General features: G+C 37.0%; 4 protein-coding genes across 4 annotated transcripts; 3 read left to right on the top strand and 1 right to left on the bottom strand.

The window, feature by feature from the left end:
* The first annotated feature begins 16,987 nt into the window (after positions 1-16,987).
* Positions 16,988-17,910, top strand: LOC113353976 (stellacyanin-like). The gene is made up of 2 exons (XM_026597440.1): positions 16,988-17,291; positions 17,411-17,910. The coding sequence occupies exons 1-2, from the start codon at positions 17,078-17,080 to the stop codon at positions 17,794-17,796; spliced, it is 600 nt and encodes a 199-aa protein (XP_026453225.1). The 5' UTR covers positions 16,988-17,077; the 3' UTR covers positions 17,797-17,910.
* Positions 17,911-18,123: 213 nt separating this feature from the next.
* On the top strand, positions 18,124-24,126 carry LOC113349172 (nuclear pore complex protein NUP85-like). The gene is made up of 17 exons (XM_026593104.1): positions 18,124-18,659; positions 18,745-18,855; positions 19,008-19,091; positions 19,477-19,548; positions 19,679-19,735; positions 20,274-20,393; positions 20,471-20,671; positions 20,790-20,900; positions 20,998-21,035; positions 21,218-21,374; positions 21,812-21,913; positions 22,030-22,086; positions 22,580-22,726; positions 22,837-22,907; positions 23,034-23,121; positions 23,379-23,435; positions 23,640-24,126. Exons 1-17 carry the CDS (start codon positions 18,210-18,212, stop codon positions 23,832-23,834), a joined length of 2,118 nt encoding a protein of 705 aa, XP_026448889.1. The 5' UTR covers positions 18,124-18,209; the 3' UTR covers positions 23,835-24,126.
* Positions 24,127-24,541: 415 nt separating this feature from the next.
* LOC113349173 (chalcone synthase) lies at positions 24,542-26,186 on the top strand. Its single transcript, XM_026593105.1, has 2 exons — positions 24,542-24,823; positions 24,951-26,186. Exons 1-2 carry the CDS (start codon positions 24,646-24,648, stop codon positions 25,943-25,945), a joined length of 1,173 nt encoding a protein of 390 aa, XP_026448890.1. The 5' UTR covers positions 24,542-24,645; the 3' UTR covers positions 25,946-26,186.
* A 4,565-nt stretch (positions 26,187-30,751) lies between these two features.
* On the bottom strand, positions 30,752-31,579 carry LOC113351987. Its single transcript, XM_026595878.1, has 2 exons — positions 31,008-31,579; positions 30,752-30,908 (listed from the first exon to the last, which is right to left on the bottom strand). Exons 1-2 carry the CDS (start codon positions 31,577-31,579, stop codon positions 30,752-30,754), a joined length of 729 nt encoding a protein of 242 aa, XP_026451663.1.
* Positions 31,580-72,089: the final 40,510 nt, after the last annotated feature.

The raw sequence follows: 72,089 nt of genomic DNA, 5'->3' as shown, positions 1-72,089 counted from the left end.
CCGAGGTGACACCGAAAGTACATTTCTCCGGATTTACTTTCATGTGATGCTGTCTCATTGCATTGAAGATATTCCTCAGGTCCTGGTGGTGATTTTTACGCAGCTTGCTTTTGACGAGCATGTCGTCCACGTAGACTTCTAGGGTTCCTCCGATCCATGGTTTGAAGATAGCATCGACCATCCTTTGGTATGTTGCCCCTGCGTTTCGGAGCCCGAAAGGCATTCTGGTATAGCAATAAAGGCCATGTGGTGTATAGAATGCTGTGTGTGGCTGATCTTCTTCTTCCAGGGCTACTTGGTTGTAACCAGAGTATCCGTCCATAAACGACAGCTCCTCGTATCCTTCAACTGCTTCAACCAGTTGATCTATGCTCGGCAGGGGATAACTGTCCTTTGGACATGCCTTGTTGAGATTAGTAAAGTCGATGCATATTCTAACCCCTCCATTTTTCTTAGGAACAATGACCATGTTGGATATCCAAGTAGGGTACTTGACTTCCTTGATAAATCCTGCATCTAGTAGCTTCCGAAGTTCCGTTTCTACCGCCTCATGATATTCTGGAGCCACTTTTCGTATTTTCTGCCTGAACGGGGGCGTGCCCTGTTTGATGCGTAGTTCATGTTGGATTACTTTTGGGTCAATCCCCGGCATATCTCCTAACTTCCAGGCGAACACATCCGCATATTCTTTAAGTAATTTGGTTAAGGACTGTTCTCTCCCTTCGCCCATGATGGTCCCAATTTTGACCATCTTCGGGTCTTCTTCCGTTCCTATGTTGATTTCCTTTGTGGGTTCCACTGGTGTGAACATAGGCTTTGGGTTTCCGAGGACTGGGGCGCTCTTTAATTGCTATTTGGCGTGTTTCTGCTCTTTGTTGATTGTTGAGGTACTTGTTTCCGAGCCTCAGACATTACCCTCTTTCGTCAAGCCTTTTCCTGTAGTTTCCTTAAGGAATAGGTCTACGGCTTTCTCTTTCGTGGTTTCTTGATTTCTTACTCTACGGATTTTTCGCTGTTCTTCTTGCTCATTGTTGATATGATCCTGAGTGGCCTGGCATTCTCGTGTAGCGATTCGATCTCCCTTGATCTCCATGATTCCCTCAGGTGTTGGAAATCTGAGGTACTGGTGGTATGTTGCCGCAACTCCTTTGAGCTTGTGTACCCATTATCGTCCAATAATGGCATTGTAGGGGGAAGGGGTATCCACCACACTGAATCGGGTATCCAGCTTCATGGGCCCTGCGTTAACCTGTAACACAATGTCTCCCAAGGGCTTCGTGGCCGCTCCATTGAATCCGTAGATGGTGTGATAAGAGGTCATCAATTGTTCATCATGGAGCTTCATCCGCTTGAATGCATCATAGAATATGACATTCACAGAGCTTCCCCCGTCTATGAGGATCTTTTTGAGGTTACATCCAGCTATTGGTAATGTTAGGACCAAGGGATCGTTATGGTCTTCCATATCTTCTTCGATATCCTCGGCATCGAAGATGACAGGAAATTCCATCCATTTTTCATGCTCGTCCACTGTTATCCCATCGACCTTATATAACTCGCAGCGATCTTCGAATTGCTTCCGTAACCTTTTTCCAATCTGTGCTGTGAGTGAGGGTCCTGTGGCTTCGGAACACGAGATGGAGTTGATTGTTCGGTTTTCTTCCGGAAGTTGGACTGGTTTGGTTCGTTTGGATCTGTCCTCGGTGACCTCCTTCCGTATGTAATGTTTGAGCTCTCCCGCATCAATTAATTTTTGGATCATTATTTTAAGGTTCTTGCATTTTTCGGTCTGGTGTCCGTTGAAACAGTGATACTCACAGTAATCTTTAGACTTCTCGGATCTCGGGGGTTGCTTTCCCTTAGACCATGGCCATTCTAAGTTTTCCCTCCCTTTGATCTCTCGTAGGATACGAGCATAGCTAGCGTTGAGTTTCGTGTAAACTTGATCTTCGAATTTTCGGTCGCCTGTTCTTCGTTCATCCCTCCGTTCCTTTCTATCTTCGTGAGGTCTCTCATCTGAGCTACCCCTTTTGGCCCCATTGGTTTGTTCTGCTGAATTGGTGCGATGAGACCTCTGCGGATATGCCCTCGGGTTTTCCCGTTGAATTTCTTCAAGTCGAGCGTGCTTCTCGATAATTATTCGGAGATCGCCTTCTGTCTTGGGCACGCTCCCGTGAATTTCAACAAATAGGGGACTCATTCGGTCTAAGCCCCATTTATAGCAATTGATGCTTACCACTGGGTCCACGCTTCCTATGGCTTGGAAGATCCTATGCCATCTGTTCGTGTATTCCCTCGTGGTTTCCTTGTAGCCGATTGCTAATGAAAAGAGCTTATCCATCCCGGTGTTTACAGTCTTGTTGTACATGTATGTTCTTAAGAATTTCTCCGCAAGTTGGTCGTATGAGTGTATGGAGTTTGGTGGCAGATTATCAAACCATGATAACGCCGATCCCTTCAAGCTTGACGGGAAGTATCTACAGAGTACGGCGTCGTTCTGTCCCCATCTATCTAAGACACGGTTGTAGTACCGAACATGTGCAGCAGGGTCGCTGGACCCATCATAGCATTCGAACGTCGGGACAGGGCATTTCAGGGGAATAGGGGTGTTGGCCAAGCGATGCGTTAGGGGCGTGGAGTTAGCTTCTCTCATGACCTCTTCTAACCTTCCCCCACCTTGTTTATTTTTCAATTGCCTGATCTCTGCCATCATCTCATCCCGCAGTTCCTCCATTGCGCGTTGGTGCTCTAAATTCTTCAGCTCATTTCCGTCTGACTCTCCATCGTCATAATCCGGGTCGGATACGCTACGTCTCCTTGTCGCGTCCTCATTAGTCGCTAGGACGACTCTACAGTCTTGGTTTGGCTCTGGTGCTTTGGAGCTTGCTTCATCAAGTTGTTGGCTGGTCTTTGTGCTTAGAGCAATCCGCTCCTTTAAATCTTGATTTTCTCTGGCCAACAGAGCTACAGCTTCTGCGTAAACCTGTTGGTTCCTCCTCAGTTCCTCGAGCTCAGCCATTAGTTGGTGTGATTGGTTGGACCACTGATTGGGAGTCCCCGCATGTGCCGCTACAGCCGTGGCGCCGCCCTCCTCCATGGTCTGCACTAAAGGTGGCAGGGGTTCAGCTTCTGTTGCTGGTGTTTCCAAATTGGAGTGAGCGCCCCTCTGCGGTGCCAGAGCCGCCGGTATGGTTTGATTCTGGTTATTTGTTAGCGGCATTCCAAAGGTTAGCAGATGCGCGGGTTGGAATGTTCTGGATTCATCCACCCTTTCCCTTGGTTGGTTAAGTTGACTCATGGCGAAGGTATTGCTAGCTTCCGCAGCCTTCGGGACTACCGCAGCTTCCCCGTATTTTATCGTTGCTGCTCTGAGAGCCGCCACTGCAACAGAATTAGCGTTCATGGGTGAAGTGATTTCTGCGGTATCCTGCCTTCGATTGGTCATTTTAGTTTTATCTCCTTTCTGTTTGCTTCGGGTGATGATCGGGGTTGTCCGGGGTGTTTCTTTTGACAAAGCTTTGGACTTTCCTGTTTCCTGCGTCTTCTCCATCACGTGCCCTTTTGTTGATGACGAAATTTCGCGTAAACTTGCCTTCTTTACTCACAACACGTTCTCTCTGTATAAATTATTTCAAACATAAACGGGAATATCCGCGTGAAGCGGGTTAGTTGGCGAAATACGATTTTTCAAGAGGGGCGGGGGTCCGAATGCCCACAATCAATCGTTAACGTCTAAAGAGATTACGATGATGATACCCTGACGTGGATTCATTGGCTCAAAACCTTCGGGTTTATCATGGCGTCCTCCTACTTCCCCGTGCGTGGCGATCATGCATGGGATACAGGTATTAAAGTAAAACAAAACATATAAGCAAATACGTGCGGAGCTAAATGAATGTAAAGTGCTGAAATGTAAATAAGACCAAGGTTTACGTGGTTCAGCACTAAGGCCTACATCCACGGGGTTTGTTGTTCTACTATATTATTCACCGTTACATGAATAGTTGAATGACTTTGGGTTTACATATTTCTCTCCACTAAGGGATTAACTTACCCTTACTATACTCTCTCTCTCTCTCTCCTTCTCTCCTGATCTTTTTTCCATCCCTTTCCTCTTTGTGGAGATTGGGTATTTATAAGGTTGGAACGTGGGACCCATCTCTGAAGACCGTTGGAACCTTATCTTCTCGTGTCCTTGCGTCCATCACGCGGAGGTCTGCGTTTTCCCCTCGATCCCGCGGAGGTATCTTCGCTCGTTCCACAGGTTGGTCGACACGTGCACTGCTCAGAGTGTTTAATGCGGGTAGTTGAGGGGTCTGCTCGTGTCAGACAAGTGTCTTCTGCCCCTGTCAGTCCGTGTCAGCTAACTTTCTCTCCACCGTTGATCTTGGCCCCTCTTCTGGGGATGAGATAAAGCAACTCCTAGGGGTTTATTTGGTGCTTCGTGACGCATCATGTTTTGATATTTTGGCTTGCATGCTTTCCACGTACCTTTTTGTATACACGTGTCCGATAGTGAGATATATGTGTACACATCAACTATTGTGTTTTTCTGCTTCGCTGGTGCTAGTTGGATAATTAACTGATGGACTTTCACCGGGCTTCGTCATTGGGTCTTTATTCTTTTCATGGCCCCGATTTAGTTGGTTTGTCTTTACAAGTTGTTACTCCTCCGAAGAAGGTTCTGAAAAATCCTTGCAACACTTATCTATGCAATCTCAACCTTCTTCGTTACCTACCACAAACCAGAGTTTGGTACTGACTATTCTTTGTCATACTACAATAAGCAATCAACGGGAGAAATTAGATATGCAAATATCAATAACCAGAACTCGTTTTGAATCGAGTTTTCGAAAAGGAATCTGGTCCTTGTTGTAAACGACTAAAGTTATACGAAACTTTTTCCAAAATTTTCTTTTATAAATCACTAATCTGAAAGCAAATAGTAATAAGAGAAAGGGAGGGGTTAAGAAAGAGGATTTTCTTCTTGATCTCCTGTTGACCGAGATCTCTTTGATCTTTTATTATGCTGGTGCTTAAAATATGTTGTCTGAAGATGAAAATCTTCATTCAATCTTTCGTTTTTGTCCCTCAATCTTTGAGATCGAGTGAGATCTGTTGCTAATAGTAACCAAACTTCAATAGAACTCTCTTCAATCAACAAAATCTGGTAGGTCCCTGTTTCTAGCGCCAAAATGTAACTACAGAAAATCCATAATTACATCCAAGTGTTGAATCTCTCGTTCTTGACTCATTTCAACTTCAAACCATATAACAATTTCTAGATATAAACTTATTACTCACAAAAATGATGATAAAAGTACTAGAATATAAATGAGACACTTAAATTTTACATGGTTCGTTCATAATTGATCTACATCCATGGTTCTTCATTATGATTAATTGATTTACAAGATGAGACTCCATTAATGAGTTTTGGAGCTCTTCTAGATCTAGTTTTGGGGAAGAAGATGAAGTTAGAGAAAAATAAATCTGATCTCTTTCTCTCTCTTATATATTTTCTTATGTATTAGAGAGTAGAACTGAATTTACAAAAATGTCCTTTACTTATAAATTAAGGAAACTAAGCTAAGATACTATGTAGACTATCCTAGGGATGTTATACTACTTCGGCCTTCATTTAGCGCCACGCGTCGAGTGTGGTGTTTGGTATCTACACTCAAGCTGGGTATCATAAGATCCTGCAGTCCCCCCCCCCCCAAAGTTGTTATAATCTTCCAAACTAAACATCCGCTGCTGCTACAACTAGTAGTACAAAAGATGGCCGATTTGTCGCTAACCGTGGCTGCTCTTATCTTTATAATAGGACGGCCGCCACGACCTGATATGAGGATGCTTTCAGCAGTCGCATTTCTCCATGATTTAGTTCCCAATGTAAAAACCAGGAAACTAAGTTCCCTTTGTGCAGTGCTCAAGATAGTTACCAACTTGTACTCTTTCGTTAAGGGATCGAACCCAAATCCGTGACAGATGATGTGAGGATTGGAGATTCGTTTCCAAAGACGGCTGGATAATAGATGTAGAAAAAGTCTTTTCTGTTTGGGTCCGAAATTATGTAACCAGTTGCATAATAACCCACTTGTGCCATACAAGGTAGACCATTACAGCAACCAACCAGTTCCCATATAGAAGGTTGAGTAACACTAACTGTAAACTTGCGAAAATTTAGTACGCTGTCACTGGAGTAATCTCCAGTAGTAAATCTGAAAAAGTGATTTTCATAATTTGGAGCACCAGTCTTTGTATCAACCACAGACCTAACATTTGAAAGTCTGAGGATAAATACCGGGTTGTTTTTGTGATTAAAGGAAATGAGAATAAGTTAAGCGTTTATGATCATCATGAATCGAGTTATACATGTAGTTGTGAGAAATCTCACAACCACACCCTAAATAAAATGTATAAAACAATATAAGTAATCTCCATGAGAATCACAAGAACATTCATTAAAATCTTTTAAATTGGATACAAAGAAATGAAGAAACCCGAACTTGCTCTCCAAATAATCTTTCTCTCTCCTAAAATTCTTGTCTAAGCTCTCAAAAAGATCTCTCCCAATACAAGGCCGCTCGGCTCCTTATATAGGAGTTTACTTAGTGGATGACAGCTAATAAAGCCCTTATTTTTGGATCTGGCGTGCGTCATTAACGCATGCTTACATTGACTCTTCTCGCACGTACTCTTAATACTGCATAACTCTTCACACTTTACTCGAGATTGAGCTGACGTCATCTGATGCGTCATTCCGGATATGATGTATGCGGTCGCCTTCACTTAGTCTTGATGGTCATTACTTCGCATATCTGATAGGCGTGCGGTATTTTACTCCTACATTTTTCCTCTCCTCATACCGTTCTTTTTAGAGAAAGAGCGATATGAGAAACCCTGATCTATTCTGCTGCACCCTTTCATCTTTTCGTATTCTTTTCTGCCGACATTTTTCCCTAATTTGGGCATGATAACTTACGCGTGTCCTTTCGACCATTCATTATTTGACACGTCTCTTATAACCGCCTCTTCCTGTCCGTTCATTTTCAATCATCGAATTAATGGAATAAATATCTTGGGAATCGGGAGTAAATCTTTTATTTACTCTCAATCGTCTTCTTCTTTCTTCTTTTTACTCTCTCTCCCTTTTCTCTTCGATTCTTATTTTCTTCTGTTGCTGCTCTTCTGGTTTGATTAGACCTTCAAGTTGATTATCATCTTTTTCTGTTTCACCATTCCCATCCCTCTTTTCTCTTTTCTTTCTTCATTTCGCACTTTATTTCTCACTTCTCGTTAGTTGATCATCCCGATCTTGATTAACTTAACCATCTTTAATTATTTTTCCATTATTCCTCATCCCCATACTAAAAATGCCTCAAGCTGGTTGGAAAAACGAAAGAGAATTTACAAGATTGAAAAAAGAATTTGGTGAAAGAGGCTTCTCACTATCCGTCCTTCTTGGATCAAAACCTTCATCTTCGCTCGGACCTGAATGGTTTTCTCTCGAAGAATGAAATGACCAGAAGATTATACTTTCAGTAAGACAACTTCTCGCTGGCCTTCCTATTCCTCTTTATAATCCTCAAATCCTTGTTTTATGAAATTCTATCGGATGCAAGGTTCTCGCGGGGCATTTTTCAACTAAGCGGTGACTGCATTAGAATAACTATGGAATATTCTCGTCGCGCAGCTGGATTAGAATCTCGTTATCCAGCAGAAGTACGAAAGCCAGAATATGCCCATAAGGAAATCAATTCTGCAGATTATACCCTTGATAAGTTGTTCAAGAACTATGAGGTTGTTATCATGAAGAATGAGTCATCTAAGTGGGGTATTCTCTTGTCAAGAAAGGATGGTCTCTCGGAAAATGAAAGAGTCATGCGAGATGTTGACTTCCATGATTATACGAATAATACCGCTCGTAGGTCAAATGATACCCGATGGTTGGATTATCCCATCCTTTTAGTGGGCCCCTACATAACTGGCAGAAGTGAATATGGATCAACCCTTTCCCTTCCTGTGGGATTACCTGCTTACGATCCTTGGGTATTCAAATGGCCTGAAGAAGCTAAAGTGGGATGTTACCTTCATCTCTCCCTCTTTCTTTGCTTTTAATTATTTTGCCTTTCATTTGTTTTATCACTTCCTTTGATTTCATATTGCCCGACAGGCAAAGAAGGCTAAAAATTTTCCTCATGCGTCACTTTCGCACGATAATGAAGTAAGAAATACTCTTTGTTTAGTTTTAACAATATTGTTGCCTCTGTTTCTTATCTCTCGTTATTCGCGTAGGTGGAAGCTGAGGGCGGTAAAGGCAAGGGTAAGGGTAAACTCAGATATAAGAAGACCGCTTCTAAATCCTCTTCCAAGAGTCTGTCTAAGAAGCGGAAGACATTTTATCCCTCTTCTTCAAGTTCCCACTCTAGCGACGATGATATTCTTCTTACTGAAGACCCCTCAATCACATCTTCCATGGGGCAGCTATCTAGTATCTTTTCTGATTCCATGTCAGCAATTGGTAATGAGGAACTAACTCGTACTTGTGGAACGGTTTCGAAGATATGTGATGTCGCTTCTCTAGATCATGAATCCCTTCGCGGAGTTGCCTTAGCGTTAAGTCCAAGTTTTCAATTTTCACTTGGCTCTTTGGTAATCTCTATACTTTAGCTCTCTCTCTGATGATGCTTTGATGTCTTTGATGATGTCTAATATTCTCCTTATATCTTCGCAGATGGACCGCATGTCTTATGATGTTTCTTTAGACTATCAAGTAAGACTTCACAAGCGTAAGGCGGAGAATAATAAACTCAAGACCCAAGTTTCTACTTATGATAATGATGTATCTAATCTTCGCAAGAGGAATAATCAGTTAGATGGTGAGTAACTTTGTATCTCTTCCACCTTCTTGTTTACTCGTTGTTGTTCGCACCCTTTTAGTTGCATATTTTTGCAGAGATTTACAATCTATCTGACGAAGCAGCTTCTCTATTTCGCTCCCTCCATCATCCTGTTGATGATGATTCTCTCGTTGAACATCTTAATACTTCCTTAAATAATATTTCTGATAAATTAAGGACCTTTTCTTTGGAGGAACTCAAGGAGAAATATCAACTTCTCAATTGTGATCATAGAAGTGCCTTATCTAACGTAATTAGCTTTAGACGCCAATTTTGTGAATCCAAAGAAAGGATTAAGGTTTTAGAAGCAAGAATTAACACTTTTATCACTAAGAAGGATCAGGTTGCTCTTAGAGGTGCTAATGCTTTGAAGGAATTTCAAGAAACTATCCTCCAAGTTCAAGTGGAGCGGGATCTAGCTATAAGCGAAAAAGACGCACTTGTTGAGCGAGGAAATTTTCGTTCCCGACTTCTTATAGAAAGCGATGTTGAATTTGAATGGGCTGCTAGGGTTTTAGATAATGCGAGAAATGATTTAGCTATAAATGTTAGCCTTGAATCTGATCATGTTGCATTGGTTAGGGATATTATTTCCAAAAAAGAAGGTTGTTTATAATTCTTATTCCTTTGGTACTCCCTGATGAGTGTTCTCATGCTACTTTAACATTCTTGTCTCTTTTTTTTCCGCAGATGACGAAAAAGAATTTCTGAGAAAATTGAGGGTCTAGAGGCGAAGCTTACCGCTCGTGACTCTAAATACCGCAAACTCAAGAAAAAGCTGAGTGTCACTGTTTCCAATAATAGCAAGGATGGTATTCATATTCGTGATGCAGCGATTAAGAAAATCTGTGCTGATAATGGCATTCCTCTATCAAACTATAAACTTGTTGATGTTTCTCCTAATGAAGAAGACTTTGATATCTCTGATAGCGAAGGAGAATATGAAGAGTATGAAGAGATTGAAGAAGAAGTTGGTGATTCTGAAGCTGAGGATGATATAGGCGGAAATTAGTTATTTTTCTCGCTTGTAAATTCTTTTTCAGATTTTTGTATATCAGATACTTCCTAGTCTTTGAAATTTCTTCTTCAATGTAAATTCTTAATGTAAACCTCCCTTGGATTGTACCTGCATTTATAAAAGGCAAAATACTGTTCTTTCCAACAGTTGGAGTTAATCTAATGGTAATAACATATATAACGATATTTATTGATAGTACAACATGTGCGTGAGTCTATCATATGGGGGTGAATAACACTCTTCTATATGCTTGCATTCCCATACTTGCCTCTGTTAGTTGTCACGAGATGATTGAGTTATGCAAATGCTATTTAGTACTATGTATGAATTTTCACCTATCGATGGGAAGATTATCATGTACGTAAGATTATATGTGCAAAATTATCATCTATCCGTGTGTATATAGAGTACTTCATCATGCAGCAATCTATTATTTATCTATTCACATAGTTTATCACTAATTTAATACTACGTCTGAATTACCTTTTCTTTATCTCTCCTTATGAATGTGTTTTTATTTTCTTCCTCAGTTATATTCTGCTTTGTTATTTTGCGTCTGTACATTCTGCCTAAGTTATATCCTGTGAGAAATGCTCTTTGTCTTTTCACGCGCGATTATATTCGCAAGCTAATTGCTGTCTCAATATTTTCTGCAAAACAATATTAGCTTCTATTCTATTTTCTCATGAGGTCTTATTTAGCCTTCCTAATTAAAGGTCTTATTTTGCCTGGTATATGACTTTGCTTTTGTGCGACGAGATCGCAGGCGGTCTTTAAATTTTATTGTAACGACCCATTGATCTCGCCTTATCATATTCTTGTATTATTTCCTCTGCAGTATTTATTGATGCGCAAATACGACAAGCCTTAATACTACCGTGAGTAAAACGCCTCATGATATTAGCGTCTTTTGACACAATTCAGTTCCCTAATGGAGGGTGTCGTCCTTATATTCCCCTTGATTTCCCCTTCAAGGAGTCTTACCCCTACCAGATTAGGATGGGCTCCTCCCATCTAGTGATGCAACACTCAGTTGTTTTCGCGACCTCTTATCATCCACCGATATGGCTTGTGGTTACGAGACCGCACCCTAAGTGGGGTTTCTTCGGACCGAGTGCATCATAGTCAAGACTTGTCAAGAGCGGGAAGGTACGCTCCAGACCCCCAGGCACTCTTGACTCAACCGTGTACCTCGGCGCGTTGATCGAGTTTCTGCCCTCCTTAGGAGATACCTTGTCACCTTAATCTTTCGATATAGACTCCTCTCCTGGATGGGATTTTATTTCACCCCAAATCTCCATGACTCGGGTTTCAGGGTCGATGTAGCTTTCTCCCAAGTCATGCTAACAAGGTTTTCCCCAATTATGACGTGCATTAGGTCTTATCATTTTCTCTTGCTGTATGCGAACTAGGGTGCACGCCACAATTGGAAGCCTAGCCTCCCTAGTTGGATTCTTTACTTCGGTTTCCTTCTATTAAGGTCTTATTGTAAGGTCTTATTTTTGCTTTTTTCTGATATGAAATAATTGATTTTCACAAAGAAGAAGAATTTTCTCAGTTGCATTCATACTTTGATTAGTACAATTCTGATGTCTTCTAGTTTTATTTATTCTTCTATAGATTAACTACCGCTTAAAGAACTTTTTATCTGAGATAACTTGTTTATTTATTTCGCATTCTATGCTTCATTGAGTTCGCGTATGTTTTTCAATATCTGTGCTCGCATACACTCTGTTTCTTCTGATGTGCTATGACTGCCGCATGGAGCATATTTTCTCAGACACACTTGGTTCCAAAGTTCATTAGATGGTTGTTCTTATCTTTCATCTCCAACTCATACATTCTATTCCCAACGACCTTCTTGACCCAATACGACCCATCCCATATGTTCTCCATGCTTCTGTTACCATTTTTCTGATAGTGCGGTTTCTGTCTCAACACCAATTCTCCTTCCTGGAATTCGTTCTCACTAAGGCATTTATTGTATTTATTCTCTTGTGCGACTGTTGTCGCTTTTAATAAAGCTCTTTGTACTCGACTCTCCTTGTGTATAACATCTACCATTATTCTTTCACCTCGCTGACTTTCTTGTATCTGCTTTTTCCAATTTCTTCGCTTACTTGCGCGTTCTTCACACTTGTCAACATCAATCTCTGGCAGGTTTTACCTTCATTCAGATCTCCTCTTATTATTCCAACACCCTGAGGTAGAGGGAACTTGATGCACTGGTGGAAAGTTGAGGCCAATCCTAGAATACCATGTAACCAGGGTCTTCCTATCAGAGCATTATAGGGTGATTCTACATCAACGACGCAGAACACTATTTCTGTTGATGTGCTCTTCAAAGGAATTCTCATCATTATCTCTCCCTTTGGTTTGTTGGTTGTTCCGTTAAAACCATAAATTTTGTAAATTGAGGGAATAAGTTCCTCATATTTACCTCCCATAGTCTTGTATGTGTGATAAAACAGAATATCAACTGAACTGCTAGGATCTATCAGTATTCTATTAATTTATAGCCCATGTGTTCACGTCATCCTCTTCGTCTTCATCAGCTTTTTCTTTTGGATTGATTCCTAACTTTACCACTAATGGGCTCTCGTGCGGTTCTCCTCTTCCTGGTACTTCTTCTGCGCTAAATGAAATAGGTTGCTTCTGCCAATCTTTTAATGGCGATATCTTCGCAAGGTTGAGTATCTCTCTTCCATCATTATCTCTTGCATAAACTCGACTTAGGACATTATCGTGAAAATCTTATATGCTTTTGAATGAGTGTATTATCGAATTACAATATAAATTCTTTGCCTTCGCTCCCACTTCTATCAAATATGTATTCCTTCCTGTCTCCATACCTTGTGCATGCCCTTCTGGTGGTGGTGGTGGTAGATTCCGTGGTTGTTGTACTAGGAAATGGTTGAGTTTTCCCTGATCAAGCATTCTTAGTATGATTTTCTTCATATTTCTACAATTGTTTGTTGTGTGACCATGAAAACTGTGATAGGCACAGAATTCTCTACTTCTCCTCCCTGGTGGTGGTTCATTTCCCACATTCGGTGGCTCAGGAATGTCTTCCATTAAGACTATAGCTTCCCAGATTTTGTCTATCGCGGTGTTTAGATGCGGCATCTTTATCTGCTCCCAAACCACTTTGCTACCTCCTGGGCCTTTATCGTAATATTACTTTTGTCCTCCATATCCTTCTGGTTGGTTATCAAGCCTTTGAATTTTATTATTTCCTCCACGATTGTTGAACTGCTTTTCTTTGTATTCTCTTTCAAACTCTTCTTGATCCCTACTACCCATGGCTACTAGTTTTTGGTTTTCTTCCATTATTTTCTTTCCGTGACTCCCTTGGGATGTACTTGTAACATCATTTGTTTTCCTTGGAAGTAGGATAGCATTCCCATCGTTTTCGTTTGTTATCGCAACTGGGTAAGACTCCATTTCTCTTTTTTACTTCTTCGAGAGCTATGTATTCTTCTTGAAACTCGCGTAACTATGCCATAGTTATTGTATCTTTCGTCCTGAAAACTTGCGTATACAATAAATCTGTGGGAAAAAGTGCATTGATGAAGGATAATATAAGGTTTCTCTAATCTATTCGTCCGACCATTTCGCTACACATGCTCCTCCAACGTGTGGTTAAACTGCGCAAGCTCTCATTGATCCTTCTGCGTAAGCTGAACACTTTTGCAATACCTGGTATTAACATATTATTGCTGATGTATTGTCCTAAGAAGATGTTTTGTAAGTGATGAAATGATCGAATGGTTCATACTGGAAATCCTTGAAACCATTGCAAAGCTTCCTCTGTCAGGCTCGCAGGGAAATATTTACATAACACCGCATCATTTTCTTCCCACTATAATAAAGACCGGCTATATGCCCTTATATGCTGTACTGCACATGTGCTTCCATCAAAGATATTAGTGAATACAGGTAAGTTGCATTTAGGTGGTATTACTGCGAGTTGTATCTGTCTTGCAAACAGTGTTTTTCCCGCTTCCTCTATTGCTTCATCTAGTTGTCGCCTACCACCATCTCTTCGCGCCGTCATCATTTCTCTCATATCTGCTAATTCTCTGAGTATTTCTTCGCTCATGATTTGGTCCGCATCTTGCTGCATTGGTCTTTTCAACATTTCCTATCTTACTCTGTTGTCATGCCTGTTTTGATGCACAACCTCTTGTATCTATCTCTTTTCAGCCTCCTCTCTTCTTCTCTTGCGTCTTTCTCTTTCATCCCTTGCATGCTCCTGTGCGACATTATTCCTTTCAGATTCCCCTTCGCGGTCATATTAATTTCTCAACATTTCTCTACCTTGCAATATAATTCTTCCTTGTACTTCATTTTCTTCACTACCATAATCATGATGTGTACGGTGACGTTCGCCTTCTTGTTCACATCTATTGCCTTTTTGACCTTCTTGAATGTGATAATGTTCGCGTTGTTGTACGTATCGGTCATCAGCTGGTTGTTTCTCTATGCGTTCTTCATCGCTTTGATCCTGTAAGTTTTCATCTATTTGAAAGTTTTCAGCAATGTTGTCTAGAGGTTGTTCCCGTCTGGCATCTCTTCGCCTAAATTGGCTACGTCTTGACGAGCTCCTGCTTGTCCTTGATCTTGAGCTTGCACGTGTTTTGCTTCTTGATCTCTGCTCTTGTAATCTTATATTCTCTTCTCTCAACTCATGATTCTGACGCATCAAATTCACACGTTCTTCATCTTCTCTCCTTGTTTCTGCAACCAACCTTTGTCGGAGTTCCTCGATTGTCATGTTTTCTTCATTCCCTTCTATTAATCCTGGAGCTCCAGTTCTTTCGTCTTCCTATTATGTTGAATCTGTATTTGCGGTATGAACACTCACTCTATCGTAGTCTATGGTATTGTTCTCTATCGGTTCTTGTTGGATCTGAGTTTGGACTTGATTTCCTCTATTGTTTCTTTCTCCCATCCTCGAGGATTCAACGATTTCACTTCTGCTTATTTCAGCGATCCTTCTACTCCTCCTGATTGTGATCGTTTTTTCCGTTGCAGTTGTTTGTCTCACCATCTTGTTAGTCTATAACAATTCTTTCTCCCTTAGAAGATAAAAATTACTCTTTAAAGAACTGAAAACTGGACCGATGAAGATTGTTTCCCTCAGATAGAAACTTTTGGTGGAGCTTCTTTAGATCTATACTTCTAAAACTTTCAAAGATTTCTAATGAAAAGGTGATAAACTATGAAGAATCCAAAACTTGTTTTTACAGAAATTCACCAACAGGTATATCATTCCGAGCTGATTTCTAGCGCCAAAATGTAGTTGTGAGAAATCTCACAACCACACCCTAAATAAAATGTATAGAACAATCTAAGTAATCTCTATAAGAATCACAAGAACAATCTAGATTAATTTAAAACATTAACAAAGATATTCTCACAAACCCATTACTTGTCATTCGTTTTTGGTTGAATAAATGAGAAGTAATCATTAAAATAAGTTGAAAATGGAAGTTGCAGAGTGGTTTAATGGAGGGTTTTTTTTCAGAGAAAAGTTCGGTAATCACGAATTAAATTTTTCTTAACCGAACTCAGACTTCGGTTGATTCGCAAAAAAATACGTTTAACCGAACTCCTTGTGTTAGAATAACACAAGTCCATAAGTTCGGTTCCTTCGCAAAATAAGGATATCACCGAACTTTAGTTTACGAAAATAATGAGAAGTCCACAAGTTCGGTTCGTTCGCAAAAATGTTAAGTTTTCTTTGTAACCGAACTCTACCTTTGAAACTTCGTAACTGAACTCTACCTAATTCGCCAGGAAATAAATTTCGTAGTAACCGAACGTTTGCCTAATTGCATATATGCATATATAAGCCCAATTCGGTTGATTCGCAAAATATGTTGAAGTTTGCGAACCAACCGAACTTCTAACACTAGGTTACTTTTAACCTGCAGTTCTGTTGGGAATTTGGTTGCGTTGAAGTTTGCGAACTAACCGAACACACAAGATGTACCCAAATAAATTGTTAAGTTCAAAGTTCGGTTACCTACCATTTTATCCTAGGTAACCGAACATTACATTGTACGACCAAAACCTCCATTAACGAGCGAGTTCGGTAACCTGCGTGTTTGGAAAACTTAACCGAACTACACTTTCAGGTGTGTTCGGTTACATGTTCTTGACATATGGTAACCGAACTGGCCCAAATCTACATAAAAAGTTTCATTATTTTTTTTTGAAAGTTTGGAGCAATTCAACCAACATTATCTAAGTTTGAAGCATACCTGGGTACCCCAAATACCCTTCCTCCGGTTGTGGTTGGTAAAATCCATCGTTTTTCATGTTTTCCTTCTTCATCTTCTCTAACTTTACTCTCTCAATAATTCTACTTCTTTTAAAAAAAAAACATCCGATTTTTTAATCTCACTAATTATCTTTAACTTAATCATCTCGCTAATCATTACACTAACTATTATTAACACTAACTAATCATCATCCAAAATTAATCAGAAGGGTAATTTAGGTATTAATATAAATATCTAGATAAGGGATGACCAAGATTTACTTCTAATGTCTTTACCCAAAATAAAATCATGGTCCCCCAAAAAAACCATGGTCCCCAAAAAATCGTTCCTGTCAGGCACCCATGAACTCCTTCGGACCTGGACGGCACATGGCAGGTGCCAGGCTTCCGGGCTTTTTGGACACCCATATCTCTAAGTACCAAATTCCGCCGCTTTAACTCCACCCGGTCTAAGAACCAAGCTCAAACTTTGGTACGTTTCTTCCCGTGCCCGTCCAAGTGTTAGATTATGGTTGGTGGTTTTGTACACCTACTTATTCATTCAAGTGTGTGATGGTGAGGAAAACCATGCACCATCTAACCGTTGAACATGATACTGGTCAAACCCTTGCCGATGAAGTCCAAAGTCAAGTAAATAACTAACTCCCCCACTAGTTTCCTCCACATTTTGTTTGTAGACGAAATAACTTCCTATAACTGATGATAACCGCCCACTAATTCTCCCTCTATAAATCATCTCTATCCGTGTCTACGAAATTTTTTCATTCAGAAGGTTATAGAGCTTTTTTTGTTAATCAGAACGAGAAACAAAATTATCCAACAATTCACTCAATTTCAGTGCTCCAAGCCTTCTGAAACAAAAACATGGCAGCGTATTCTCTTTTGGGTGTCTTTTGCATTTCCCTGATAGTAGTTACCACTGCTGCAGAAGCGGCGGCAATCCATAAGGGCCGTGCAAAGCCGCCAACTGAATTTAGAGTTGGTGGTAAACTAGGTTGGCGTGAACCTGATGCAAATCACACGGACATGTATGAAGTATGGGCAACCAAGAACCGTTTCAGAATTGGCGATTCTCTATGTAAGTTCGTAATACTTTCTTGAAATCACTGGATTTCGTAATCCGGGGAACGGATCGGTTGTGCAGGGTGCTTGCATTAGATTTTGGACTAATTACATGAATTCTGTTTGTTGTTGTAGATTTTGAATACAGGAATGATTCTGTTCTGGAGGTTGAGAAACAAGGATATTACCACTGCAACATGACGGCGACACTTGCATCATTCAACGATGGGAAAACAGTTATAAACCTTGATCAACCCGGTCCTTTCTACTTCATTAGTGGCGCACCTGATCACTGCAAAAATGGGCAACGATTACTTGTCGACGTGATGAATCCGAATCAGACAACTCCACCATCTCGACCACCACCACCACCACCGGCACAACCTTCTATTGCAGTCCCTCCACAACCTGATTATTCTCCTGCACCATCACCACTTCCAAATTCAGGGTTTTCAGTTCGCGCATTGACATCATTTCCAGTCTTTGTAGCCCTTGCTACCTTTGTTGCATCCGGAGTTTGAAATTCGCATCTCCAAATTTTCTTAATTATTTGTTTATTTATTTTAGGTAATTCTTATTATTAGTTGATGTTATTTGGGATTTAATTCAATGTTGAACATTTATTATTATCTTAATATTTTGGATTAATGATAATTTTTATTTATTTTTATCAGTTTTCCATTTAAAATCTATCAATTAACAAAATTTCTGTGAAAAAACCGTTTTTCGGTTTTCACTGTCACGTTACGTTACGGGTGACCATCGATAACCCGTTATAACGTAACGGTACAAGTTAGCATAAAGGATCTAACGACGCAAGTTAGCGCTTCAAATAAAGCTAAATTCCCAATTTCCCACATTTTTCTAAGTAAAAAACCTCTGCAAAACCCTAACTACAAACTCCACACAGTTCCGGACGATTTTCTGAGGACAAATGCCGGGACGTCTGTCGAGTTCCGGCGACAGCGTCGTTCCGTTTTCATCAGAAGTGAGAGATCCAGTAGTATACCATATTCAACATGGAGTAAAACCCCCAATTTCTCGTCTATCAATTGCTTGGTCTCGTGGAAATTGCCTTCGCGTATCGTTTTTCAGACCGGAATTAGATGAAGAAGAAGTTGGTGGTAAAGTTGTGGAAGTGAAATTAAGTAGTGGAGATGAGGAATTTGATGATTCTCAGAAAAGAAAAATTGCTTATGGATCTGTTTCTCCATTTGCTGTTTTTCAAAATCAGAAGAACTCGATTCTAGCAATGTCTAAAATGGCTTATCATATAGACTGGTCGCACCAAGTTATGGAATATAGCAGAGATGTAAAATCTCTTCTAGGTTATCCCAGTACAACTCCAAGTTCAGTCATAGATGACCCAAGAACAGTTTTGAAGGTATTGCTGCCCTTTTAATTCCAATTTAGGCATTTCAGTTTCATCTATACATATAATGGGTAATAATAAGTTGTGAATGATGCAGACTGGTGAGAAGCCAACCTGTTTGAAAGCTGCGTGGGAGCTTTTAGAAATCTTTTATGCAGACAAGCAGTCTCATGCATGGCTTCCAGAATGCCTTGTCGATTGGTTAGCAGTAATGATCTTACTTACTTCTGTTAGTTGTTTCTTGAGACAAAATTGTAATGTACTTAATACAATCCTCTGGATATAATTTTATTAAGCTTGCTGCTGGCAAAACCGTTTGTCTTACTCTTGTTATCCCCACGGTGTTATCTTTCTGTACAGGATTATGACAGCCTCTTGTCCGCATCAGAGGTTACTGTTCATTCAAAGCTTGTGGATCTTCAAAATCAATTAGTTAATTTTCAGGTCTGTATTTGTTTAATGTGTCTATATATACCTTTCTTCCCTCTGTTGTTAGTAAATAGACAACTTTGTTATCTTGTTAATGAGTTGTTTACTTTTTGTTTTGTCCGTTCGAGACTGAGTTTCTTTATTACTCTTGTGAATACGTGTAATGTGTCTCCAATCAGCTCAAATTTGGAACTATTCCGTATTTTAAATGTGGGATTCACTACATTGATTTGATGGCTGAAGCTGTTCATATCTGTCCCCTTTTCAAGTGTATTCTCTGTCTTGTAGTTATTGCTTTTGTGTATCTCAAGCTGCATCAAAATTTTATAGAGAATATAATCGGCAGGGAATGGTCTATAAGTAGAAATGAAAATTTTCTAACTTAACTTGTACTCTGCAGGCAGTTGAGGACGATCGTAATTACTGGGAAGGAGTATCTTCAGCACTTTCAGTAGGTTGGTTTGATACTGCGGTAAGATGTTTGGAGTTTCGTGGTTCTGTCTTTTATGATCTGGTACCCTGTCAGACATGAAATAATGAGGGGAAAATGTTGCCAGTGAAGCTTACCTCTCGTTCACTCTTTCTTTTTATTGTTGTATCAGGTGAAACTGTTGAGATTGCATGGCTCATATCAGGTTGATCAGCTTGGAAATCGTGAGGTTTGTATGGCGCTACTGATATCAATTTAAAGTTTGATATATTTTATCTGTTCAAATGTGGAACCACAAAATTTGCACGACTTTGTATGTATCTTCCCCATTGATCCACTAAACCATAGATACTTATTTGATGTTCAATTTTGTCTCACAAAATGGTCAGACAAAATTTATTCAGTGAGCTTATCAATTTCCTCGCATTACGAATATATCCAATTTTGAATTTCTTTTGACCTTCCCCAGAAAATATCTGACCATCATTCTTAACACATGTATTCAGTGAGCTTATCATTTCCTCACGCTACGGATATATCCAATTTCGAATTTATTTTGACCATCCCCAGAAAATATCTGACCATCATTCTTAACACATGATTAGTTGTTTTAATCTTGAGGATCCAATATCTTGACTTAAGCATCTTTTATTCTTGTTTCTAATTTGGTTGGAAGATTACAGCTTAAGATTACCGAAACCCTTAGTAGTAGATGACAAGTTTTAGAAAATTGTATCTGCCTTAATGGGTTTCATTTGATTGAGTAGACAGAAAACGGTCTGGTGGAAGCTGTTGCTGTCCTTATCTCCAAAATGCCACGTATGCGACCTGAGCTATCAAAGAGAGGATTGGGTGAATGCTTTAAAACAAAGCCCGACTTTATGAAGGTATTGTTTGGGTATTTCATACCTGAATTACATTTTTGTTCTACTTTTGGATCGTACTTACTGTGTATATTGCCCAGGCATGGGAGAAATGGCGAGGTCATATATCTAAACTGGAATGCAGTGCATTCTGGATTCAATGTGATCACCAACAGACCAGGGATGGATTAAGGAATCTCTTGCAGATCATGTTGGGAAACACTAACAGTCTCGAAGCAGCAACATGTAACTGGATGGAGCTCTATGTATCTAACTTCCTCTACATCAGGCCATTCACAATGGTCAGTGCTACTTATAATCTTCCATTAACTATTTTTTTTTTCCTCTCCCGCCCCATTCCCCCTTTTGTATTTGTATTTGTGCTTATACTTAATGTTTTAACCTTGTTTCCTGGATTAGGGTTTGGAAGGAATGTACACCTTAGCACAAAAATGCATGCAGTTGAGACCAATGTCTAACACTCACAGGCTGATGGGGCTCATCTTTGGAATTCTCGGGGAGAATATTGAGGTTTGAATGGGTTATGTTTAAGTTCTAGATATGAAATCTGTGAAACATAATTGTTATTTATCTGAATTGTTATACACACCTTATAAATGCTTTTCAGGTTGTTTTAGCCGAATGCTCTAGAGAATTTGGCCTCTGGTGAGCTGCTAAGTCTCTCTATCTCAATTTGTGTTTAGATCTTTTGTTGTTTTAACATTTTAGCTTAGTTCATTACCAACTAATTTATTACGATTTATCTTTCGTTAGTCATTGCTTCTTATGGTGTCTTGCTCTATTTTATTTTCTGTTGTAGCTTATGATTTAGTGCCTTCTTTTGGTAGGATGGTTGCCCATGCTATAGAGTTGTTGACCGCTGGAAGCAATCAGGCAGAAATGCTCTTACATGAAGAGCGTCATAACTTGGGAGGAATCAGCATAGAGGAGCTACATCGACTTGTCTATGCTCAAGTGCTAGCTTCTCATGCTTTAACTTGGCAAGTGAGTGGTAATTAGGGATTTTTGATTTATTTTTTTTTGCATCATAACTGTTGACTATAAAGTAGGATATCAATGACGCAACAAAGTAAAGATTTCAATAGTCCAGAATCAACCTGAAGAGCCCATTAAAAACATTCTAAGCAAGCTAGTATGATGCCAGCCTCTCCTATTTTGCATTATAAGCAAGCTAAACTTACTAAACTGTGTATCTTCTTTTTGATAATGCTTTGTTGCAAATGATATCAACTACTTTTTCAAGTGAAACACATCATCTCTTTTTTCTGTTCACTGAGCTCAGTAAAGCTGCTTCCTGGGGTTATCTATGTTTTCAGTTTTCTGTTACACAAATTTCCTGTCAAACCTCCATTATCTTGTATTTGTTGGTATGACTTTGACCAGCATGCCTTGCTAATGGCCCTAGCATCTCATCCATACAGATTGCTCCAGTCTATTTGATGTCATGCATGAAGCAAGGAATAGCATTGCTGGAGATTTTATTGTACAAGCAACCTGTACAACATAACCGAATGCTCCTTAAGGTGATTATATATATATGCTGTGTGCTTAGCTTTGGCTCCTATACTATTATTTACTTATATTGGTCATTGATATTCGTACTTACATCTAACAAGAAAATGTATATTTTTTTTAACAGAGTCTAGAGATTTGTCGCATGTATCAACTTGACAGTATCAGTACAAATCTTATGAAGGTACATGTTGATTTCTACTCTTGCTTGTTCTTTTTTATCATCCAAATGTCGTGTTACTCCTATAACTGATGCACATCAGTCCTTTAAAACAGCTGTTATGACGGCATAACTGTCAAGGACCACTACTGTTTTGACAATGTCGGGCCCACATAGAAATGGGGTCGGACCTGACCATATAAATTATTGCAAGATGATATGAGGATGCAAAGACATACTTTCCTGTTTTTTTTTTTTACCGTAATAACCGTCTGTTACCATTTATTATGAAAAATAGGATAACAAAAAGACAAATGTTAAATTTTTCATTTTTATTTCTATTTTGATAATAATATACAAACAAAAGGGAAGGTATTAGATCATTGCAGCTATGGTTGACATTACTAAAACATTTAGATGCGCTCCTTGGGATCCTTATTGTTTTGGTTAAGAACATAACACTGGAACTGAGCACAAAAGAATTCCAATGTAAACTGGACATTTCGTCCTTTTACAGATAGCGGGAATATACCATTGGAAACATGGTAGAAAAGGATTTGGAGTCTTTTGGCTACAACAAGCTGGGGACGAGCTGCGCCTCAGTAGAATAGCACAACAGTTATTTGATTATGTCGGCAAGTCAATTTCAGATGATAGTTTCAAGGTATACTGACTGCCTTTAACTCAAGTTACTGGTGTTTTGCAAAAGTATCCTTCTCTTTGAGATGTGTTTTTAACTTATCTTTCACTTAACTATGTTCTTTACCCTAACAGCAATGGGAAGGAATGATTGAATTGTTGAGTTCGGAAGCTATGAGTGCAGGGGGTCTTGAGTTTCTTCACAAGTAACTGCTCTTAACATCGTCTTTTCCTGGTTAATCGTTCCATCACTCGTGTGGTGAAAACGTAAAATTTCGCATTTGCATGTTGCCATCTTCTTTGAGAATTTCTAATTTTATAATTTGAAATAGGTATAGAGATCTCAAGAAATCCCTTCAGAAAGTTCGAGATGGAATTGCTACTGATACAGCTAAACAAGCTGTGGAATCGCTTATACTGGTACTTTCTCGAAACTCCAAGTGATTTTGTGATTTCTATTCCCTTTGTTCATTTTCTAGAGCATCATCAGTATTGGGAATTCAAGTAGATTTTGCTTGTGTTTACTACAATATTCTGGAGGAACCATTTTTTTTTTATTCTATTCATCAGGAGGTTTTGTTTGATAATTGTAAATTGCGCCTTAATTTCATACTTGCTAGTATCTCAAGCCTCCAAATATCCAACTGATTATGGTTCACTGTGATTATTGTTACCAGCTGATGAAAAGTCCTTCCACGCCCCAACGTTTCTGGCTGTCACTTATGCATGATTCGGTGAGTAATTAGTATATGATGATTTTGTCTAAAAGTTAGTTGGATGTTGCTGATTTGGTTGGGACAAGTGGCCCAGGTTTAATTACGCAATTATACACTCATAGACTCATATTTTACACATGCCTGTCTTAAGTTGCATATTTTATTTTATTTTCTGTCATTGCCCTTGACTGATTATTACCAACCATCATAACTTGACTGCAGTTAAAGTTGCTAAATTGGCGGGAACGACCTCTGCTGAATGTATCACAAACCAATCTTTTGTTGAACAAACTTCAAGAGTTATCTATGGCAAGGCTGCGTCCAGACTTTTGTGAGACCGATTTACCACCTCAGACCCTAGGCACCATCAGACTCGCTTTGGCCACAAATCTTGGACGTGCAATTTTGGAGGAGTGATGATTGTTAATCCCTGTTATGTACAGCTTCTGTTACGTATAATATGTATGTGCCAATATTGTTATCTTTTTCCTGTTTCCAGTTATACTATATAGACTTCATGATGTGTACACATCCCGATAAACTTCATCTAGAAAACCTGATTATCAAACCTTTTTGTTGAGATATACTCCCTCTGTTTCAGGAAAAGTGTTACTTTTACATTTTTAGAGAGTATTTTTATCAACATTGGGGGCCTTTGGGGTCTTGGGAGGTCTCCTTATCAGAAAAGATGTTTCTGCTGTTTTTTCCATTGGTTTTCAAAACGCATGTCCCCAACATTATTCTCTAATTAATACCGTAAGTTTTGATGTTGATATTTTGACAGTTTTATGAGGGTTTGAGAAGGCATTTAAGTGGGCAGTTGATCAAAAGAATTTCTAATTAATTTCATTTATCAGGAGTTTCTAATGAACTTCATTGAATTTTCTAGCTATATAAAGAAAAGAAAAAAATATCCTGGATGTATATTGAGAGAGTATCCCACTAGGATGTCGGCCTGGTTTTGCAAGTGTTAATGACTAAACTAACCCCAAACCAACCATCGTTTTGAACTACGTACCTCAAATCCACGTGGTTGCTCATCTACCCGGCAATTCAACCTACCAATACTTCTTCATACTTACTCGTCTTGTCCCCGACACCCATATAAAAAGCCACCTTCCCTTATTTCATCATCCACCAAATTTTTTCATTCTTACTACTACTCAGATATTTATTTGATCATCACAAACAGTTTCGAATTCAAGTACGCAGTATACTATATCAAAAAATGGTGACTGTTGAGGAAATCCGTAATGCTCAAAGAGCCGAGGGTCCAGCTAATGTCTTGGCAATCGGGACTGCAACTCCAGCCAACTGCGTCTTACAAGCTGATTACCCTGACTACTACTTCAAAATCACAAAGAGCGAACATATGACTGAACTCAAAGAGAAATTCAAGCGAATGTGTAAGTTCATCTTCTTTCTCTATGTTTGTGTATCTTATTTTGATGTTTTGGAGATCTGACATGAATATATATATATATTCAATATATCCAAAACATACAACTTATTTGTTTAATTCTATGCATGCAGGCGAGAAGTCACAGATTAGAAAGCGTTATATGCATATCACAGAAGAAATTCTGAATGAAAACCCCAACATGTGTGAATACATGGCTCCATCGCTCGATGCACGTCAAGACATAGTTGTTGTTGAGGTACCCCGACTAGGAAAAGAAGCTGCATCAAAAGCTATCAAAGAATGGGGACAACCAAAGTCCAAGATCACTCATTTAGTCGTTTGCACTACTTCCGGTGTTGACATGCCTGGTGCAGATTACCAGCTCAGTAAACTACTGGGTCTTCGTCCTTCGGTTAAACGATTGATGATGTACCAACAAGGTTGTTTCGCTGGTGGGACTGTCATGCGTCTTGCCAAAGACTTGGCTGAGAATAACGCTGGTGCACGTGTACTTGTTGTGTGTTCAGAAATTACAGCAGTTACTTTCCGTGGTCCTGCTGATACTCATTTAGACTCCCTTGTAGGACAAGCTCTTTTTGGTGATGGTGCAGGTGCAATGATCATCGGAGCAGACCCTGATCTTTCAGTGGAACGTCCGCTTTTCCAAATCGTTTCTGCAGCTCAGACTATTCTCCCCGATTCGCATGGAGCAATCGATGGACATTTACGTGAAGTCGGTCTGACTTTTCACTTGTTGAAAGATGTTCCCGGCTTGATCTCTAAGAACATTGAGAAGAGTTTAGATGAGGCTTTTAAACCAATTGGTATCACTGACTGGAATTCTTTGTTCTGGATTGCTCACCCTGGTGGTCCAGCAATTCTTGACCAAGTTGAGGCTAAACTAGGATTACAAGAAGAGAAACTCCGAGCAACCCGTCATGTGTTGAGCGAGTACGGTAACATGTCAAGCGCTTGTGTCCTTTTCATCCTCGACGAGATGAGAAAGAAGTCCATTGAAGAAGGAAAAGCCACCACCGGAGATGGATTGGATTGGGGTGTTCTCTTCGGTTTCGGACCCGGTCTTACGGTCGAAACTGTTGTGCTCCATAGTGTCCCAACTATTTAATGCACTAGTATTATGATTCGGAGTTCATGAATCAAATCGGTCTCCTTTTTAAGTGATGTGGACTGCTCGGAATAAAAGTAGTTGTTGGTTGTAATGTGAGGTGGGGATGAGGGTTCATGCATGTGATGTGTTCTTTGTAAGGTTTTTATGTACGCATTTGATATTTGTTTGCGTGTTTGTGTATATCCAAATAATAAATGAGTCTTATAATAAAAGCCGTACTCACAGATCTTTTCTCAAATGAGTCTTAAAAATTTACAAAGTGCAGAGTTTTATTTTTTTTTTAGTGAATTCTCTTAAAAGAAGGAATCACAGTTGGCTTGGGCGTGATAATTAATGGTGGTAAATTTTTCTTTCTGATAGGAGATGGAATACGACAACCACGCAGAATTTCATGTGTTAGAGTTGTAATGTTGTAGGAAAGGCAGCAACCTTGGTCCTTAATAATGATAACATCTCAATCCACCGGATTAATATACATGGCCTCTACTTTGCGGGATGCTGTGTAACCCTTCAATTCAATACCACTATGCACCATTTGCCAGTTTAATCCTCCTCCATTATTATAGTCATCCTCGAGCAGCCATACACTCAGAGAAGCTTTATAACGGAAACTATCATTGAGGATGATATGACCATAGTAGATGCACCCTTTGACTCCCCCAAAAAACTAGCTCTTTTATACTCATCTGTATCACTAGGATAATCAATCGACCTGCATTGAGCACTACCATTTTCTTTGTTTTCAAGACTACAAGCTGTGACTGTGTATGTGACTGTTGTGAGCGACGTTCTTATTTGATCGGCCATATACAAAACACCATGATGGATAGCCATTTGAAACAGATGACAGCTATCTTCTCTAGGCCTTGGAACACGAGACATTTTCCATTTGCCCGTGTCAGAAGAAAAGATTTGTAGGAAGACGTTATTATCCATCCCTTGGGAATAGATATACACCACCTTGTAATTACATATGGAATGATTAAGTGACACCTCCCAGGATTCACATACCAATTTAGCGTACCAGTAGTCATATTCTCCAGAAATATCTGGTCGTTGTGGCAGGGAAACCCATTGCTTTGTAAGGGGATTGCATATGTAGATCACCTAGCTTGAATATTGATATGAGGTGGACAGAACGAACGACCTTGTTTTTTCTGGATTGTATGTTTTGAACAAAGTATTAAACCATTACTACATGAATCTAAGAGACATATGTTTTTTGTTTTTCTGAATGGATGTGTATCTAATAGGAATCTAAAGGACAAACCATCATGATGGGTTATGAATTTGTGGTTATGATTCAGATAGAGGGGGATTCGTAGGTTTGAGGGATCATACATAAATATCCATGGGATACTAGTAATACGGTTGAATGTCTTGTTCATGAAAAATGAATCAGATAAAAGATATTTCCATAACCATGATAGACATCGGAATTTATACACCGGTTTTAATGATGAAAGACGAGAGAAGATCTCTTATAATACCTCTGTTGGTAAATCAACGCGATGCTCGTTACTACTTGATGATGACATATTCACAGCTAGCTGCTCCGCACACGAACTTGTTTTTTGCTTACAATAAAAAAAAGACTTGCACAAGAATCAAATAGTAGTTTCATGGTGAGGAGAAGCTAAAGTTGAGAACAACACGTATTGGAGAAAATCTGATATCAAAGACTTAATGAACACAAAATGTAACTCAAACAATTCTCTCTATTGATGTAATGCAAACTCATGACTCAACAGCCTATATATATTGTTTAACAGACTTGACGTCTAAGAAAACACTTTCCTAATATAACTCAAACTCTAAACATAGAATTCTTCTAGAAACTCAAAACTCTAAACAAGTTCTTAAGCCAAACAAATTCCTCGATAACAAAGTTTCCTAAAACTGACACCTTTCGTATTCACACTATAAACCAGTTACCTAAAACTGGTACGCTCCGTATACGAAACACCGTGTTCACACTATCTTGGTTTAACCTTCAACATCCTCCCTTAAACCAAGATATTCTTTACTAATCATTCCAAGTTTTCCATGCAAGTAGATGAAAGTGTTAGACTTCAAAAACTTGGTGAAAATATCGGCTACTTGATTCTCACTTTCACAAAACTCCACAGCTATTTCTTTGTTACTGACAAGCTCTCTAATGTAATGATACTTGATGTCAATGTGCTTACTCCTTCCATGAAGCACTGGTTTCTTTGTTAATGAAATTGAAGACTTATTATCACAAATTATTGTTGTAGGTGTTACTTGCTCATGGAAAAGAGATTTCAGCATCATTCTCAACCAAACTATTTGTGTAGCACAATTGCCAGCAACAATATATTCAGCTTCTGTTGTAGACAATGCACCAACCTGTTGCTTCTTTGATGACCAAGAGAAAAATCCTGTTCCTAAATGGAATGCATAACCTGAAGTACTCTTTCTTCCTTCTGTATCTCCAGCCCCATCACTATCTGTATAACCAACTAACTTTGGTTCTTCTGAAACTGTGTAAAGGATTCCCATACTAGTTGTACCTTTAACATACTTCAAAATACGTTTTGCAGCTTGTAAGTGTGACTGTCTTGGTGATTCCATAAACCTACTAACCAATCCAACTACATACATAATATATGGTCTTGTAGCAGTTAAGTATCTGAGACATCCAACCAGACACTTAAAGTCAGTAGGATTCACAAGCTCTCCTGATCCATCTTTTGTCAATTTCAACCTCTCCTCTACTGGTGTTAAAATAGGATTGCAATTATCCATCTTAAACCTCTTCAGTATTCCATCTGCATATCTCTGTTGATTAATAAAGATACCTCTTTCTGTTTGTTGTACTTCAATACCAAGAAAATATGACATTAATCCCAAATTTGTCATCTCAAACTCCTTCACCATATCCTCCCTGAATTCATTGATCATCTCTGAACTATTACCAATAAATATAAGATCATTCACATATAAACAAACTATAATATGATTGCCAAGAGAACCATCTTTCAAATACAGTGTATGTTCATATGAACATCTTGTAAAACCTTTCTCAATGAAGTATAAATCTATTCTTGTATACCAAGCACGTGGTGCTTGTTTTAAGCCATACAAATCTTTATTTAGCTTGTATACTTGATTTTCCTTCCCCTCCATAACATAACCTGCTGGTTGTTCGAAATAAACTTCTTCTTCTAGTACACCGTTCAAGAATGCACTCTTCACATCCATCTGAAAAATATTCCAATGTTTCTGAGCAGCTAAAGCAATAATCATATGTACTGTATCTAATCTTTCAACTGGTGCAAACACTTCTGAGTAATCTATTCCTTGTTTTTGTCTATATCCCTTAGCAACTAATCTTGCCTTCAATTTATCTACTTCACCATCTGATTTATACTTAGTCTTGTAAACCCACTTAACACCTATTGCTTTCTTTCCTTGTGGAAGTTCAGTAATCTCCCATGTATTATTCTTCTCAATAGACTTCAACTCTGCATCCATGGCTTGTATCCATCCTTGTTATTTAGAAGCTTCTTCATAAGCTACAGGATCACAATCTCCAAATAAAGCAAAATTAATTACTTCTTCATCAGTATCATCATCATCTCTTGTTAACACATAATCATTCATGCGTGCTGGTGTAACAATATTTCTTCTTGGTCTTGTATTTTCTTCTTGTTGTGGTGCAGCATCAATTCTAACTTCTTCTTGATGTTCTACAGCATCATTCTGAGTTCTTACTTCTTCTTCAACTGTAACTGGTACTGTTCTGACAGTTTCTTTTGTTGTTGTAACGTTCCAATCCCATTGTGAATCTTCATCAAAAATCACATCTCTGCTAGTAATTATTTTTCCTGTTTCTGGATTATAAAGCTTGTATCCTTTTGTTACTGAACTATAACCAACCACAATACACTTCTCACTCTTATCATCTAACTTCTTCCTAAGTTCTTTAGGTACATGTGCATATGCAATGCACCTGAAAATTCTCAAATGTCTTACACTTGGTCTTATTCCTCTCCAAGCTTCTTCTGGTGTCTTATTATTCAAGCTATTTGTAGGATATCTGTTAAGTAAATACACTGTTGTATCAACTGCATAACCCCAAAAATTCTTAGGTAAATCTTTTGTTCTTCTTATAGTTCTTTCCATCTCCATTATAGTTTTGTTCTTTCTCTCAGCAACACCATTCTGTTGAGGTGTATATCTAGCAGTTAACTGATGTAGAATACCATGTTCTTCCATGTAACTATCAACAACAGTATATTCTGTTCCTCTATCAGTTCTCAATATCTTGATGCTCTTACCAATTTGTTTCTCATCATATGCTTTAAAACTTCTAAAAGCATGAAAAGCATCACTTTTTTGTTTAAGTAGATACACCCAAGCCTTTCTACTAAAATCATCAATGAAAGTTATGAAATAGTTATTACCTCCATGTGATGTAACTTCAATAGGACCACACAAGTCACTGTGTATTATCTCCAAATGTTGTTCAGCTCTTCTATCTTTGTTCACTGGGAATGGATCTCTGTGCTGCTTTCCAAATATACAATTCTCACATCTTGACTCTGGAAGCTCTATAATTGGTAGACCTGACACCATCTCCTTCTTAGATAAAACTTGTAAACTATTAAAGTTTTCATGAACCATTCTCTTGTGCCATAACCAACTATCATTATGCACATGAGTATTGAAACAACTTTCCTTCTGATGCTGAATATTCAAAGGAAATAATCTGCTTTTGGTCATCTGTACTTTTGCTATCAGTCTTCTTCTTCTATCTCTAATGAAACAGATACCAATCTAAATGTTCATAGAGTATCCTCTTTCTGATAACTGCCCCATGCTCAGCAAATTCTGATGTAAACCAGGTACATCAAATACATCCATTATGTATGCCTTTGAACCATTCTTAAGAACAATTCCTATTCTTCCTTTTCCCATAACAGGAATTGTAGAACTATTACCAAACTTCACAGTTGATCTTACAGACTCATCAAGCTTATCAAATAAGTCTTTTCTTCCACACATATGATTTATACAGCCAATATCTTAGTACCACTTAAGTTGAGGTTGTTTTTCTGCAGTATGACAAGAAAGTAGCATGTTTTCAGCTTTTTGTTCTTCTTCTTCTTCTTCTTCTTCTTCTTCTTGACTTTCAGCTATATTTGCTTTGAAGTTGGCTTTGTAGTTATTTTCTGTTGTTTTTCTAGGCTTTGGACAATCAAAAGAAAAATGTCCAAAATTTCCACAATTATTATCACACTGAAGCTTTGCTTTATCTACTAGTTTTCTTCCCTCATATCCTCCATTATTTGATCTTCCTCCAAAATTATATCTTCTCTGATAACTTCCATTATTTGATCTTCCTCCAAAGCTAGAATTTCCTTGATTGTTAGTCCATCTGACTTGACTTTGTAGTGCTTCCTCTACTGTTTTTGCAGCAGCTGTTTTTTCAAGTAACCTCTGTTCATAAGCCTGTAATAAACCTAATAACTCATTAAGAGTCATAGTTGCAGCAGTATTACATTCCTCTATAGCAGTTACTTTTGATTCAAACTTCTCAGGTAAGCTTCTTAAGATCTTTTCCACAATAGCTGAGTCTTCTATGGTGTCACCATTAACTTTCATCTCATTGACAAGATTCAATGTCTTTGAGAAGAAGTCTTATGTTGTCTCTGATGATTCCATCTGTAACAGTTCATATCTACGCTTCAGATTTTGTAATCTCACCTTCTTAACTTTGTCAGAACCTTTGTAATAATTTACCAAACCATCCCATGCTTCTTTAGCTTCTTTAATATAGATAACTCTATCCATGAGAGACTCATGAATACCCTGATGAAGAATATAGGTTGCTTTAGAGTTATTCTTCATGTTTTTTGTTAAAGCAGTTTGTTGTTCTGCTGTTAAAACAGCTCCTGCTGCTGGTTCATCATAGCCATCTTTCACAATATCCCACACCTCTTGATATATGAAAATATTCTCCATCTGTAACCTCCACTGTTCAAATTTTTTACCTTCAAACAGGTACCTTGATTGAACTTAAACTCGTTATCTTCTTATTCTCAACAACTCATACCCACATCCCTAGAATCTGATACAAGTGCTCTGATACCAGATGTAGAAAATCTGATATCAAAGACTTAATGAACACAAAACGTAACTCAAACAATTCTCTCTATTGATGTAATTCAAACTCATGGCTCAACAGCCTATATATATTGTTTAACAGACTTGACGACTAAGAAAACACTTTCCTAATATAACTCAAACTCTAAACATAGAATTCTTCTAGAAACTGAAAACTCTAAACAAATTCTTAAGCCAAACAAACTCCTCGATAAAAAAGTTTCCTAAAAATGACACCTTCCGTATACAAGAAAAACCGTGTTCACACTATAAACCAGTTTCCTAAAACTGGCACCTTCCGTATATAAGAAAAACCGTATTCACACTATAAACCAGTTTCCTAAAACTGGTACCTTCCGTATATGAAACACCGTGTTCACACTATCTTGGTTTAACTTTCAACACGTATATATGGCTACATCGATTTATATGTTCAGAACACCACGTATATATATATATATATATACATCGATTTCTATATTCTGAACATCAGGTATATATGGCTACATTCTAAGTTCAGAACACCACGTCCATAGCTATCATATAAGCGGGTCCATACGAGATGGTTGTTGGGTTGGATATCTCTTGGCTATCATATAGCTAGCTATAGCCAAGAAAAGTGGTGCAACATAGTGCTTTCCCTAAAGCCAAACACCATGGTCATGCATTTTACTTAAAAACAAGATGTTATGATATATCTGTATATATCTCTTAGTTTACAGTGACGGAAACTCAATTTCTGTCAAGACAATAGATTATAAATACGGAGTACCGGGCGATTTTTTGTTTTATCCAAAATATTTTAAGTTGGGTTTTGTTAGTGACTAGAAATAACCCGTGCCGTAATGACACGATATGAGATGGAATAATAGTCAGTCATAAAGATTTAAATAAATACTATAAACTATAATAAGACTTATTTTGACCCATGAGAACTTGTTTAAATATTTGTCATACAAATAATTATAAATTCGTTACACTTATAATTGATAAAAATATTAGTTTCTGATAAAAATGCCAGGTATATTATTATAATTTTCCTAAAATACCTTTATTCGATCCTTAGAGATTACACTTACAATCTTTAGTTGATCCCAAAGATTGGTGGTCTGTGATACTGTTGTATTGTATTCAGAATGTTATGCTGAAACTTCTCAGAATATTGTGTTGAAACTTCATCGATATTTGCAACCATTTCCGGATGAAATATAACACCGCTATTCACGTTTTTCATATTCGATATTTCCAACACCAAATCAGGAGTGGAGAATCTAGAGGTGAATCATGATAATAAAGAAAGACTTGGTGACAAGGATAGGTCAATAATTTAAGGTTTAGATAAAAGATGCTCAATAGTGTTGTTATGCAGGAAAAGACAATCAGGATCAAGAAGATACAAATAAATAAACTTAGCAGATGCAGAGAAAAAAATAAACCACCATAAAAGCCAAGGATGTTTGTGAAAAAATTAGGGTTTCAGTTTCAGCATTGAAAATGAATATTATTTCGAGCTAGATTGTTGTCCCACTTGCAAGGCTGTAAAGAACGCAAACTTGTGAGTCTACATGTCCTAGCTAGGCCAAATATAAGCTTTAAAATAAAATTTCTTTTTTCTCTGAAATTAAAATTAGTCTATGCCTAAAGCGAAATTTTTTGATGATTCATTATTTGGGCAAACCTTAATTGTATATATTTATTTTTGTTTTTCGGTTATTTCCAAGAAAAACAAAATGAATCAGATTGAAATGAATTTTTTGTTTTTTTAACATAATGTTCTTTGCTCGTCGGTTTTTGCAGGTTGAGGAAGGACAATTGATTTATTTCAAGGCAGATATAAGGGTTTTAGATATTGTAAATGCAAATGTCTTAATAGTATTTGTTCTTTGTAGGTTGATAAAGGTGGGTAATTCGTTTTAAAAAACTATGAGTCATTTTATTTTTTGAATAAAAAATATGAGTTTATATAGTTGTAGTATTTAGTTGGTAAGCATTTTTTGTTTGCACATTAAATTTTTTTTAATTGGTGAGAAACTAATTATAAGGATTATATGCATATATCCATAATAGAAGGACATTACAAATCTAATCTAGAAATAACACGTGCCGTAACGGCACTGCTTTAGTCTAATCTAAGACTGATGTAAAAAAAATTCTAGACTTTTAATCGTAATTCCGAGAAAGTTTTCTATTTTGTTTCAAAACAAAATAATTTCCACGCGAACATAATATAATTAGCCATATACGTCACCCAAAATCCAACAACCGAGTTATTCAAGTAATAGCGTATACATGTATATCACTTCTCATCATACTTACCCTGCCACCACTAAATCCAACTAATGCATAATGTGTTATTATGATATTTTATACATAAAATAATTAACCTCTTTTCTTTTTTGTATTTAATATTCAATTTATATTTTGAGTTATGATGTGATCAATTAATAGGTCAATAAATTTTGATTTATAATGAAAGAGGTTACAAATACCACGATCGTCGGTTGTCTTTTGCTGGGATGAGATTGGGATAGTCGGATGTAGCTTTTGTCTCTCAAAATGTTATCCGACCGTCCAAGGCTCAGAAATCTCTTCTATTTTGTATTATAGACTTGTTATAGGATAAATAATAATTCAGATAAAATTAGAAATTAAATAGCAAAAAAAGAAGAAATTATGATAAATAAAAGAGCAAAAGAGAAACATTAACAATAGAAACTTGGCCAAATTTGGATACACCCTGAAAAATTGGGATATACCTAATGAGACAAATTCCGAGTCATTATGAAGTAAAACACAATACCTTTTAACCAATTATTTTAAAAATGGATAATCTACCCTTGCTTAATTAACATAAAAAAATTAGATTAGATTAATTAATTCAGTTATTTATTTTCGCTCAGTCAGAGATTGTGAAATGGTTCACGAATCATAAATTATTAGTTTCACATACATTTCTGAAGCCGTGTCAGAAACATACAGTAGCATGATTTTACGATTTTAGCCTTTGTCGAAAATCCACCATCATGGACTTGTGAACACTTCATCCATTCGGATTCCCAAATTCTAGCTTATATTTGGTTTCAGCATCTACCCTTACGGAGGACAAATTTTTAATTCGAGTTTCGGCGTACCATGCTTTGATGATGGATAGATCTTCATTTGAATCAAATTTTGCCATTCTTGTCCTCCAAATCTTTTCCCAAATGACTCGATTCTTTTCCTCCAAATATGTCATCTAGTTTGATATGCGGCTTAGGCTAACCCCTATAGGCTAGATTTGAGTGTTAGATTGGCCAAAAAGTGTTGCAAATCAAAAAATAAGTGTTGGAAAAAAAGTTAACAGTGATAGTGGATAGTTCTCTCTCCTAACAGCTGCTCGCCATCCAACTATCAGCGAGATTGAAACGCTGAATCGTTCGGCGCTCAAAAAGTGGTCACAACGCCGAATGGTTCAGCGCTATATATTTTTTTTCGTAGAAAGAGAGAAAGTGACAGAGAGAGAGAAAAAAAGAAGGAAATAAAATGATGGAGAACGTGGGAAAGAGGAAGAAATAGAGAGAGAAAAAAAGAGGGAGAGAGGAAAGGATGGAGAGAGAAGAAAAAAAGGGGGACAAAGAAATATTAAATAATTAGTTTTCTTAGAAAATAAAAATGTAACGTTGTTTGGTTCGGCGTTGGACGCCGAATTGTTAGACGTTTCGCGGCTAGATTGGCCATCCCCATAGGGGTTAGGAGGTTGCGCAATCTGACGTGGATGGCCAATTTAGCAGCTAAATATCTAACCCATAGGGGTTAGCCTTAGGTAGCATTACGTTTTTGAACTTTTTATGGGACATTAACCACCAAAAAGAGAAGAAAGTTCTTATCTCTTTACAAACCTCACTTGCCTCTATCTAAAGGAAAAAAAAAAGTTTGCAGCCAAAGAAGAGACGACTAAAAGAAACTTGTAACTAGATTTCACTTAAAAATATACACATATATTTTCTTCGTTCCAGGGAAAAAGTCGATCACTTTTTCAATTTAACCTAAAAAATTTATGAAGTACAGAGTTTTATTTCTTTTAGTGAATTCTTTTGAAGGAAGGAAACACAGTTGGCTTGGGTGTGATAAAAAATGGTAGTAAATTTTTCTTTCTGATAGGAGATGGAATAGGAAAACCATGCAGAACTTCATGTGTTAGAGTTGAAATGTTGTAGACAAGGAAGCAACCTTGGTCCTCAATGATGATAACATTTCGATCCACCGGATTAATATACATGTCCTCTATTTTGCGGGATGCTGTGTAACCCTTCAATTCAATGTTGGAGTCTTGAAACAATAGAAGAAAACGTTAGATGTATAAAACAATAAATATAAAGAACCGTAACAAACAACTCTACCACGAACAAATTGATGAGGGCAGAATCACAGGTTCAACAATCTGTCCTTAACACATTAGTTCGCGGGTATACTCTAAAGTAATGATAAACCCCAACGTGCGAAGATGTGTCCAGGATAAGACTGCCTGATATAACTTGTATTAGCAAAATACAAGTTACCCACTCTTAAACTCAGCAACGGGGATGGAAGTAAAACGCCTCACGAAAATAAAAGCAAGAAGATGAAGAAAAGTATACCTAGAGATGGACGCTGCTTGTGTGTTTTGAAAAGAGATTTTCGAGTTGTATTTATAGGAAAATTAACTTGCAAATCAAGTTAGGTTTAGGTTTTTTCTTATGAAACGAGTTTTGTTTCTTGTATAACAATTAAACACAAAAAAGGAATTTTTTCCATAAATAAAACTCTTAAATAAATTATTTATCAAGTTAAAAACTTGCAAAAAATAATTTCAAGTAGACACGGACTTGGTGCTTTGTACACGCGCATGGGTATGGGTCGAAACATGTGTTAAAGTTGAAATGTTGTAGACAAGGAAGCAACCTTGGTCCTCAATGATGATAACATTTCGATCCACCGGATTAATATACATGTCCTCTATTTTGCAGGATGTTGTGTAACCCTTCAATTCAATGTTGGAGTGTTGCAACAATAGAAGAAATGTCAGATGTATCAAACAATAAATATAAAGAACCGTATCAAACAACTCTACCACGAACAAATTGATGAGGGCAGAATCACAGATTCAACAAGCTGTCCTTAACACATTAGTTCGCGGGTATACTCTAAAGTAATGCTAAACCCCAACGTGCGAATATGTGTCCAGGATAAGACTGCCGATATAACTTGTATTAGCACAATACAAGTTACCCACTCTTAAACTCAGCAACGGGGATGGAAGTAAAATGCCGCACGAAAATAAAAGCAAGAAGATGAAGAAAATTAGACCTAGAGATGGTCGCTGCTTGTGTGTTTTGAAAAGAGATTTTCGAGTTGTATTTATAGGAAAATTAACTTGCAAATCAAGTTAGGTTTAGATTTTTTCTTATAAAACGAGTTTTGTTTCTTGTAAAAAAATTAAACAAAAAAAAGGAATTTTTTCCATAAATAAAACTCTTAAATAAATTATTTATCAAGTTAAAAACTTGCAAAAAATAATTTCAAGTATACACGGACTTGGTGCTTGGTACACGCGCATGGGTATGGGTCGAAACATGTGTTAGAGTTGAAATGTTGTAGACAAGGCAGCAACCTTGGTCCTCAATGATGATAACATTTCGATCCACCGGATTAATATACATGTCCTCTATTTTGCGGGATGTTGTGTAACCCTTCAATTCAATGTTGGAGTCTTGCAATAATAGAAAAAACGTCAGACGTCTCAAACAATAAATATAAAGAACCGTATCAAACAACTCTACCACGAACAAATTGATGAGGGCAGAATCACAGGTTCAACAACATGTCCTTAACACATTAGTTCGCGGGTATACTCTAAAGTAATTCTAAACCCCAACGTGCGAAGATGTGTCCAGGATAATACTACTCGATATAACTTGTATTAGCACAATACAAGTTACCCACTTTTAAACTCAGCAACGGGGATGGAAGTAAAACGCCGCACGAAAATAAAAGCAAGAAGATAAAGAAAAGTATACCTAGAGATGGTCGCTTCTTGTGTGTTTTGAAAAGAGATTTTCGAGTTGTATTTATAGGAAAATTAACTTGCAAATCAAGTTATGTTTAGGTTTTTTCTTATAAAACGAGTTTTGTTTCTTGTAAAACAATTAAACACAAAAAAGGATTTTTTTCCATAAATAAAACTCTTAAATAAATTATTTTTATCAAGTTAAAAACTTGAAAAAAATAATTTCAAGTAGACACGGACTTGGTGCTTGGTACACGCGCATGGGTATGGGTCGAAACATGTGTTAGAGTTGAAATGTTGTAGACAAGGCAGCAACCTTGGTCCTCAATGATGATAACATTTCGATCCACCGGATTAATATACATGTCCTCTATTTTGCAGGATGTTGTGTAACCCTTCAATTCAATGTTGGAGTCTTGCAATAATATAAAAAACGTCAGATGTATCAAACAATAAATATAAAGAACTGTATCAAACAACTCTACCACGAACAAATTGATGAGGGCAGAATCACAGGTTCAACAAGCTGTCCTTAACACATTAGTTCGTGGGTATACTCTAAAGTAATGCTAAACCCCAACGTGCGAAGATGTGTCCAGGATAAGACTGCCCGATATAACTTGTATTAACACAATACAAGTTACCCACTCTTAAACTCAGCAATGGGGATGAAAGTAAAACGCCGCACGAAAATAAAAGCAAGAATATGAAGAAAAGTAGACCTAGAGATGGTCGCTGCTTGTGTGTTTTGAAAAGAGATTTTCGAGTTGTATTTATAGGAAAAATTAACTTGCAAATCAAGTTAGGTTTAGGTTTTTTCTTATAAAACGAGTTTTGTTTCTTGTAAAACAATTAAACACAAAAAAGGAATTTTTTCCATAAATAAAACTCTTAAATAAATTATTTATCAAGTTAAAAACTTGCAAAAAATAATTTCAAGTAGACACGTACTTGGTGCTTGGTACACGCGCATGGGTATGGGTCGAAACATGTGTTAGAGTTGAAATGTTGTAGACAAGGCAGCAACCTTGGTCCTCAATGATGATAACATTTCGATCCACCGGATTAATATACAAAGGAATTTTTTCCATAAATAAAACTCTTAAATAAATTATTTATCAAGTTAAAAACTTGCAAAAAATAATTTCAAGTAGACACAGACTTGGTGCTTGGTACACGCGCATGGGTATGGGTCAAAATATGTGTTAGAGTTGAAATGTTGTAGACAAGGCAACAACTTTGGTCCTCAATGATGATAACATTTCGATCCACCGGATTAATATCCATGTCCTCTATTTTGCGGGATGCTGTGTAACCCTTCAATTCAATGTTGGAGTCTTGCAACAATAGAAAAAACGTCAGATGTATCAAACAATAAATAGGACAACCATGCAGAACTTCATGTGTTAGAGTTGAAATGTTGTAGACAAGGCAGCAACCTTGGTCCTCAATGATGATAAAATTTCGATCCACCAGATTAATATACAAAGGAATTTTTTCCATAAATAAAACTCTTAAATAAATTATTATCAAGTTAAAAACTTGCAAAAAATAATTTCAAGTAGACACGGACTTGGTGCTTGGTACACGCGCATGGGTATGGGTCGAAACATGTGTTAGAGTTGAAATGTTGTAGACAACGCAGCAACCTTGGTCCTCAATGATGATAACATTTCGATCCACCGGATTAATATACATGTCCTCTATTTTGCGGGATGCTGTTTAACCCTTCAATTCAGTGATGGAGTTTTGAAACAATAGAAGAAACGTCAGATGTATCAAACAATAAATAGGACAACCATGCAGAACTTCATGTGTTAGAGTTGAAATGTTGTAGACAAGGCAGCAACCTTGGTCCTCAATGATGATAACATTTCGATCCACCGAATTAATATACAAAGGAATTTTTTCCATAAATAAAACTCTTAAATAAATTATTTTTATTAAGTTAAAAACTTGCAAAAAATAATTTCAAGTAAACACGGACTTGGTGCTTGGTACACGCGCATGGGTATGGGTCGAAACATGTGTTAGAGTTGAAATGTTGTAGACAAGGACGCAACCTTGGTCCTCAATGATGATAACATTTCGATCCACCGGATTAATATACATGTCCTCTATTTTGCGGGATGCTGTGTAACCCTTCAATTTAATGTTGGAGTCTTGCAACAATAGAAGAAACGTCAGATGTATCAAATAATGAATAGGAAAACCATGCAGAACTTCATGTGTTAGAGTTGAAATGTTGTAGACAAGGCAGCAACCTTGGTCCTCAATGATGATAACATTTCGATCCACCGGATTAATATACATGTCCTCTATTTTGCGGGATGCTGTGTAACCCTTCAATTCAATGTTGGAGTCTTGAAACAATAGAAGAAAACGTTAGATGTATAAAACAATAAATATAAAGAACCGTAACAAACAACTCTACCACGAACAAATTGATGAGGGCAGAATCACAGGTTCAACAAGCTGTCCTTAACACATTAGTTCGTGGGTATACTCTAAAGTAATGCTAAACCCCAACGTGCGAAGATGTGTCCAGGATAAGACTGCCCGATATAACTTGTATTAACACAATACAAGTTACCCACTCTTAAACTCAGCAACGGGGATGAAAGTAAAACGCCGCACGAAAATAAAAGCAAGAATATGAAGAAAAGTAGACCTAGAGATGGTCGCTGCTTGTGTGTTTTGAAAAGAGATTTTCGAGTTGTATTTATAGGAAAAATTAACTTGCAAATCAAGTTAGGTTTAGGTTTTTTCTTATAAAACGAGTTTTGTTTCTTGTAAAACAATTAAACACAAAAAAGGAATTTTTTCCATAAATAAAACTCTTAAATAAATTATTTATCAAGTTAAAAACTTGCAAAAAATAATTTCAAGTAGACACGTACTTGGTGCTTGGTACACGCGCATGGGTATGGGTCGAAACATGTGTTAGAGTTGAAATGTTGTAGACAAGGCAGCAACCTTGGTCCTCAATGATGATAACATTTCGATCCACCGGATTAATATACAAAGGAATTTTTTCCATAAATAAAACTCTTAAATAAATTATTTATCAAGTTAAAAACTTGCAAAAAATAATTTCAAGTAAACACGGACTTGGTGCTTGGTACACGCGCATGGGTATTGGTCGAAACATGTGTTAGAGTTGAAATTTTGTAGACAAGGCATCAACCTTGGTCCTCAATGATGATAACATTTCGATCCACCGGATTAATATACATGTCTGCTATTTTGCGGGATGCTGTGTAACCCTTCAATTCAATGTTGGAGTCTTGCAACAATAGAAGAAACCTCAGATTTATCAAACAATAAATAGGAAAACCATGCAGAACTTCATGTGTTAGAGTTGAAATGTTGTAGACAAGACATCAACCTTGGTCTTCAATGATGATAACATTTCGATCCACCGGATTAATATACAAAGAAATTTTTTCCATAAATAAAACTCTTAAATAAATTATTTATCAAGTTAAAAACTTGCAAAAAATAATTTCAATTAGACACGGACTTGGTGCTTGGTACACGCGCATGGATATGGGTCGAAACATGTGTTAGAGTTGAAATGTTATAGACAAGGCAGCAACCTTGGTCCTTTATGATGATAAAATTTCGATCCACCGGATTAATATAAATGTCCTCTATTTTGCGGGATGATGTGTAACCCTTCAATTCAATGTTGGAATCTTGCAACAATAGAAGAAACGTCAGATGTATCAAACAATAAAAAGGAAAACCATGCAGAACTTCATGTGTTAGAGTTGAAATGTTGTAGACAAGGCAGCAACCTTGGTCCTCAATGATGATAACATTTCTATCCACCGGATTAATATACAAAAGAATTTTTTCCATAAATAAAACTCTTAAATAAATTATTTATCAAGTTAAAAACTTGCAAAAAATAATTTCAAGTAGACACGGACTTGGTGCCTGGTACACGCTGGCAGGCCTCAAAGAGGTGTAAAAATTATCCCCGGCCAAAAACTTGGTGGGCCCGGAGATATGTATAAAATTAAGCGCAATAAAAACGGGCCTACAGTAATACCGCAAGTGCACGGTCGTCAGTTGTAGCTCGTGCAAGTACGGGTCGATCCACAGAGACTGGGTGTGTTTTGGAGTTTTCTAGCTATTTTGGGCTCCTAAATTGTTGTTGGGCTTTGGGTACCAATGGACTTATGGGCTTAGTGGGTTTTGTACCTTTGAGCTTTGGGCTTTGATTGAGCTTTGGGCTCAATTTCACCCTAACAGTGAAGTGGTCTTTCACAGTAATCGGGCTTTGGGCTTCTGGAATGAAATGTACTGGGCTTGGCTATTGAACTGGGCTATGGGCTTGAGTGCACAGCAGAGCAGATGCAAGCAGTAGCAGCTGGGGCTAACAACAGTGCTGCAACAAGGGAAAACAACAGCTGCAACAAGGGAAAACAACAGGGAAAGGAATGGCAGCAGGAGAGGAAGCAGTTGCAGCAGCAGTGGAAGGGAGGCAATGCAGCAATGCAGAGGAAAGCAGCAACAGCAGAGTTGCAGGGCAGATGGGTTGCAGCAGAAGCTGCACAAGCAGTGCACAGCAGTACAAGGCCAAGAAAACAGCAGCAGCAACAGAGTTGCAGCAAGCCAAGGGAAGTAAACAGGGCAAAACAAGGCAATGAAGAAAATTGTGTGAACAAGATAATGAGTAACAAAACAGTGAACAAAAACAAAACAAAAAGGAACAAAGTGAAAGTGACACAAAGGCAATTAGCCTAAGGCAGGGAAGATGGTGAAACTAACAGTGATAACAATGCAAGTAGTAGCAGTGGCTCTAGGCATACCAATGGAATGGGAGGAGAATTAGCTTGCTATGAGCACTAATTCCTCCCATTGCTCAATCACAACAATGCAAGAGAGTTAAGCATACAAATGGAGTGGGAAGAAAACTAGCTTGCTCATTGTCACTAGTGAGCACTAGTTTCTCCCCACTGCTCAATCAAAACAGTGTACTGAAAGCTCTAACCTAGCATACCATCACTTCTTGACAATGAATTGAAACACAGTTGAACAATGAAGGAACAAACATCACAAGAACATGAAACAACTGAAATTAAACCTTAACAGACATCACAAGGAACAAACATCACAACTGAAATTAAACCTTAACAGAACAAACATTACAACTGAAATGAAGGAACAAACATCACAAGGAACAAAACAGGATATGAAAATAAATGAAATTGAACTGAAATTGAAAATTAACATAAAATTGAACTAAAAAACAACATTAACAGAACATGAAAAGTGCATGAAACAGCACAAAACTGAAGAGAAAAAAAAACACATTAACAGGACATGAAAGTCCTGGACGCCGGCTAATCCAAGCATAGTCTTTACATCACACCCACAAGGCTATTTATAGTCCACAACACAATTAGGGTTCTACCCATTTTCCCAAAATAACAGTAGGCTAGGGTTTGTGATTACTCACCCAATTTGACACAACCACTCCATTTTGATGTCGACCCATGCTTCTATTTGTCCTCCTCTACCTCTCCATGCCTTCAATTTCTCTCTAGCACACGTTAATCCATCAACCCATAACCTAGGGTTTAGGTTAGGTAATAAGTTGATGGGATAAAGGGCTAGAAGGATGGGTGAAGCTATCAATCACGTGTAGGATGATAGGGTGGCAGTGTGTGAGCTCGAGGTGGTTGTGGCAGGGCGTTTGGTGGCGCGGCAGGGTGATGGTGATGGAGTTGTTGCAGAGGAGCTCTCTGCAGACGGAGTGGAGGAGAAGAGCTCGATGTTTTTGGGAGAAGGGTGCGTTTGGGTAGCTGGTATAGGATTTGGTGCTCCAGTGTGTGGCGGCTTCATCGATTTTTGATGTTCAGCGAGACTAAGCCGTGAGATGTGGAGCTGGTAGGTAGATCAGACGGTGATGCGGAGGCAAGCGAGGAGCGACCGTCCGATGAAGGGATACAACGAAACGAACGGTGCTAGATTAGGTTAGGTGCTGTAGTGTAAGGCGGAGGTATCAAACTTTGATGAACAACAAGGGAGCATCCGTTGGATTCAACTACCATCTAATTTGAAGGCTTGGAATTTCAGCGCTGTGGTGCTTGGCAGAGACTTCAGATTTTGATGCTCTATGAAGGAGCGACCGTCGGATGCTTCTGAGAACTGATCTGATGGCTGAGAACGGAGGCGTTTTTGTGTGTAGAAAATGAGGTTGTGCGCACCATTCTTCGCGGCTTCCTTGCGTGATTTCTCCCGGCTTTTCACTACTTTTCTGCTCTTTTTGCTCCGCGACTCATCCGAACTTTATTTATTACCTAAAAATGCAAAATTAATTAATAAAAATATTTATTCTTGAAAACAATGAAAATACAGAATATGGGATAAAATGTAGAATTAATGCACAAAAGATGAGTTAAAATGCCAACAAAAAGGGATAAATATATACATTATTTGGCACTCATCACACGCGCATGGGTATGGTTCGAAACATGTGTTAGAGTTAAAATGTTGTAGACAAGGCATCAACCTTGGTCCTCAATGATGATAACATTTTGATCCACCAGATTAATATACATGTCCTCTATTTTGCGGGATGCTGTGTAACCCTTCAATTCAATGTTGGAGTCTTGCAACAATAGAAGAAACCTCAGATGTATCAAACAATAAATAGGACAGCCATGCAGAACTTCATGTGTTAGAGTTGAAATGTTGTAGACAAGGCAGCAACCTTGGTCCTCAATGATGATAACATTTCAATCCACCGGATTAATATACAAATAAATTTTTTCCATAAATAAAACTCTTAAATAAATTATTTATCAAGTTAAAAACTTGCAAAGAATAATTTCATGTAGACACTGACTTGGTGCTTGGTACACGCGCACAGATATGGGTCGAAACATGTGTTAGAGTTGAAATGTTGTAGACAAGGCAGCAACCTTGGCCCTCAATGATGATAACATTTCGATCCACCGGATTAATATACATGTCCTCTATTTTGCGTGATGTTGTGTAACCCTTCAATTCAATGTTGGAGTCTTGCAACAATAGAAGAAACGTCAGATGTATCAAACAATAAATAGGACAACCATGCAGAACTTCATGTGTTAGAGTTGAAATTTTGTAGACAAGGCAACAACCTTGGTCCTCAATGATGATAACATTTCGATCCACCGGATTAATATACAAATAAATTTTTCCATAAATAAAACTATTAAATAAATTATTTATCAAGTTAAAAACTTGCAAAAAATAATTTCAAGTAGACACGGACCTGGTGCTTGGTACACGCGCATGAGTATGGGTCGAAACATGTGTTAGAGTTGAAATGTTGTAGACATGGCAGCAATCTTGGTCCTCAATGATGATAACATTTCGATCCACCGGATTAATATACATGTCCTCTATTTTGCGGGATGCTGTGTAACCCTTCAATTCAATGTTGGAGTCTTATAACAATAGAAGAAACGTCAGATGTATCAAACAATAAATAGGACAACCATGCAGAACTTCATCTTTTTGAGTTGAAATGTTGTAGACAAGGCAGCAACCTTGGTCCTCAATAATGATAACATTTCGATCCAACAAAGGAATTTTTTCCATAAATAAAACTCTTAAATAAATTATTTATCAAGTTAAAAACTTGCAAAAAATAATTTCAAGTAGACACGGACTTGGTGCTTGTTACACGCGTATGGGTATGGGTCGAAACATGTGTTAGAGTTGAAATGTTGTAAACAAGGCAGCAACCTTGGTCCTCAATGATGATAACATTTCGATCCACCGGATTAATATACATGTCCTCTATTTTGCGGTATGCTGTGTAACCCTTCAATTCAATGTTGGAGTCTTGCAACAATAGAAGAAACGTTAGATGTATCAAACAATAAATATGACAACCATGCAGAACTTCATGTGTAAGAGTTGAAATGTTGTATACAAGGGAGCAACCTTGGTCCTCAATGATGATAACATTTCGATCCACCGGACTAATATACAAAGGAATTTTTTCCATAAATAAAACTCTTAAAATAAATTATTTATCAATTTAAAAACATGCAAAAAATAATTTCAAGTAGACACGGACTTGGTGCTTGGTACAGGCGCATGGGTATGGGTCGAAACATGTGTTAGAGTTGAAATGTTGTAGACAAGGCAACAACCTTGGTCCTCAATGATGATAACATTTCGATCCACCGGATTAATATACATGTCCTATATTTTGCGGGATGCTGTGTAACCCTTCAATTCAATGTTGGAGTCTTGCAACAATAGAAGAAACGTCAGATGTATCAAACAATAAATAAGACAACCTGACAGAACTTCATGTGTTAGAGTTGAAATGTTGTAGACAAAGCAGCAACCTTGGTCCTCAATGATGATAACATTTCTATCCACCAGATTAATATACAAAGTTATTTTTTTCCATAAATAAAACTCTTAAATAAATTATTTATCAAGTTAAAAACTTGCAAAAAATAATTTCAAGTAGACACGGACTTGGTGCTTGGTACACGCGCATGGGTATGGGTCGAAACATGTGTTAGAGTTGAAATGTTGTAGACAAGGCATCAACCTTGGTCCTCAATGATGATAACATTTCGATCCACCGGATTAATATACATGTCCTCTATTTTGCGGGATGCTGTGTAACCCTTCAATTCAATGTTGGAGTCTTGCAACAATAGAAGAAACGTCAGATGTATCAAATAATAAATAGGACAAACATGCAGAACTTCATGTGTTAGAGTTGAAATTTTATAGACAAGGCAGCAACCTTGGTCCTCAATGATGATAACATTTCGATCCACCGGATTAATATACAAAAGAATTTTTTCCATAAATAAAACTCTTAAATAAATTATTTATCAAGTTAAAAACTTGCAAAAAATAATTTCAAGTAGACACGGACTTGGTGCTTGGTACACGCGCATGGGTATGGGTCGAAACATGTGTTAGAGTTGAAATGTTGTAGACAAGGCATCAACCTTGGTCCTCAATGATGATAACATTTCGATCCACCGGATTAATATACATGTCCTCTATTTTGCGGGATGCTGTGTAACCTTTCAATTCAATGTTGGAGTCTTGCAGCAATAGAAGAAACGTCAGATATATCAAACAATAAATAGGACAACCATGCAGAACTTCATGTGTTAGAGTTGAAATGTTGTAGACAAGGCATCAACCTTGGTCCTCAATGATGATAACATTTCGATCCACCGGATTTATATACAAAGGAATTTTTTCCATAAATAAAACTCTTAAATAAATTATTTATCAAGTTAAAAACATGCAAAAAATAATTTCAAGTAGACACGGACTTGGTGCTTGGTACAGGCGCATGGGTATGGGTCGAAACATGTGTTAGAGTTGAAATGTTGTAGACAAGGCAACAACCTTGGTCCTCAATGATGATAACATTTCGATCCACCGGATTAATATACATGTCCTATATTTTGCGGGATGCTGTGTAACCCTTCAATTCAATGTTGGAGTCTTGCAACAATAGAAGAAACGTCAGATGTATCAAACAATAAATAAGACAACCTGGCAGAACTTCATGTGTTAGAGTTGAAATGTTGTAGACAAAGCAGCAACCTTGGTCCTCAATGATGATAACATTTCTATCCACCAGATTAATATACAAAGTTATTTTTTTCCATAAATAAAACTCTTAAATAAATTATTTATCAAGTTAAAAACTTGCAAAAAATAATTTCAAGTAGACACGGACTTGGTGCTTGGTACACGCGCATGGGTATGGGTCGAAACATGTGTTAGAGTTGAAATGTTGTAGACAAGGCATCAACCTTGGTCCTCAATGATGATAACATTTCGATCCACCGGATTAATATACATGTCCTCTATTTTGCGGGATGCTGTGTAACCCTTCAATTCAATGTTGGAGTCTTGCAACAATAGAAGAAACGTCAGATGTATCAAATAATAAATAGGACAAACATGCAGAACTTCATGTGTTAGAGTTGAAATTTTATAGACAAGGCAGCAACCTTGGTCCTCAATGATGATAACATTTCGATCCACCGGATTAATATACAAAAGAATTTTTTCCATAAATAAAACTCTTAAATAAATTATTTATCAAGTTAAAAACTTGCAAAAAAATAATTTCAAGTAGACACGGACTTGGTGCTTGGTACACGCGCATGGGTAGTCGAAACATGTGTTAGAGTTGAAATGTTGTAGACAAGGCAACAACCTTGGTCCTCAATGATGATAACATTTCGATCCACCGGATTAATATACATGTCCTCTATTTTGCGGGATGCTGTGTAACCCTTAAATTCAATGTTGGAGTCTTGCAACAATAGAAGAAACGTCAGATGTATCAAACAATAAATACGACAACCATGCAGAACTTCATGTGTTAGAGTTGAAATGTTGTAGACAAGGCAGCAACCTTGGTCCCCAATGATGATAACATTTCGATCCACCGGATAAATATACAAAGGAATTTTTTCCATAAATAAACCTCTTAAATAAATTATTTATTAAGTTAAAAACTTGCAAAAAATAATTTCAAGTAGACACGGACTTGGTGCTTGGTACACGCGCATGGGTATGGGTCGAAACATGTGTTAGAGTTGAAATGTTGTAGACAAGGCATCAACCTTGGTCCTCAATGATGATAACATTTCGATCCACCGGATTAATATACATGTCCTCTATTTTGCGGGATGCTGTGTAACCTTTCAATTCAATGTTGGAGTCTTGCAGCAATAGAAGAAACGTCAGATATATCAAACAATAAATAGGACAACCATGCAGAACTTCATGTGTTAGAGTTGAAATGTTGTAGACAAGGCATCAACCTTGGTCCTCAATGATGATAACATTTCGATCCACCGGATTTATATACAAAGGAATTTTTTCCATAAATAAAACTCTTAAATAAATTATTTATCAAGTTAAAAACTTGCAAAAAATAATTTCAAGTAGACACGGACTTGGTGCTTGGTACACGTGCATGGATATGGGTCGAAACATGTGTTAGAATTGAAATGTTGTAGACAAGGAAGCAACCTTGATCCTCAATGATGATAACATTTCGGTCCACCGGATTAATATACATGTCCTCTATTTTGCGGGATGCTGTGTAACCTTTCAATTCAATGTTGGAGTCTTGCAGCAATAGAAGAAACGTCAGATATATCAAACAATAAATAGGACAACCATGCAGAACTTCATGTGTTAGAGTTGAAATGTTGTAGACAAGGCATCAACCTTGGTCCTCAATGATGATAACATTTCGATCCACCGGATTTATATACAAAGGAATTTTTTCCATAAATAAAACTCTTAAATAAATTATTTATCAAGTTAAAAACTTGCAAAAAATAATTTCAAGTAGACACGGACTTGGTGCTTGGTACACGTGCATGGATATGGGTCGAAACATGTGTTAGAATTGAAATGTTGTAGACAAGGAAGCAACCTTGATCCTCAATGATGATAACATTTCGGTCCACCGGATTAATATACATGTCCTCTATTTTGCGGGATGCTGTGTAACCCCTCAATTCAATGTTGGAGTCTTGCAAAAATAAAAGAAACGTCAGATGTATCAAACAATAAATAGGACAACCATGCAGAACTTCATGTGTTAGAGTTGAAATGTTGTAGACAAGGCAACAACCTTGGTCCTCAATGATGATAACATTTCGATCCACCGGATTAATATATAAAGGAATTTTTTCCATAATTAAAACTCTTAATTATATTATTTATCAAGTTAAAAACTTGCAAAAAATAATTTCAAGTAGACACGGACTTGGTGCTTGGTACACGTGCATGGGTATGGGTCGAAACATGTGTTAGAGTTGAAATTTTGTAGACAAGGCAGCAACCTTGGTCCTCAATGATGATAACATTTCGATCCACCGGATTAATATACATGTCCTCTATTTTGCGGGATGTTGTGTAACCCTTCAATTCAACGTTGGAGTCTTGCAACAATAGAAGAAACGTCAGATGTATCAAACAATAAATAGGACAACCATGCAGAACTTCATGTGTTAGAGTTGAAATGCTGTAGACAAGGAAGCAACCTTGGTCCTAAATGATGATAACATTTCGATCCACCGGATTAATATACAAAGGAATTTTTTCCATAAATAAAACTCTTCAATAAATTATTTATCAAGTTAAAAACTTGCTAGTTTTCCACCAACGGTACTAATAGAGCTTCTCAATATTTATAGGTTACTTTCCTCTCCAAGTAGGCGGCTCCACCAGTAACAACACAACTAGGTAGTTTTGCTGGCTCTGAGGATTAGTTTGCTCGAGATGCAAACTTCAATATTTATAGACCAAGGAAGGTTGGACACCAAGGAATTTCCAAAACCGAAAATATTCTCAAGATATGCAATATATTTCCAAATTCGGTTTCCATAATTCCTGGAAATGCTTTGTCCAAATATTGACCGAAAATCTCTTAGAAAATCTCAACTAATAAATGCACATTACTAATTTTTATTTTCTAAAGATATGCAAAACTAAAAACCTTAATTCAAAGATTCTTAATTTATTTCGATCCGGGATTGTCCTTTAGATATTAAGGAGTATCTTTGAAGAATAAAAGATAAGCATTATTGCACGTGTTCAAAGTATGTCAACATCTTTACTTTGTAAGTCCTTTTTCATACTTACAATCTTGGAACCGATTTGCCACACTTCTAAACAAGTTTATAATTGGTTCATCTGACTTCCAAGAACTATGTAATTGATTATCCTATCAAATCATCAAACATGGGTTTCACGGTTCTACCAAAACAAGTTTCGGTTCTACCTCCATGTGGGTACTAGAATTAGTCACGATAATTACCAAAACATGGTTGACTAGGTACTAGGATCGGTTCCCACATGTATATGGTATCTAACTTGTATTTTTTGCACATGTCCATAGGATCGGTTCCCAATAACTAAAAACGTGTTGCACATGTTCATAGGATCGGTTCCCAATAACAAGAAACTTGTTGCACCTCTTACAAGGATCGATTCCCCTTTTGTGATCGGTTTCACCTCTTACTCAGATCAGTCCCCCAATGTCTAGAGTTGGTCATACCAATTACAACAAATCGATCATACCATCTCGGGTGATTACTTAAGATCGGTTTCACTAATAAAAGTCATACCAATACATAAGTCAGGCCTTGTGAATAGTTTTACCAAGAATATAAGCAAGTCATGAGCGGTTATACTAAACACACATATTGGTAATTCAAAAGATTTGCAATGAATATCAATACCAATAAGCCTAGCGATTTCCTTTTCGATTCATAAAACAAGTTTTTAAATTGTACTTCCTTTAAACTTATTAAAACATTGTTTCTAGGACGAAATATTCACCTCATACCCATACATAATCACAATAGCATTCAAACGATTATGTCGATGTCTTATATACGAAGTTCAAAAGATAAGCTTTATACTTCGTATTGTATTTCTTAATGCTACGTCTAACTAAAGTATAATTATTCATAGCTTCGCAATTATGTTTTCAATATGCACGACTTGAAAGATACATTAGGGAATGAAACAATTCAAGTCAAATATTACTAGCCTCAAGTGGAAGGATGATGTCGTCGTTGTAGCTCCTTACTTCTTCACATTCTTCAAGTCTTCACGTAATATTTTTAATGTCTCATATCCTAATACTTTCAAGCTAACCTATACGAAGTTGACTCTTGCATATAATCAAGCGACTCTTTAAATGAGTTTTGATTCACTAAAATATGACAACTAAACTTGACATACCAACGCTTGGTGGGTTCAACCGAGCTATGCTCTAACAAAATCAATACATTGATATTTATTTCCTTAGTGGTGCTCTGATTATTCAATAAGGTTTCTTTAGCGTTCAAACTCTTGAAGCTTGTATCGAGACACTTGTCAACAACCACTTCTTGTTTTTCAAGATTTTCAACTTGTACCTTCATGTCTGTAAGATCAGCTTTTGTTTCTTCAATTCTATCCTTTAGCCAATCTTGATTTCGAACCGTTATTATGAGATTGGTTCTTAGTTATTCAAAACCATAGATAAAGTTTACCATACTATCAGAAGGTATCCACTTGGTTTCTTTTGTATCTTGAAAGTTTTGAAAGCCAACAAACATGATTCATCTTGAGATCCGATAGAACTATATGATTCATAATCAGACATGAATTTTGATATGATCTTATTCTTCCTTTCCGTACTGAATCCATGACAATCCTTAACTCTCTGAGCTTCCTCCTTATTTACCTTTGTAATACTGTGAGTTTTTGGAGGCATGCTCAAGGATTTAAGCAAGAATTAATCAGGATTTCTCAATACAAGCAAGAGAGAGTTTCTCTTATTAAGAAACAATTTTTCGGACCGAAAATATTCAGGGATTTCGAAAATATATCAAGAATATATTTTTTTTCCTGTGTCCGAAATTCTCGTACTGGAAGGTTTATTAAAATTCGAAAATTTAAAATAAAACCTAATTATGGAAGATCATGATAAACATGAACAAATTTTCTAGACAAAATGGATTCACAGTTTATCCAAAAAGTGTCACAGATTTTATGATACACATACACAAAAAAAAAGTGCTCTCGTTTTATGTGCTTTCTCGTCCTCAAAAGTTATGAGCACGGACATGTATGAGGGTGCACATACTCCATATAACTAGGTTGTATCAGAGTAAGCCTTATCGTGCTTACTACGAGTATCACAATCACACACACAAAAAAAAAAGTGCTCTTTTTTTATGTGCTTTCTCATCCTCAAAAGTTATGAGCACGAACATGGATGAGGGTGCACATACTCCATACAACTAGGTTGTATCAGAGTAAGCCTTATCATGCTTACTACGAGTATCACAAACATAGTTCATGTTTCTCTTTGGAGGTTTCTGCCCAAAGTATTTTCTCCCAAGAAGGTGATTATTCCTTATAATAAAGGTATGATCATGTGGAGAAAATGCACTAATGTGAGAACTTTCAGAGATAGATAAATCTCTCTTAGTTCGATTAATGAGATTTTCATATGATTTTCTCATTCTTAGGGTTTTCTTATTATGCACATCAGCTTGATCATCAGAAACAATTATTGGAAATCTTCCCTGATTGTTTCGTTTGGCATAAATTATTTTCTTCTTTTTCTTCTGGAAACGTTCAGTAGGGGAACTACCTTCATGTAAATAGAGATTGTTCCGACATGAATGAGGTGGAACTTTTTTTCAGAAGTGATCATCAACTCTTTTATCTGATTCTTTTGAATTGATTTCATCGGGATGGGGTATATTCTGCCTTTCTACCGAAGAATGATCTTTCAGTTTTTTAAGACAAGATACTTCTTTTAATACTTTTACAACCGTAATTTGAAGAAGTATAAGTTTCCTGTCAAGTGACTGAAAGTTGTATTCCTTAAGATCTTTTCACAAAACCGGTTCAAACTTTCCTTTGGACAAGATTTCGTTTCATCATCAGTAGTTGTAGAGATGACTTTCAGTCTCTTCTGACTTGATGCAGTTAAGCATACTACCATCATCATGATATGTTTCAGTTGTGATCAAACATGTCTTATTTTCAAGATCTATAAAAGTCGAGAAAGGACTCTTAGTTTCTTCATCATAGGAAATTATAACAGAGTCATTTGTCAGATTCTTTGAATGAATCTTTTGTTCTTGAGTAAGAGTTTTATCAAGAGCTTATACTTTGACAATCAGATCGATATTCTCTTTGGATAGAATATTTACTTGAATGTATTTTTCTCTGATCTCTTTCTTAAGAAGATTAGATTCTGTCTTTAATAGTAACATCATTGTAGACAGAGATCTTATAGTCTTTAGGAGTTTTACCAACTCTTTCTCAGTATCTTTTTTGACATCATAGTTTGACTCAAATGTACTATTAATCTCCTTAACTCCTGGATCATGAGTTAACGAAGTAGTAACATTTTCAACTTTTGAGTTTCCACAATCTTGCATAACGTTAACTGAATCATACATAGATTCAAATGTTATAGGTTGGATTGCACCAAACACAGATTGTTAGATCTTTTCGTGTTTGCCTGCTCTGATACCAATTGAACAGACTAGAGTACCCAAATACACCACAACCTTTTTGTTTCAACCTATAAGTCATCTACCGAATGTGATCGTCTATGGACAAAGTCTAGACAATACTACAATTCGGTTCACACTTCGTGTGATCGTCTATGGATAGAAGATTGAGAAAATACGACAACAAGATAACTTGTGTGATTTCCTATGGATACAAGATCGAGACAATACAACGACAAAGTGTGTTACTTGATTTGTAGGTTCGGTAATAACCAAACTTTATAGGATCACTATCAAGTATTACGGAGTTAACGTACAAGTGTAATTTACTTTTAATTATAACAAAAATAATTACAATTGCATAATAGAAAAGTAAATGGAACAACAAGATTTTGTTGACCGCAAATGCAGAAAAACCTCGAGACCTAGTCCAGTTTTGAATACTCTCAGAATTAAGCCGCTATACAAAATCTAATACCAACTTTGTATAGTTGAGACCAAGCAGACTACCCCTAGCTACTTAGTTCCGTCAGTATCCATGCACCTTCGACTTCTAGAGTCACGCACGTGAATAGCAAGACCTTTAGATCGTATTCCAAACATCAAAGGAAGAATGTGTTTGGTTTCAACTCTAATCAATCTTGCCATAAGATGTAGATGATTCGTTGACAAAGGCTCTTCCATTTAATCTAATAAAATTCTTTGTCTGGTTAGACCAATCTAATAATAACTACAGAAATTGTCAAGTATAGATTCGCACTAAATCAATATAGATCTCAAAGAGAAACATAGAGAATGTCTATCTCACACAACTAATCAATCAGATCTATCAAAGATAAACTGATTCTAGTTGGATCCCAGCCGATCAAAGTTTGTGCACCAAATCTACAAGATACGAAAACTAATAAGAATTCTTCTTCGTCTTCAAAACTTGCACAACACCACTTGAATTTCTTGTGATCAATCATGCACATAACAGAGTCTGTTAACAATGGATTATCACAAGATGTCTTTAGATCTGACAACAGTTCTAAAGATCCCATCGATACTCTGATCTAGTCTGAGTGAATCTTATATCAGAAGAGAATATTCTCAAGAATAAATAAACTAGGTGCAATCAAAGTTTCAACAACCGTTAGTCAATCAAATCAAATCAAATCAAAAACTAATAACACTGCAATCATCCAGTTTCCCACCAACGGTACTCGTAGAGCTTATTGATCCCACACAAATCTTTAAATGAGCGGTCGTAAGAGATTTCACCTAATTAGGATACTTTCCTCTTCGAACAGACGGCTCCACCAGAAACAAAAAGAAATGAAGTTTGCTTGGCTCTTAGCATAGTTTGCTAGAATGCAAACTTAGGTATTTATAGACCAAGGATGTTTGGACACCAAGGAATTTCCAAAACCGAAAATATTCTCAAGATATGCAATGAATGACAAATTTCGGTTTTCATAATTCCAATAAATGTTGGTCCAATATTTCCGAAATATCTCAATAGAAAATCTCCAATTAGTAAATGCAAATTACTAATTTTATTCTCTAGAGTTATACATTAATTGTTGGTAATTAAGGCATATACTATCAAAAACCTTAATTAAAAAATTCTTAATTTATTTCGGCACGGGATCACCTTGAGTACCAAGGAATATCTTTGAACAATAAATGATAAGAATTACTGCTCGTGTTCAAAGTATGTTGACATCTTTTCACTGCAAATCCTTATTTCATATTTACATGGATTTGCTTCTTGGAATCGGTTATACCACACTTCTAAACAAGTTTAGAATTGGTTTGCCAGTATTCCAAGACTACTATGTGATTGGTTATACCAAATCACGATGGTTAGTTGTGATCGGTCCTTCCAAGTCACATACATGGGTTCAGATCGGTTATACCAATCACTAGGATCGGTTTTACCTAAATATGGTATCTGCTTGTAATCGGTCACATCAGTCACTAGGATCGGTTACACCAATTACAAGGATCGGTCACACCAATTACTTGGATCGGTCACACCAATTACAAGGATCGATCATATCATCTCATGGTGATTACTTAGGATCGGTTACACCAATTACCAGGACCGGTCATACCAAATCATAAGTCTAGGCATGTGATCGGTTATACCAAGATACATAACTTGAGTTAAGATCGGTTCTACCAACTCACATATATTGTTCATCCAAAGATATGAAATGAATAGCAAGACCAATAATCCTATTGATTTCCCTTTCGATTCAGAAAACAAGTTCATGAATGTACTTCCTTTAAACAAATGTAAAGCATTGTTTCCTAGGATGAAATCTTCACCATAACCCATACACATAATCATAACACTATATACAAGATTATGTCGATATCATATTTATGAAGTTCAACAGATAAGCGTTATACTTCATAGTCTAATTCCTTAATACTATGATCATACTATTATGATCATGTCACATCACTAGAGTATAATATACAATATATACAGCTTCGCAGTAATGTTTTCAATATAGCTCGACTTTAAAGATACGTTAGGAATGAAGCAAGTTCAAGTCAGTATTACTAACCTCAAGTGGAAGGATGAAGTCGTCATTGTAGTTCGTTACTTCTTCACATTCTTCAGGTCTTCGGAGTAATACTTCTATGTCTCAACATTCCTAGACTTTCTAGTCTAACCTAAACGAAGTTGACTCTAGTATTTAATCAAGCGAATCTAGATGAGTTTTGATACTAAGATATGACAACCAAACTTGACATACCAACGCTTGGTGAGTTCAACCGACCTGTGCTCTAACAGAGAAGATAATAATACTATGTTTTTGTATAACGACGATTGGGAATATTTGTTTTCAAAGTTGTTATCGCTAGTACAGATCTTCAAAAACAACGATGCTAAGTTGAATATGTTAAGAACCATTGCAACTTGAAGTAACGAAGAATTCAAGGAGTTGAAGAAACCAAAGAAATCAAGCATGAGGATTCAAGGAATTTTCAAAGCTTTATTTTTTTATCCATATGTATTGATAGTTTTCTTAATAAAATTGACAAAGGGGGAGATTGTTAGACCATTGCTCGGTCGAACTCACAAGTGTTGCTATCTCAAGATTTTTGTCAAATTTAGTTATCAAAACTACATCTTGATTTCTAGTCTACAATTAGTTAAGTCTCGGATTAGGATAGAAGTGTAGTTGAGAAACGGATATCACGGCAGACCCACTCATCATTGTGTTCTACCGTTTGAAGGCGAAGATCAACCGAAGCTTTTGGAGAACTTATTTAACAAAAGTTAAGTGAAGACTGAACCACCTATTTCTCAAGTTATATTCATCTTTCTATCTATGAGACGATGTCACATAGCTAATTAGACAATCATGCATATACAAGAATTTCGAGTCAAGTTTATCTTGGTAATTAGCTCTCGAAATATAATGACTAAGCTTAATGAAACATTTGGTCATACTTGATGAATTTGGATTAAGGACACTTTATTGTTCGCAATAAAAATCATGATTCAAGTTTTATCATTCGAAAAATATCCTGGAACAGTGATATGTGTCATTGATGTTATTCGGGAATGTTTCGAATCGATTTAGAGAGAAAAATATAACTATTGTAGATTCGGATGTAAGATAATGTTGTTAGTCTTACAAACTGGGAAAAATATTATAAGTCTGAAGAGGTATTACATGTACTCGTACACGTAACGGAGTAGCTATATGTCGACAAGAAGATTTTTGGTACGCATATCCTTATGTATATCCTGTAGAAATCTTTAACTCGTGAACCAGATCGATACGCATACCCGTATGCAAACCGAAAAGGAACTGTGTCACTAAAAGGGTTTGGTATCCATACCGATACATGTACGTACTAGAAAAGTTCTGTATTCCGGAACTCGGTTTGTGTATTCTTACCAGAACGCATACCAAAATAGTTATGTGGACTCCTAAACCGGTTATAGTCGTAAGGTACACATACCAGTATGCATACCTAAATAGGTCTGTGAACTCGATCCGGAACTTGGTTGTGCTTAATAATATTCAAACTGGTACACATATTTTGACTGACCTGACTCACGACGGATATGGTATTTGTACTTTGTACATCTACTAACCATGTCGATTATTTTCAAATGCAATAAAATTATTTCTATGAAGTAATTAGCATTTGATCAAATCTCTAAAAAACACTATAGACTTGTTTGATCACATGATTGTGACTTCTGCTTAAAGTCTTAAGTGTTTATTAAAATGAATATTAAGCTTATAAGTTTCAAATCGGCTAGTTTCGGTTAACCACCTTGAACATAGTCTTTATACACGGTTCAGTTACGGTGTTCACCTAACCAGAGTGTATATCTTGTTTATGTAAATCAGATTCAAAGATTCATCTAACGGTGGATATTGATTGCTTGGTTCCAAAGCTATTTTAGATTAAACCTAAAGCAACCTATACTTTGAATATCTTTAAAAGGAGAACTTCAAGCAACTAGGATCTTTGAATCCCGACACTATTTTTCTGGGTCTGTCCTAGTTGTAACTAGAGTTGTCCTCTTCATAAAACCCTTTTAGGGTTTAACAACTATATATACTTCATTGGGATTCGTGAATCCAGGTCCAGCTATTGTTTATCTTGATAGCTTGAGTATCCTGATCTTGTTCGATTGTTGAGCTGCTCATTTGAACAAGATAGATCGAAATTATCAAAGTTCATCTCAAACTTTGTTGATTCCACAAGTTTTATACTTGTGACGTGAATAATAACCCAGGCTGCACTTCGGGTTGCATAAGTCAGGATTTTGAGGTTAGCTAGACTTTGTCTATTGCTATTGATTTCCATCACCTTGATTAAACTTTTTGATCGTAAAGGAAATCACATATAGGCTTAATATGTGGGAGGAAGATTGGTTTAAAGTCTTCAATTGAGTTGAAGCAACTCTTAGTTGGTGTGATGTCAGCTAAGGGAATAAATTGCGCGGAGTCCTGCAGGTATTCAAGAGGCGTAAGGAATGCGACTTTAACTGAATTGCTGGGAGGGTTTAACTCGATCTCAACTACATTCCACTCCGAAGTTAATTGGTAGTCTGCTAGTATCTGTAGCGGCTTAATACAGTTTGTTATTCAATCTGGACTAGGTCCCATGGTATTTCCGCATTTGCGGTTTCCTCGTTAACAAAACTTCTGGTGTCTGTGTTATTTTTCTTTCCCCCATTATATTGTTTATCTTTATAATCGAAATATCACAGGTTGTGCGTTAATCAATCATAGTATATATATCCGGCCTTTTTCGTTGGATACGACTTGATTAATTACTTGGGAAATTGATCTTTGGAATCACCCAAGTACTCTCACCCGGAAATCAGGTTCACGGACTTGTGTCTGTAGATTAAGGTTCTGATTTGAGAGATAGAGATATAACTCTAAATATTCTTTCTTGATTGAGATTCATTAAGTTGAAATCTCAAAATTATATTTGAGTTTTTCCATAAAGATTGCCTAAGAAAAAGTTGGCGGTGTATTTTGGTACTCCCGCGTTTTCTGTAGTCCCCATGTTTCCGTCCTGATAGATGTTGTGACTCCTAATGGTGTCGCCACTTCCTTGATAACTTGACATGTGATGTCTCTGCATATACATCCCGCTCTTACTGGTACCGGGTTTCCTCATGCGCGGCTCCATTGGTATTGATTTTTATCCAGTTTGGTGGTGGTGCCTTCCAGTCTATAATAAGTATTGTCACGTCTCTGTATTTTGTGGCAAGCTTTTGTGGAGGTATGTCGGAGATAGTGATTGGAGGTGGGTTTGTACCCATTTGTACTCTTCAAGCATTGTCACTATCTGTTGTGGTGTTTGCCTAGGCCTGCGAATTTCTTTCCAACCATGATGTCGGATGGTGAATGCAAATAACATTGATGTGGTGGTTGGTAGCTTTATGTCTAGGACTTGCTTCATATTTGTCGGTGGTGGTGCTGCCATCAAAGCTTCAGATGAGGTGGATGGTTGTCGTCGTTGTTGTGGGATGGTGTTATTATTGTTGGTAGAGGTGGGTTATTGTTTGTTGGTGAAATTTATGATGTCGGCTGATGGTAAGTGGTAGTGTGTGTGTTTGGGATCCTTGCTAAGTGGGTCATGATAATACTCCATTAACTTTATCCTCCATTACTCAAAAATATTGTCTAAAACTGTTGGAAAATTTTGTGTAGATTTGGGAGGATGTATAAAAAACCTGGCTAAATTGGGGCCTATGGATTTTTTCATCCACCCCATAATGAATGATAAGGGGTGTCTAAGTTTGATGAAACTACCATTTTACCCTCTATCAAATATTATTACTACTAATTTGTCCCCATCAAATCCTAATCATAAAATTAAAAACTAAAATCAAGATCATAAAATTTAAAAACTAAAATCAAAATCATAAATCTAAAATTATAAAACTAAATCATAAAATTAAAAACTAAAATCAAAATCAAATTCATTTGCATCTCCACTTCAACTGATTCTTCTTCTTTTCTTCTCAACCCAATCCTATAAACTAGGTTTTAGTAACATAAAATTGATCAAAAATTGAAAATTTTGAAATCAAATTTTTCCTGGTTTATCAGAATCGGTTAACGTTAATGTATATGTGATCCGATTGCAAATAGAAACGATTTATGTTCATGCCCACAAAGACCGATTGTCCTTGATATGTTTTCTGCTTCGAGAAATTTGAACCAGAATCGGATTACATTAGCACTTATGAAAACCGATTGTTGATGTATAATGTTAGAATCATATTTTATATGTGTGTCGAGTAAACAGATTGTTGTTCTCAATTTTTCTGTATCTTTTTTTTGTTAGAATCGGATTACATAAGCATTCTTATAAACCGATTCAATGTCAGGAATCGGTTTTTACATATGTATGTGTAAACCGATTCTGGTTAACCCATTTTTTTTCCAGTTAATACTCGATCATAAAATGAGTATGAAATCATACTCGATTTCATTTCATTAACTCGGGTATAGAATGAATTTTAATTTTATTTGATGTTTAACAACACATAATTCACAGATAAAAAAGAGAAATTTACCCACAATCGGTTTACGTTCATGTCAATATAAACTGATTATGGATAATCGGTTGATTTTCATGTCCATATAAACCGATTCTGGGTAGAAGCTAGTTTCAAAAAATCTCTATATGTTCTTGAGGTTACAATCGGTATATGTTTTTGATAACATATACCGATTCTGAGTTGGTGTTCTTCAAAAAATTTCAAATTTTCAAATTTTTTCATGTTCAGATGATTAATTAACACAAGTAAATTTCACATCTAACACTATATTTTACCACTAATCACCCTAATTAACACTAATTAATCAGGAGTAAATTAGCCATTAAGAAAATAGTTGGTTAAGGGGTTTTTATGAATTATTTCTTAATGACCCTATTTTGTCACGTAGCTATAGGCCTCAATTAAGTGACATAGACCCCAATTTAGCCAGGATAAAAAAGAGATTTTTGTACTTCGGGTTTCAAAGCTCTGTTGTACTTATTATTAGGGAGTTGGTTCGGGCTTCAACTATTCAATGTCTTTAAGGGAGTTGTTCAACATCAATGAAGTATCAAAAAACAGGAGAACCCACATAATGCAAGACCGTCAACATTTTAAGAAACATCCTTGGTACTATGATCAACCGAATAAAAAATCAAGAATAAGATCAAAAATCCGAATCTCAAATAATGAAGAAGATCAAAAGAGTGAGCAGGGGTTTCAGCCTACACAGTTGCCGACACCACATTTGATTCTTGATCACATAAAAGAAGCAATCAATGAAGATAATGGTACAAATATAACGCAGTTATCAGAGAAAGTTTTATACAAAAGTGACAATAAAAAAGACCAAAACTGGCTAATTCTGCCAACTGATTGCAATGCTTTATTGGATGGCATCTCGACAGATTTTTAAAAAATTGTGAGATTTTTAAATGACTTGGATTTTCGACAGATTCATGTGGGCATTCCAGCACATTCTGTGTTATATAATTTTTTGAAATTTTTCCTGATGAACCATGTTATTAAACTCACGCAAAAAACAACAGGCTTAGTATTGTACTACTTCCCTTCCACTAAAAGTGAGTATTTCCTTATTTATTACTCCCTTCGTCCCTAATTAGATGACTTAGTTAAAATTTACTAGTAAATTTAGAAATGATTTATCTCTCAAACTATACAACAGATTTTCGTAAACTTTATATCATTGGAAAGCATTTTAAAACACCTACCTATTGAATATAAATATGACTATCAAATTTTACATATTTCTTATAATAATACTAATCTATTACTCCACTTATTTATGGTATAGGTCATTTAATTAGGGATGGAGGTAATATTAGTTTTACCTAAAAATAAGCTAAATTAAAAAGATGAGAATATCACTTTTAACAAAGGTACGCATGAAATGCAACGATCGTTGTTTAGGCTTTGGCATATACTATCGTCCAACGAACCAAACACCTATAATAATGTGGTTAGGATTTTAGGTCGTGTAACTATGTTTCCCAAGTAGCGTGGTTGTGATTGTATTTGTTGTCGTTTGAAATATTTATAATTGTTGAATATCCTTGTAATCGATACCGATTTTAATCGGATTATTAGTTATTACAGTACTTATTATCAAGAATACCTAGTTAGTAAATTCGCAAATCATACGCGAATTATTCGATATCAAACGGGGACGCGTATATTGCATGAACGACTAAAGCACCGGTCTCTAAACGCGGCTTTTTTGCGAAAATGCTAGAAATTTCCCACATTTATACCCAAAAAATTTATACCCCTATATGTCAACGACTTATTGACTCACTTTTAAAGCGGACTCCCTGTTTTTCCCAGGTGGGGTAGGGTGAGGATTAAATCTACGGTGGATGAGAGTGACACATAGGGGTGTAAAATGGTGGTGTATGATTTAAGATTTTTGATGGGTTGTAATAATGAAGGTTCGAACTCTAAGACTTGTGAAGGTGAAGGATTTTTAGATTTATAAAAATTATATACAAAAAATATTGACAAATTGGTAGAGAGGTACTGGGACTAGGATTCCGCCAAATTCATTTCTTAAGGCTCAAATAATAATTCTTTTATCAATAATAGCTCGAAAAATATATTAAATATATCGACTCTAATTTATTGCCAAGATAGATTCTCAAAACATTAGGTGTAAATGTTAAGCATGGGACATCAAATCATCTAAGCTAAGCATGACCCATCAAATCAAATCACAACTAATTAATTTAAATCATAATTTCAATTAAAATTAATGCAAAAGTCATGAAAAGAATTAATAAAATTACCCATGTATGAAGCTCGGCCTCCTCCGTCGTCCCAGTGTTGGGGTTTAACTCATCATAGTAAAAATGCTCTCAAAATAATTTATTATGGCTCAAAAATGGTTTACAAATGATGAGAATATGAGAAATACAATAAAACCAGAGACCTACGACCCTCAGTGACAAAATAAGACTGCTGCCGCTGTGTCGCAAACGCTGTGGAAAATAAGACTGCCTGATGTACGACCCACAGGTGTGAGTCGTTACTACTGTAGAAAAACGACTGCTGTTGCAGGTCCGTTCTTCGTGTTCTTGGTGTTCTTCATCATCAGCAGCATCAGCAACAAAGTTTCATCAACTCTTGATTTCTGCTTCTCTAGACCTCCTCTCGACCCCCAAACTCTCGTCAACCTTTCTCTGACCTCCAAGGACTCTATTTAAACCCGAAGCATGCATCGAATCTCCTCCATAACTCCACAAATCCTCGGCAGTGAAAGAAAATATTTTCGGATATTTTCTTTCTTGTTTTAGCTTTTCACGCGTTTTCTCTGGTCCAGCACGCTCCAATTCGACTTATTCACGCCTCAACACTCTTCCAACGCCAGCAGAACTCCCCCATGCACACAAGAACTTCAATTTTGCTCGTGTTACAATACACGTGCTCTGTTTTGGGTGTGTGAATCATACCGAAAATTCCATCCAAATTTGATCGATCATGTCACCCATACTATGTTCCTTAACCTATATCACATCTCTATACCAAATTTCATCCATTGAATCGACCCATAACCCCTTCATTTTGACGATCGAAATTCTGCCAGAACTGTTTAGAAATTTCCCGCCTTTTTCCAAAATTTGAGTTATGAGAAGAAAAGTGTCCTCCCCCTAATCCTGTACGGGTGTCCCTTTAGAAATTGGGGTGGAAATAGTAATTTTGGGGTGGAAATAGTAATTTTTATGGGTTCCTCCGGTACATTTCTGGGACGCTTCCGGTGCATTTCTGAGGTGCCTCCGGTACATTATCCTGGGGTGTAAAACACTACTTTTCGAGCTCATTTCGCCGCAAAGGCTTATTTCTCTAAAAACATCTACAAAAACACAAAATCACACAATAAGTACTTAATCGAGTCTAACAATACAGAATATTGAGAACAAAATAGACACATAAATGCGTCTATCAAATACCCCCAAACTTATTATTTGCTAGTCCTCGAGCAAAACTAATAAAAAATAAATAAAACCGAGTTAATCTCGGGAGGGTTTACCAGAGGTGTGCCCACAAAACCATTACTCCAGACCCTAGCTATCTACAACGAACCTTGGAAGGAACTAAAGAATCTCCTTGGTTGGCATACAATCATTGACTATAGGAGGAAGAACCCTGATGCGAAATTCCAATTGTTGTACACGAGTTTGCACTCAAGCATACTAAAATTCATATAAGTGACAGAGCTCTACTCAGATAGTTGCACTATGGACATCATATTCGGAGTCAAACTAATCATATGGATAGAAAAAGGAGATGGAAATAGAAAAATGTAGATGGTTTTGATGTTAACCAAATGATCGATGTTTCACATATCTGTCTGAAGGCCACTGCCAGAATGAACCTATCCTAATGGACTGAGATACCGGTCTGACTAATATCAACACAACTGGCATATACAAGGGAACCAGTGGTCAATAACTTAAATCTAGATCAACAAACTGGCAAATACATGGGAACCAGCAGTTGACTACACAGAACAATAAACATTTTTTTTTAACTTAACGGCATGAATAGATCTTTTTGATCCAAGCGCATGCTTCTTGTCAGCAGATTACACGATAGTTCCCACGGGTCCTGCATTCCATGCTTGCTTAGGCGACGGAAACAGGGGGAACACACGCATATTGCTATCCAAGTGTTAATACTTATTCCGATTGGTCTAACTGGTCAGGTCTTTTTTTTTTTTTAGTAACTCAGTCACTCTAATTCACCCTAGCAGTGGTAACAACTTGAATCGTGTGCCCCACCTAATCACTTAGAGAAACATAGTTTAAAATGAAAAATAAAATGAAAAAAAGAAATGAAAAGGACTGAACGAGATATGGTGCAACTATCATGTTATTTATAACACCTGAGCTCTGTGCTTTTATGAATAGACTCTATAGATGTTTCCATCTAATCAGATTGGTTCCTCAACTCCTACAACCAAGATGTTCCCATCCACTTAGATTGGTTAGTGCAAACCTTAATAGGCATAAATTTCTAGGCTCTGGAGTTTACTAATTGCAACTAAAAAGTTTCTCCCATACCCCCAAACTTAAATCTAACATTGTCCTCAATGTTCTAAAGATGAAACTAAAAGCATGAATAAGGAGAAACTGTTACCATTTGAAGCGAAAAAGTTAAGGAAAGATATTACCGTGTTGCATGAGCATGGGATACCTCCCAAGAAGTGCTAAGTTTAAAGTCTTCATCCAGACTTAGGAAAGTATTAGTCAACTCGAACCATAAAGTAACAGTCGAAATAACTGTGGTTCTTCAAAACTAAATAGAGCTGACCAAAGGAAACTGCAATGAACCAAGAAAGTGGACAAGAATAGCATGCCCTTACCTAGTTTCCTGAAAAACTATCGCTAATTGCGGTTCAGGTTCAGGTTCTATGAAAGGGTCTAAATAGAATATTTTCATTGGATGCGTTTCTTCATAGACGGGATCCGAATCACTAGGTCTTAGAGTCTGTAAAAACTCAAATACGAACTTAGAATCACGAAGTAATAACCTAAATAATTGTGGATCCTCTAAGTCAATCAGATATGACTTACATAGTTGACCACAGTGAGAGTAGTGGTCATTCTTAGGAAAATATGTCGATTGTATTAACCTAAAGTACTTAAGCTTAGTATCAGAACTTAATATTCGACTCATTTGAAACGTTCCCACAGTTGGAAGAAAACTATTTGGTGGGAAAACAAAGTCAATCTGGGTATCATAGCCTGGGCAAACCACATCAACCAGAGGATGGGTTTCTAATAACTGAACTCCTTCATGGACATCATTAGGCTCGGGAAAACGAGTATGAAGGTAATCTTGTAAAATGGTCGAGGCACAGATATCAAGTCCTAAGTGTGGGGACTTTCTGAGAGTTAAAGGTAAGGCACTAGGGAAGTGATAATCACCCCCAAACTTAGACTTTTCAGTGTCTCTAGATAGACCTCTAATTATTTCTTGAATTTCCGTACCTTCAGAGTCCTTAAAATATTCAGGAGATTCTTCTAAGTTATTATCAGGTAGTGCATCTTTAATCATCTCTACGGGTCTATCTTCTTCTTCCAAGACTATTGTTTATAAGTCGCTAGGCTCTAAAACAGTATTTTCGAAATAAACCTGTTCCTCTAAACCACTATCGGCTTCGTAATCAAAAGGAAAATCTACATCGTCTAAAACGGTGGTATCCCTAATCAAATCCTCGTCCTTTTGAATAGGGGAATAATCATAAAAATTATTTGGATTTGAACTAGAAATAATATAATCACTATAAAACTCAATTGGATTACTAGACTCCTGATCACTATGCCTACATATTTCAGATTCTTCATTACTGCTATCCTCATCATCATAGTACGAAGATGATTGAACCTTATCTAAATAAGTAGTGTCTTTTATTCTAACCTCGTCCTCTAAATTAGGCAAATATTCACTATTTACATCAAGGGTAAAATTGGAAACACTATTTTGGAATGTAAGGTTATTTCGAGCAAGTCTTTCGTTCGTCTCAGCCATCAGCTTGAGGGATTCCTCTATAGAAATTTCACTCATTATTGTAGTTCTTTCGTCTAGAATTACACTATTCATCTCAGCTAACTTACACGTCGACTCAGCTAACTCCCTGAGGGACTCTTCTAAAGGAGGAATAAGAACAGAGGGATCATAAAAAGGACTACTTTTCAATAGTTTGATTGTATCCTCTAGAGACGAAGAACTAGTACTATAATCTTCTTGCTCGTAAGACTGATGCATGTGTGGATAGTAATTGGGCTCACCAGGGTATGACCCATATCCTTCCAAATGATGGCGTTCCCAACCACTATTCCCAACATGTTCATAGAAAGGATGATGTCCATATTCAAATTCATGTCGATATTCATTGTATTGGCTTCTATCATACCAGCTCGACATTCTTAATTGCAAGGGAATTCTACACAACCACAAACAAGGCCGACTCGACTCCACCAAAGCAAACCTAAAGATTTCTAGCAAACAAAAAGCATGATGGCTCCACTTAGATTGTTTTCTAGACCAGCTTCTATTCCTTCGAAAAGGAAGTCGTTACAATTTGAGCACACCCCTCTGGAATCAATCCGAGCTAATGTAAGTTGAATCGAGGCGAGGGAAGCTTAGTAGAGCTTTGATACCCAAGGACTCACCGCATTAGAGGCGGCGCAGTCACGCATTCAATTCACAGAAACCATCATGAAATTTGAAGTGTGCTTAAAGAGGAACCAATATTTTTCGAACGAGTTTCCTATTAAGCTCGTTACCCTATCGGTCTCGTTCTATTCCAAATTTTAAAGCTTGGGTTCGCATTAGGTTTCGTTTTCCTAAGGCGGGCAAGAAGGGAGCGGTGATGAAATCCGAACCCTTATCTTGTATTGGCCAGGCCTTGCCCTTTACTAGGAATTTAAAAACAGTCCAAATTCGTCCTCAATCAATGAATCACCTTAAGGAATACAGTAACTCGCTTACATGAAATTCGCGAGTGTTTCGATGGACTTACCTCCCGTACCAGACGGGGGATGAACCGTTGAAGTCGACTCGGGCCACGACTCCTATGTCATGTACGAACCCGAGGGGCCAAGACGATATAGTAATCGTCGTCCTTCCCTGCACACAGTTTATATAATATATTTTTTTTAATAATAATACCCTTCCGTAGGGTTAAAAAAAGTCCAATTTTCCAGAATAAAGTCCAAATAAAAAGTCCAAAAATTACAAAAATTATGAAAAATAAAGGCTATTTACAAATCCTAAAAAACAATTATGTCTTTTTTTTTTCTTCTCTTTTAGCTTTTAGCTTTAAGCTTTTTGTTCCCAAGTCCTTAGTATTCCACTTCGAACCTGTAAATCAAAGACACAAAAAGAAACGTAAAAAGGAACAAATAATAGTAAAAAAATAATAAAAACCTAAAAATTCTACCTAAGCACAAATCCGCGTCGGCGGCGCCAAAATGATTTAAAGATGTTTTGTGGGTTGTAATAATGAGGTTCAAACTCTCGGACTTGTGAAGATTAAATTTAAAGATTTGATAAAATTATATATACAAAAATATTAACAATGGGTGTGAGAGGTAACCAAGACACTAGATTCCACTATTATGCAAAATTGAATGATAAATATTTCAAAACTCTATTCAATTCTTAAGTCCTCTTTTATCTTTAATTCACTATCAATCATACAGATTCTCAAACATTATTTGTAAACCTTAAGCATAGATTATCAAGAGATTAAACCAAGCATAACCTATCAAACTGAATAGCAAATAATTAAGACAATCATTCAAACAATTTAAAACTCTGAAAAAGCAGCGATTAGGTGAATTATATAATTAAATGAAATAGTTACCCATTTATGTTGCGTGAATAGATTCCTCCATTGCCTTGGTTACGAGGGTAGTATCTCATCATAGTATAAATGCTCTAAAAATAATTTATTATGGCTCAAAAATGGTTTACAAATGATGAGAATATGAGAAATACAATAAAACCAGAGACCTACGACCCTCAGTGACAAAATAAGACTGCTGCCGCTGTGTCGCAAACGCTGTGGAAAATAAGACTGCCTGATGTACGACCCACAGGTGTGAGTCGTTACTACTGTAGAAAAACGACTGCTGTTGCAGGTCCGTTCTTCGTGTTCTTGGTGTTCTTCATCAACAGCAGCAGCAGCAACATAGTTTCATCAACTCTTGATTTCTGCTTCTTTGGACCTCCTCTCGACCCCCAAACTCTCGACAACCTTTCTCTGACATCCAAGGACTCTATTTAAACCCGAAGCATGCATCGAATCTCCTGCATAACTCCACAAATCCTCGGCAGTGAAAGAAAATATTTTCGGATATTTTCTTTCCTGTTTTAGCTTTTCACGCGTTTTCTCTGGTCCAGCACGCTCCAATTCGACTTATTCACGCCTCAACACTCTTCCAACGCCAGCAGAACTCCCCCATGCACACAAGAACTTCAATTTTGCTCGTGTTACAGTACACGTGCTCTGTTTTGGGTGTGTGAATCATACCGAAAATTCCAGCCAAATTTGATCGATCATGTCACCCATACTATGTTCCTTAACCTATATCACATCTCTATACCAAATTTCAGCCATTGAATCGACCCATAACCCCTTCATTTTGACGATCGAAATTCTGCCAGAACTGTTTAGAAATTTCCCGCCTTTTTCCAAAATTTGAATTATGCGAAGAAAAGTGTCCTCCCCCTAATCCTGTACGGGCGTCCCTTTAGAAATTGGGGTAGAAATAGTAATTTTGGGGTGGAAATAGTAATTTTTCTGGGTTCCTCCGGTACATTTCTGGGACGCTTCCGGTGCATTTCTGAGGTGCCTCCGGTACATTATCCTGGGGTGTAAAACACTACTTTTCGAGCTCATTTTGCCGCAAAGGCTTATTTCTCTAAAAACATCTACAAAAACACAAAATAACACAATAAGTACTTAATCGAGTCTAACAATACAGAATATTGAGAACAAAATAGACACATAAATGCGTCTATCAGTGTATGAAAGTGGGGGATGGCTAGCAGCTTCGTCTTTTCTGGGGTTTTTCGGCTTTTCTGTCCTCCCCTTTCTGACTTTTTCTAGCTTTCATCTTTTCTGTCCCGAAAATGCTAGAAAACCCCCCAAAGTTTGACACCAAAATTTACCCCACTATGTTTTAAGTTTCTATTTTTAAAGCGAACTCCCTAATTTTCTCTCGTTGGATAGGGTGGGAAAGAAATCTATGGTAGATATAGATGACACATAGGGGTGTAAAATGGTGGTGTAAAGAGCCGGGGTCTTCTTAGCATCTTCCTTTCTGTCCTCCCTTTCTTTCTGACTTTTTCTGGCTACTATAGCTTGTAGCCTAAATGATTCTTTAGGAAAAATAAAAATCACAAAGGGGATTCGATGGCATGACGTAAGTCACCTTGGGTAAGCTCAAACCACAATTCCATATAGTCATTTTTGACCAACAATAATTATACTCTGAATATAATGAGATTAACTCCTAAAATCAGTGATTTCCCAACGAATTTGTTAATTTTTGCATCTTATAGCTCATCATACATATGCAAATATTAGTATTTTGAGATTATAAAAGCTTATTAATTTTTTAGTATATATGTAAGGCGAATTTTGAGTGAGGAACTCACATTAATGAATCGAATTACACGCGTACATGTCCGTTATGAATTATTGCCGACTCACAAACCGTTGATCGGATTTCTGGCCGAATTTAATTTTTATGAAACCGAATAATACTCCATGTTTGCTTTTTTCATACGGTTGCCGAATTCCAAATTGTTAACTAGGATCAGTATTATCCTTTTTTTCCGAAAAAAAGTAAAAAACGAACCAAGTACTGGAAATACGGTTTACAAAATCCAATGGGGTTATCCTTTTCTAGTAGGTAAAAATAACACAACACAATCCATTCTAAAACCTTGACCCGGAGAACTAAGAAGTAAGAACCACTTCATTTGTTTCGCTATCGAAATCAAACTCCCGTTTCTCCTTCAAAGTTCAAACCCTAGAAAAAAATAGAAATTATCAATTCAATTTAGTCTCTGTGGTCTCGTCTGCTATCACTTACTGCTACTCCTCTAATCTGATCAAGGATTTCATGTTGACGAGGTTCGACAATCTATGCATCACTCTTTAGTCTCCAAAAAAACCAAACCTCCCATTTTTGCACCTTGAAACCCTAGAAAAAAGACAGAAATTTTCAATTCAATTTACTTTCTCTGTGGTCTCCTCGATCTGCTATTGCTTTCTACTATTAATCCTATGATTTAATCAAGGATTGGATTTCATGATGGGGAGATTTGACAATCTACCAAAAGATGTCATGCTAGAGATATTGACTAGGTTACCCACTCAATCTATTTTGGACTGCAAATTGGTTTGCAAATTTTGGAGGGATCTTGTTCATCTTCCATCATTCTCTCAAATGCATTTAACTCATTTAATTCTGCTGATGAAGATTCTGGTAAGTTTGGTTTTATTATCTTGAGTCATGAGCTTCCTCCGCATATTCGTTATATTGAGTATGATGAAAATTGTCAGCAGCAGACACCCTTTAGTAGAGAAACAGTGATATATTTAAACCCTCCATTTGAGCCTTGTTCTTTTGTTGGTTCTTGCAATGGCTTAATATGCTTCAGTTCATGGATGATAGCCAAAAATGGTGGATCTGGTTATGGACCTACTTATATCTCTAATCCAATCACTATAGAATATATTATCCTTCCAGATTGTGAAAGAAAGTTATTCTCATGTCCGGGGTTTGGTTATGCTTCTTGCACCAATGAGTACAAGGTTGTTTGGATAGACACGTCTAGGGAAGACTCAATGGTTCAGGTATA

The sequence above is a fragment of the Papaver somniferum genome, chromosome 2 (genome assembly GCF_003573695.1).
Source record: "Papaver somniferum cultivar HN1 chromosome 2, ASM357369v1, whole genome shotgun sequence".
Lineage (NCBI taxonomy): Eukaryota > Viridiplantae > Streptophyta > Magnoliopsida > Ranunculales > Papaveraceae > Papaver > Papaver somniferum.
This window is presented reverse-complemented; position numbering and strand designations above follow the sequence as displayed.

What these genes read in the sequence shown, in the direction of transcription:
- LOC113353976 (XM_026597440.1), top strand. Translation starts at nt 17,078, where the DNA reads ATGGCAGCGTATTCTCTTTTGGGTGTCTTTTGCATTTCCCTGATAGTA. An exon ending in CAGAATTGGCGATTCTCTAT is followed by an intron (nt 17,292 to 17,410) that starts GTAAGTTCGTAA and finishes TTGTTGTTGTAG; the next exon opens with ATTTTGAATACAGGAATGAT.
- LOC113349172 (XM_026593104.1), top strand. Translation starts at nt 18,210, where the DNA reads ATGCCGGGACGTCTGTCGAGTTCCGGCGACAGCGTCGTTCCGTTTTCA. An exon ending in ACATCAGGCCATTCACAATG is followed by an intron (nt 20,672 to 20,789) that starts GTCAGTGCTACT and finishes TTCCTGGATTAG; the next exon opens with GGTTTGGAAGGAATGTACAC. An exon ending in TTTCAGATGATAGTTTCAAG is followed by an intron (nt 22,727 to 22,836) that starts GTATACTGACTG and finishes TTACCCTAACAG; the next exon opens with CAATGGGAAGGAATGATTGA.
- LOC113349173 (XM_026593105.1), top strand. Translation starts at nt 24,646, where the DNA reads ATGGTGACTGTTGAGGAAATCCGTAATGCTCAAAGAGCCGAGGGTCCA. An exon ending in AGAGAAATTCAAGCGAATGT is followed by an intron (nt 24,824 to 24,950) that starts GTAAGTTCATCT and finishes CTATGCATGCAG; the next exon opens with GCGAGAAGTCACAGATTAGA.
- LOC113351987 (XM_026595878.1), bottom strand. Translation starts at nt 31,579, where the DNA reads ATGAAAGTTAATGGTGACACCATAGAAGACTCAGCTATTGTGGAAAAG. An exon ending in AAACAACCTCAACTTAAGTG is followed by an intron (nt 30,909 to 31,007) that starts GTACTAAGATAT and finishes GTTTGGTAATAG; the next exon opens with TTCTACAATTCCTGTTATGG.